Source organism: Monodon monoceros, unplaced genomic scaffold, assembly GCF_005190385.1.
Source record: "Monodon monoceros isolate NGI ecotype Baffin Bay Population unplaced genomic scaffold, NGI_Narwhal_1 Super_Scaffold_1, whole genome shotgun sequence".
NCBI lineage: Eukaryota > Metazoa > Chordata > Mammalia > Artiodactyla > Monodontidae > Monodon > Monodon monoceros.
This window is the reverse complement of record NW_021703765.1, coordinates 17,640,935-17,713,023: the sequence shown is the minus strand read 5'-3', so window position 1 is coordinate 17,713,023 and position 72,089 is coordinate 17,640,935.

The window sequence follows — 72,089 nt, the reverse complement described above, 5'->3', positions numbered from 1 at the left end:
AACATTTTAAAGATCTTTGATACACATTTCCTAGTTGGGCCATCTCCTCTCTCAAAGGACTGTACCAAGTTATGCTCTGATCAGGGGAGCATAAGCCTTCCCAAAATGGTCTTTTCTCATTTCTTGTCCACACAAGCTTCTCTCAGGTTCATTTTAACATAATTTTTCCTGGATAGAAATATTGCCAGGGGGTGGTATGAGGTATTTAGAACACTGTGATTTCCATCAAACCCTCAAAGGCAAGCGACACTGAATTGGAGTCCTTTCTCTATTTAGGGAGCTATAGGAAAATCGATGGCATGAGGGGAGAGTTGATCCATGATTTTGTCCCCCTCCCGAGCCCAGGCCTTGCTCATGATTTCCTATATTGAAGAAACAACCAAACGCAAACTGGCTTTTGTGCCTATAAAGAATCAAGTTAAATGAATAATCTATAAAACTAATTTCAGATGTTTTTCCCTTGGCTACTAAAGAGGACAGTTTTCTTATTTTTCAACCTGTGTAAATGGCTCAAAGTTTCTATTTTTCCCAAACTGTCATGAAAAGGATTCATTATTCTTCATACATATACCTCTCCACTTTGCTGTGAAAGTCAATATTTAGTGCACTTTTTTTCTGCATTTCTTAATGGAACATGTGTGTGATTATTGAATAAACATGAATGAATTGAGTTTTGCAACACTTCTTTTCCAATAATCTGTTAGGATTTTTTCACTATTCTAACTCAAAACAGATTTATTTTTCTAATAAGATTTTGCAAGTTCTCCATCCATAGTATCCACTAGATATATTTCATTTCCAAAATATAAACTGCTGCACCTGGGCAGCATTTTTTTGATCCCTCCAAATGGTTTGTAATGGTTTCTAGCGTAGAGCAATGGTATGCATACTCGCCAGATGTACTGCAGTTCATGCATTCCTTTTTGGTTCAGTGTTTCTTGGTCTGCTTATTCCATCTCAGTCTCCCTGACCACATGCTCAGGTTTTATTTTATCCTTATTTGCACATCATGCAAGAGAGCATCTCAGCTGAACAAAGAATTCTTTGAAAGATTTCACACGGAGATGGAAGATCTAATAAAGTTCTGTTGAGAAATTTTATTATTGTTAATATAACTGTTATTTAGCCTGGATGAAATGTTCCTATGTTACCCCCAGCTTTGAAGAACATGTATGTGATAACAGTTGCTCTCCTAAGGCAAGCTGGGTGCATTCCTCAATCATTTCTCTCCATGAATCCAGTGGCCCAATGATTAGGAATTCAGAGACCATTAAAAGGAAACTTCAATTTTGAATTTTAAAAATATTATGATTAGGCTAGCATATTTATATTCTTTCTTTTTCTAATGAGTTCAAAATATTTCATAAGTAAGCAGCAAGATTTTCCTCGATGTACATGTTTACAACAAGATTTTACTGGTCCAAAAAATACCCACCAGACCTTCCTATATCTCATTGCAATAAAGTAAATCCATAACAGTAAGTGCAGACATTGGCAATACGCATGGCCTTGAAAATTTACAAATTAGTCAGTATGTTCATTTTTATTAGTATTTTTCTTACTGAAAGAATGGTGTTTTGTTTTGTGATACGCGGGCCTCTCACTGTTGTGGCCTCTCCCGTTGCGGAGCACAGGCTCCGGACGCACAGGCTCAGCGGCCATGGCTCACGTGCCCAGCCGCTCCACGGCATGTGGGATCTTCCCGGACCGGGGCACGAACCCGTGTCCCCTGCATCGGCACGCGGACTCTCAACCACTGCGCCACCAGGGAAGCCCAATAATGGTGTTTTTAAGCTTGGAAATTTGTTCTGATGATTCAGCAGTGTTTTGATAGAGATATCAACATTTATGTAATATAATGATATATGACCATCATTAGAAACCCCACCTAAAAAGCACACCAATTTCTACAAGAGAAGGGAAATCAATCAATCCACATTATTTACTCTGCGAGGCTATGTACATGCCTGAATTTATTGTTTCCAACCATGGCCTTTGGCCTGATATCAGGATAACAACTCATATGATAGCCACCCACTTGGGTGATTGATAAGCAACTCAAACTTAATAATTTATCCGAAAAACACCCTTGATTTACCTCTTAAATCAATTTCTTCTCCAGTCTTTCCCATCTCAGCAAATGACACAAACACCTACCCAAACTAAAACCCCAAGGGCCATCTTTGATTTCCCTCTCTCTAACATCCAATTCAACACCAAGTCCTGTTGACACTAACTATAAAATATATGCCAAGCTGGTCAATTTCTCTCCTTCTCCACTGGTGCAATCTTGGTCCAAGCCACAATCATATCACACAGGAAATTCAGGAAAATGAGTTTCTCTTCATTTCCACTCTTGATCTACTACAATCAGTTCACTGCAGAGCAAAGCATAAGCCAGCACATGATACTCCCCTGTCTCAACCTTGTATGGGCTTCCCATTACCCTCAGAATAGAGCCCGAGCTCCACCAAGGCCTGCAAGACCCTACATGGACAGACTCTGCCCTCCTCTGTAACCACATCTCATACCGCTATCCCTTCACTCTCTATGAACTATTCTCCCTGATCTTTTGTTCCTCAAAAATGCCAAGCACATTCATCTCTTGGATTTTGTTCTTTTCTGTTTCTCTTCCAGGAACTCTCTCCCATCCCTTATCTCTGCATGACTGAGGTCATCTCATCACTTAGGTCTCAGCACAAATATCACATCCTTGGAGAGGTTGCCCTTGACCTCCCCAATACTGTCTCTTTCCCATCCCTGCCTTATTTCCTTCCCAGCAATTATCTCTATTCAAAATCATCTTCTTGATTTGTCTACATTTTAATAACTTAGCTCCCCACTAGAATATAAGCCTCATAGAAGAAGAGAACTCATCTCTTCTTCACAATTGTAACAACAATGTCAACATTTACAAGGTATATACTCAATAAACATTCATTAAATGAATGGATTTCTCAATTAACCAGAAAGTCAAACTCACTGGCATGTCATTGAAGGCCCATCACAACTCATCTCTAACCTATATTTGTAATATAGACATACAAGCCATATCAGACATACAAGCAATATAGACATACAATATGTCTATATATATAGACATACAAGCCATATCAGAATAGTCACCATTTCTTAAACACACTGTGAAATTTTATGGTCCAATATCATTTAACAGACCATTAATTCATTCTCAAGCGCCCTTTCTCACCCTTCTCCCACACCTCTCCCCAGTTCCCCTGGGTTGAATTCTACTCAGCATTCAAGGCCCACCTCAGCTGTCTCCTTCTGCACTGATCTGCTGTAGTTTTCTTCTCTGTATCCATAACACTCTGTGTCTCCATCAGAGTCCTTAACACAGCCCACTTTCACAATTCAATGGGTCTATCTTTGGTTTCACCAGGATGTGCTGTGTTCCTTGAAAGCAGAAATTTAGCATCTTCACATCCCTCATAATACATAGTCTTGTCCCTGATCAAAGATACTCAATAAAGATTTTTTGAATTGAACTGAACAAGTATATGAGAAAGAAGACCCCAAAACTAAACTCTGTGCCTCCAATCAGGGATTTTAAACTCTCATTTGATTGTGGAATACATAGCTCTCTAGTTAAATGGATGAGGTGTGGAGTTCTGGGTGATGAGGAATTTTCTCTGAGTCTGCTATGCCTGTTGCAAAGAGAGATGTGGTCAGAAATCACTGACCTTGTGTTTTCTGTATCTCTGTCTTAAATCACCAGCTGCTTGTTTAGCCTTTATCCCAATGTTTGGCAGAAACTGGGTTGCTTCTCTCACACATGTTTTTCCTTCAGAGTGTTGATATTGGCCTATATCCTATACGATAACAAAATACCAGACTTCTTGGGTCATTGGTTTAACGCAGCTGTGGTTGGTTGTGGTTCATGAAAGTCTCCACTTGTCATTTGTTTATATCACTGCCTTAGTGAATTTAGGGCTTTTCTTTGCTAGAGAGTTAGAAACTTCATCCCCAGATCCCCACTTTTGTAAATTAGCATGAGAATGGGGAAAATGGGGGCAAGGCAGTCTGTGAGTGTCCAGCAAAACTCGGTAGCAACTTAGTAGGAAGATCAGGAGGAAAGAGGCTCAAGTAGTTCCTTCTTAAATTAATCCACTCTTTTTCCATAAGAGTCAGGGGAAAATCCATAGTGCAGCTGGGTAGGACATTGTCTTCTTAGACAAGCCTGGCTGGAAAACAATATGTGTCCAGAGAGCGCAAGAGAATCTTGAGTATACCAGAAAGAAAGTGGTTATATCCAGGCATTTCTGGGGCTCTAAAAAGCAGGATGAAGCCCTGGCTGAAACAAGGCAAAAATACAGCACAGGTGTGCAAAATGCAATGGGTTTGGGATAACCCAACACGAACTAGATTATAGCCAACAAACATCCCCCCCACTCAGATTTGGTCCTTAAGTCTCCAGCTACAAAAGAAACATCTATTCCTGAGATGCCTGGACAGGGTGAAGTGAGTGTATATTACCACTTGGTGGCAACCCTCTTGGTGCCTGTCATGGAATAAGGTAAGGATTTTCCTGAAACTTGTCAGAGAAAGGCTCGTGTCTTCCATCTCTTTCTCCTCCTTTCCCCTTAATAACTTTCCTACTCTTCACACATCCCTCCACTTGCCTCCTCCCCTCAAAGACAGAGAAATCACTATTCTAAAGGAAATACAAGGTCTAAGCAATGGGCTAAGAATAGACAAACAAAGCTCTAGTTCCATATGGCTCACCAAGCTTGCAGCAGGAGGAAGAAAAGGTAGACTGGCTCAAGACTAGCTGACAGAAACTTCAATTTAACTTTATTTAGTTCAGTCTAATTCACTGATTAGAGTGAGAGCAGATAGAGAAGAGTAGAGTCAGAGTGTTCAAGTTGGACAGATAGCTCATTGCTCCATAAGGTAATACAGCTACTAAAAGATCTACCAAATGCTGGTGAGAAATGAAGACAGAAGCACAAACAGGTTTATATTAACCGTGCTGGTGAGGAAGAGCATGGCATGGTAGCATAAGAGGGCAGTAGAACGAATCAGAATCTAAATGTAGCCTCTCCTGATGGTCTCTCCCCTATCTGATTCTGCTTCCTTCCTAAGTCCTGACAGACCAGGAAACGTAAGCACTGCTGATCCTTTTAAAAGTCATATGCAAATTCAGCATGGGAAGGTCAGGCACCCATGATCACACAACTAGTCAGCTGCAACTCCTGCCCCAGTTTTCTCCATCGCAATGAACTCCATGACTTCATGTCAATGAAGATATGTCTGATGCTTGGGAATTTACCTCACTTCAAACAAAACCAAGAAGCTCCACTGAGAAGTCACTCCAGAGTTCCTTGAGAGAAATTCTTCCCTCCCCAGAATCTACCCTGGCATCTGCTAAAAAAACAAAACAAACACAAAACAACAACAACAAAAAAAACGGCAAGAGGACATATCCCCTCTTAAGACACATAAAGTCATGAAGTTATACTGGTGGATAAACAGGCCCTTCTCTGTGTATGTAGTGCATGTGTGTGTGTACGTGCGTTTGAGTGTGTGTGGGAAAGTGTGTGGGGATTTATTTATTTAAAGAACTACCTGCTGGATTGCTAGCTTCATAGAGAAATAAAAGTAAATAATAAATAATGAATAATAATGAAATGTGTTGATATAGGACCTTACTAACCACCCTGCTGAGCTTTGAGAAGAACTTGAAAGCATGTTTTGCCAAGAAAAATTTACAGAGTGGATAGTCAGTCCTTTAGATACTAAATATTACTGAGACAAATGTTAGATGTTATCTTGTAATTATTTTACACCAAAAGGATTTAATATCAGTTTCTCATTATGTAGAGTAAAACTACTAGGCTCCATCAAATTTCCCTAAGATCAGCAGGATGATCTCCCATGGCCCCCAGGACTGCCTATTCATCCAAATAGAAATTCACACTAAAATAAAATGTCTGTTTCATCCTAGGAAGACAAAACGGTGCCTTATAAATGAGGGAAGCAATATACACTTACACTCGGCTAGATTGCATAACAGGAGATATTGAGAAGACAAACATGATTCCTTGGTGTTCTGAATCACGTGTGATGAAAACGGCATAGTCTGCTCCAGGTTTAGTTCCCTTAAAACATCAAAATTATATTTGGAGAAAGCCAGTGTGGGTAAGTGGGTCACATGCATTTGGATCCTGTGATTATAATATTCATACCAAGAAAATGATATATGCCTGCACTTTGGTTGGTTAGTCACAGCTGGAACAGGGCTCAGTTCTGGGGGCTATATTTTGAGAGAGGGGTGCAGATAAACCAGAAAGTCTCCAGAGTTGAAACCCAGAATGGTGTTTGATTCAGGAATTATTTCACAGGAAGCAAAGTTGAGGAAACTGGGACTATAAATCTAGAAACAAGGAGAATAGTATAGGGAGGGGGTATTAAAGTCAAATTGCAAACTTTGAAAGTTTTTCATACTTCATATATTTTTCTGTTTTCCCGAGTATACTATGAGTTATCTGTCTGTATAACTTCGACTTAAAGTGCTCTTCCTCCTTCTCCTGGCTGTTGATCTCTCAAGATCTAGATCAGCATCACCTCCTCCAGAAAACCTTCCATGTGTCTCTTCTCACTTTTTCTATCACTGTCACAAGCAGAAGACTAAGCATTCTTCTTCTCTGAACCCTATTATTATGCATAAAAATTTTCATGCTTCAGTAGAACTTTGTATTCCAATGTCTATCTCTCTTATTTCACCCAGTAAACTGTGAGCAGGGAGTGGATTCTACATCTCTTTTATTAATTTTTTTGACCACCCTTTGCTAAGTATCTGCTATGTCCTAATACTTTACCTAGTGATAAAGACTAGGTATAACAAAGACAAAAGATTTAGCCTCTGTCCCTGCAGAGCATAAAATAAGAAAGACAGATGCAAATATCAGAAACAAGACAAGGATGTCTTCTCTCACATATTCTCTTCAATATTGTACTGGAGATTCCAGCCAATGCAACAAGGCAAGAAAAAGAAATAATAAAAGGAATCCAGGTTGGAAAGGAAGAAGTAAAATTATATTTATTTGCTGATGCCATGATATTCTATATAGAAAATCTAAGAGAATCTAGAATTAATAAGTGAGTTTAGCAAGGTTGTATGATAGAAAATTCACATACAAAAATCCATTGTATTTCTACATACTAGGAACAATGGGAAAATCAATACCATCTATAATAGCATCAAAAATATAAAATAAGTGGAGATAAACCTCCACAAAAATGTGAATGAAATGTGCACTGAAAACTACAAAATATTGCTAAAAGAAATTAAGGAACTTTTTTTAAAGGAAGAAATATTTGTGTTCACAGTTCAGAAAACTCAGTATTGTAAGATGTCAAATATTTGTAAATTAGTCTCTAGATTCAGTGCAATCTCAATCCAAATCATAGGATTCTCTTTTTGTAGAAACTGAACAGCTGATTATAAATTTCATATGAAAATACAAAGGAAAAAGAATAGCCCAAACAACTTTGAAAAGGAATAACAAACAGGTTTAGAGAACAAACATTATTTGATTTCAAGAATTATAAAGCCACTGCAATTAAGACAATGTGGCATTTGTATAAAAACAGAGAACTAGATCAATGGAACAGAATAGAGAGTATGGAAATAGACCCACGCATATATGAGCAACTGATTTTGACAAAGGTGCAAGGCAATTCGGTGGAGAAAGGACGATAAATGCTGTTGGAACCATTGGATATTCATATACCAAAAAAAATGAATTTTAGTCAGTGCATCATATGTATATAAAAACTAGCTCAAAATGAATTCATTGAGCTAAATATAAAACTTAAAACTCTAAAACTTCCAGACGAAAAGTGGGAGAAAATCATTGTGACTTTGGTTGAGGAAAAGATTTCTCAGATACTCTACGAAAATCATGATCCAAAAAAGAAAAATTAATAATTTGGACTTCATCAATATTAAAAACTTCTGTCCTTTACAAGACACTGTTAAGAGGATGAAAAGACAAACCATAGCCTGAAAGAAAAATCTGTGGTACATAAATAAAGAATTTTTAAATCTCAATAATAAGAAAACAAACAACCCAATTTTTTAAAATGGGCAAAAGGTATGAACAGATATGTTGCTAGAAAAGATATATAATGACAAATAAGCACATGAAAAAATGCTCAGTGTAATTAGTCTCAGAAAAAAATGTGGAGATCACAAATTGATATGACTGTATGCTTATTAGAAACTAAAAAGACTAACTATATCAAATATTGGCGAGAATGTGGAGTAGCCAGAGCACTGATATATTGCTAGTGAGGATGCAAAATGGCAGTACTGCTTTGGAAAACATGTTGGCAGTTTTTTTTTAAGTTAAACATATACTTACCATATAATTCGACAATTCCACCCCTAGGTATTTATCAAAGGGACATGAAAACATAAGTCCATCCCAAGACTTGGACATTAATTTCATAGAACTTTATTTGTAATAGGCAAAAACTGGAAACCATGCAAATGTCCATAAATAAAGTATGCTATATCTGTACAATGGACAGCATTTAAAAGGAATGAACTATTGATACACTCTACAACACGGATAAATCTCAAAGTAATTGAAACTGGAGGGAGGGATTACAAAGGGCACAAGGAAGCTTTCGGGGAGGGGGTGATGTGGTGATGTGTTCATTATCTTAATTATGGTAATTTCACACATATATACAAGACTTACTGAACTGTACATTTTAAAGACATAGTTTATTATTTATCAGTTATTCCTCAAAAAACCGATTGAAGAAACATAATACGTAATAGTAATTTCTAGGAAATTAATTTTCAGTATGCCTGAAACATGGCAGAGGTCCAAGATGTGTTGAGGTATTGAAAGTGTGGAAGTGGCCTATTAGATTAATTCTCTGTTACTTACTCTGAAGTCCAGAAGTAGTCCAAGAAGCCATATTCATTAGAGTTGTCCAAAAATGGAATGAGCTTCTTGGTTAGGAAAGTGTTTATTAGAGTGATTAAAAGTCTGATTCTAGAGTAAAGAAGACTTGGGTTTGATTTCTGGCTTGGCTTCTTATTGTGTGACCTTAGTAAGTCACTTAAATTTTCTAAGCCTCAGTTTCCTCATCCCTAAAGCAGAGATAATAATAGCATTTACATCATGTTATGAATAATGTTGAGGCAAGTATTTATATAAATACAGTAATGTTGGGCATTTCTTTCAGGGCATACGATGTTTATTCAGAAATACTTGTCAGAGTACCACTGATGGGGAGGGTGATGGAGTCAAATGGAGGCTCAAGTAAATTCAAGGGCAAGTCTTCTCCTCATTATTGTTCAACCTTCAATCTCTAATGGCTTCTTCCATTGAACACTAATTAGCACCTGCCTCTTTCATTACTCTAATATTTGTAGGGATCCTACGTTACAAACTCAGGTCCCCACAAATCTCCCCTACCCCTCCTCTCAGGCATAATGATAAATCTAAAAAGCTCAGTCACTTTGCTTGTAAACATTTTGAATTGCAGGATGCTCCTTCGGATGAGTACATCCCAAATTCATTTGTGCAGAAACTTTTTTCCCACAAAAAAGACTACATTTGTAATATGGTTATAACTCACTATGGCAGCAAATATACCAAAAAGAGATTTTAAGGAGCCTGTTTTGATAACATTCTTTATTAATGGATTTCTCTTTGTTGAGTTTCCACTCATCTGTGTTTACATAAAATGTTGATTCATGAAAATTAATTCAGCAGTTACAGAACTGCCTCTTTGAAGGTTCTAATCGACCATACAAGCTGTGAAAAATGTGTAACCGGAATGGTTCCTTAGTGTTGCCTCCATTTTATAGGCCAGGAAAAGGAATAATTTCCTTGCTCTAGGCCATGTGGAAGGAGAGAGTTACAAGTGTCCGAGGAACTCAAGAGCTCCTGATTGCTGATTCATGTACAATTTTCCAGGGCCCAGTGGTTCTCCCATGTGTGGCCAGTTTGCTCTTTGTCCACTTGATGCTGGCTTAAAATTGAGGACTGCCTTATTTCAGACCGAGCTTTTGTTTCTTTAGACTGATGATCTTAGAGCTACAGAGACATGATGTTTACTTATTAGGTGGACATGGGTTTATTTTTCTATTTTTGAATCAGCAGGCCTCTTTTCTAATGATGTGCAATCACAAATCTGGCAGACTGTTTCATTCCACATGCTGAAAGAAGGCCACAGGAAGTATTTCCATTCTATATCGCATAGAATTTGTGATTTGCATGCACTTTTTGGGTCAAAATCAAACATTTGCCCTGGATTGGCCCAAGTTTAATTAAAATGATGAGAAAGTGTGATAGGCATTTGGTCTAAGGCAAAAAGGATCCACAGTATTGAAATTTGAAACAAACATTTTTTTTTTAAATGAGAAATGCATGGTTGGCAGTGATAAGAAATGCCAAGACCATGTATTACCTGGGATCACGGGTTGAAAATAGAAAACATCCTAAAAATTCTGGTGCACTGTGAGACTATCATAGGAAGGTTTGGATAGGATTACATGCTTTATGGATGATGTCCCTGTAACTAACACTGTAGATGTTTATAATGTTTTCTACAGTCTTTTTGTGGCTCACCATGTATAGCGGATGGGCTGCTCATCGGTCTGACAGATTTTCCCATTTAAACACGCAGGGGAGAAAGAAGAGGATTTTTATCCCAAAGGGTTAAGCTCTGCAAAATTGATGATCATCCAAACAGACTGATGCCAACAAAGTCAGCATGAAACGAAGTCTAAACGGCCAAGCGCAGAAAGGGGCTAACCAATCATTTAAATTGAGGATTATTGAAATTGGCCACTTTTTCCATTGCAAAAATTTTAATGCGGCTGTGATATTAAAGAATGTTTACTATTACAATTTAAGTTCTATTTAAATAAATACACATACTGATAGTTTGCTAAATAGATTTGCTGGTATATATTGCTTGGGCTCTTGAAGTGAAGACAGCTGAATTAAGAAAAAACATGAGCTACAGAAACTGTCTCATTTTACAGGACAATTTTAAGCTTCATAGTTTACTAACTAAATATTTAAACTTCTAAATAATGTACTTGGAATAATTTACAAAGAGCATTATCACATTGCAAAGACACACCATCTTATTAAGGTAGAGCAGCCTAACAAAATAGATCTCAAACTGTTCTAAACAATGAATAGAATTGTTCTCATACATGACTAAACTAATGTTTGGTCTAATTAGGATCAATGGTTTTGTTAATCTATGGCAATATCTATGAAGACATTTCCAAATTCCACCCCAAAATTGGTGATTAAATGGCCTCTTATACCACCTCCATGGGACTCAAATGCCCAACATGAATGTTATCTCGAAAGTCTGCAAGTCTGGCCCCAAGCCAGGAAGAACAGAAAATAGTGTGAAAAATGGCAAATGGATTGTACCCACCTCTCTCAGAGACAAATAGACCACTACTGAAAAATATAACTAATTGAATTTCCATTTAGACTGTAAAGAGAGATCCATGCTCTGCCTTGCTACCTTTAATAATGATGTTTGTCTTCCAGATAGCTCCTACCCAAGTTTCAGTGTTTAGTTTTAAATAGTACCAAATATTGTTTCAGCATCTTCAGGGAACACAATAGCGGTGTTTTTTAAAAAAAAAAAGAAGAAAGAAAGAAAAAGCTTTTCATTTAAACCAGACCTCTCTCCTCTATTTACTCCAAACACTTAAAAAACATAATTTGAATTTTAGAAGCAGCAAAGTTCACAATTCTACCTTGTTAACATGGGCTTAATCTTAGGTAACAATACCAAGGAAGAAGCATATGACAAAAGATCATCAAATATCATAAACATGAAATTGGGGTACAAGTCAGCAATTTGCTTAAAACTCCACATCAGTTCAAAGGTACACAAAGGGAGGGGTGACTGCCTTAAGTTCAACAGAGGAGTGAACAGCTGTTCCAAACATCCTCTCTTGGGTAGAGTTAGACTCATCTAAACAACTTTATATGCCAGACAAATACATTTTATGAAAAGAACGTGTGGCTGAAGACTTCACAGACTCAAAACTCACAGTTGTCGAGATTGAGTTTTCATAAGAATAGGTGTAAATGGGAGAATATACAAAAATCTAAAACCTCTGTAGCTTTTTACTTTAAAATACACTCTCCCTCCCTCCCTGCCTCTCTCCCTCCTCCTTCTCCTCTCTCTCTGTCACACATACACACACACACAATCAAAAAATCGATACATAAAAACAGTATCACATCTAATTTCAATATCAGTATTATTTTTCAGTGCTTTTTGAGAAAAGTGCTAACACCAGCATTCAATGAATGCTCAGATGATACTCCTATAAGATGTAAAGAAAAAAATCCTAATTTATTCATTCATTTATGAATATTTATCAAGCACCAACTATGAGTCAGACATGTTCTAGGCAAGAGATTTTAAATTACAATAATGGTGAATGTTAAAATAATAGTACAGTTGTCACTGGAGTCACTCACAAAGGTTTCCAGGCAGGTAAAAAACCCAAGACAGAGACAAAGAAGGGTAAATAGTTTTGTAGACAAGCTCAAGTGAGGCTACCAGGTGGCAATGGCATCATGGGGTTTATAAAGCACTCATCTCCCCCAGCTATGAAATTACAGAATCATTTATTAAGGCTTTTTATTTTTTTGAAAATCATGCTATTTTCATTTCTGGGCATAAAATTATTAATATTTTATATAACACTATCACAAATTTGCATGAATAAAATTTGCATACTATGCAATCATGCTAGTTTGCCAAGATCTGCTAGTTGGTTGAGTCGTCTTCCAAATGTCACTGGATAACCGTCTTAATTATTTAATTAGAGAGTCTAATCTGATATTTGTGTTTATATTTTGATATTAGAACCAAAGAACTACAAATGCTGGAGCACTCATTATCCAGCCAAAAATCTTAATGATAAATGACCTTTTAGACTACAGAAATTCACATTTCCTTTTTTAATTATGTTTTCTTCTTTGGACCCTATGTTTAAAAAGTTTCAGTCTTCAAAAAATTATTGCAAAAAATTAACTTGTTTTCCAAGATTTTATTTATTATGGACTCAAATGACAGTCAATAAGAACTTTAGATCATATGGCAATAACCAGGTCACCACACTGAGTGTATGTATATAACCTCAATGCAGTATCAATTCTGATATCCAATGTCCAGTAGACTTTTTGACTTATTAACAAGAGCTCACAGACTCCTTTACTTCATTTGGGGGTACCCAGGATTACCAGAAAAAGCTCATGTAGAAAAACTTGTAGGTGGAAATGTGGTTGACCAAACTCTTTTCTTTATTATAGAACATTCTGCCTTGAAGAAAAATTGATGTTTGCAATAACTTCCAGACCACAATTTTAAGTAGGTGATTTCATGCACCATCCTGTTTTATGTTCTCACCTGTTTCATACAGTTTCTACAGTTTTCCCTTGGGAAATATCACATTATAACATGGAGGGGGCTTGGAACAAGGAGAGACACTTGGGATTGGAGAGGAGAAATACCCTATAACAGGTCTGGGGATTCTGCTAATAATCTGTAACCAAACAGGCTTCATCAAGATGAAAGTATGAGACATATTGACTTGTAACTTTCAATTACACACTCTTTTGTAATCTTTTTCAATTATAAACTCTTTTGTAATAAGACGAATTTGAGATTTATCCTTCTTAGAATTCTTGGAAGGAGAATCTAAAGCTTCCCCTTTCCTAGCTAGTGTAAAGAAACAAGTTCCGAAGTCTTTATCAATTGATTCCTGTGCTTGAGATTGATTTCCTCTGGTAACCTGTAAACCCTTAATGACCTTGTGCTGTCCCTTTAAGAAAAACATATTGGAGAGTCTAAGGTAGATATAATAGACATTGCTAGAGGCTGAATGTAGGTGTCTCCACAAGCTAAATGGAAGGAGGAGTAACAACAGAAATATTTTTAATTGAAAAGTCTACACATCACAAGCTCTTCGGCGAAACACTGTTCCTGAAATGGGTGGTAATGCATTCAGAGAAGAGAAATCCCAGAATTTACAAGGATTGCCCTTGACCTACAAACATGTTTTGGGAAATTTCTGGAACGCTCGTTCACACCTAATCCTTTGGTTTCAGAAGCTTCATTTTCTTAGGACAGAGCTTGCTGCCAACAAGCAAACTTCAGTGTGGGGCAAAATTCCCCTTCCCTTCTTTCTTTTCCTTCTCCTCCTTTTTTCCCTGAGCATCATTTTTGCTATTTCTGAAGTCTCCTCAGAGCCAGGGGATGCTCATGATAACAGTCAGATGCTCCTGGCACACCCCTACTCTGCCTTAGGTCAAATGAGTCAGGTACTGAAACCCTTGAATTTTTTTTTCTACCTACCGTATTTGCAAAGGTTTTTTCATTTAAAAATTTTTTTTACTGAAGCATAGTTGATTTACAACACTGTGTTAGTTTCAAATGGATGCTTTCTCATTCTAAAACTCTTCCCCCCTTTCCATTCTTAGTGGATCATGTGTCTGCCTCATTCTTCCCTTTTCCCCCTTCTCCTCTATCTAATCCTAAATTTGGGGTCTTGCCTGAATGAAAGCCATATCCTGGGAATTTCCACTAAGAACACCTAAGGTTCTTCCTGTAAAAGGTGGGGAAAGGCCACCCCACAATACACTAGGTAGATGGTAAAGTTGCAATGGCAACCACCTGTCTCCCTGTTTTTCGATTTCCAAACCCTGGGAAGTCTTCTCTGAAATTACTTGACTCCAACATCTTTCCCAAGCATGAGCATGGGCGTGGCTCTCATTTAACAGTGTTACCTGTTCCAAATTGGTTAAGGAGCCATCCCAGATTCATAGACCAGATCAAAGTCATGGCACTGGCAACCAGAAGACCAGGGGCTACTACACCCCAACTTGCTGTGAAGGAAACTCTGGGTTTTTCATCCATATTTTGCAGAATGCCAAATGTGTTCTTGGCACTTTGTAAATAGTGCTAATTATTTCTTCCAAATTACAGACTGGGCAGATGTGTTAACCATGCCCTGAGTTTCATTTGTCAATGGGTGTAAAAATGTGGGGCACTAGGCATTTCTGTAGAGGGTCCCAAAGGGCTTAGCCAAACACAGAGCAAACTTTGAAGGGCTGTTCAGGTGAATCAAACTTCACCTGTTCTTTGCTTCTTTGCCATCTAGTTGTAAGTTGCTTCATTAAAAGATAAAAATTAAATAAAAATTAAAACATAAACATGAGGACTTTCCAGGCATTTGAGGGCATTTTCTCCCCAAGTCTTTTATTATTTTTTTAAGTTCTCTGCTTTCTCCCTGGCCTTCCCTCTCTCCTGAGCTGTTCACAAGCATCTCCTGGGTTAAAGATGTGGATGACAGCAGTTTAATACCCAAAGGTCTCGTGGGTAGACAGTGGCTCCATACACAATTCTTCTGCCTCACCTGTTATTTCTGAAGCCTAAATGTCTAAGGCTTCATTTCTTTTTTTCTTCTTCACTTTAACATTTGATTTCTTTTCAAATAACTCAAGAATATGTGTTTCAAAGAGGAATAACATTTTAGTTATCTGTATGAAATTTTTTCAGACCCTTAACAGGAAGCAGATTTTGGTAAGAAGAAAAAGAACATGATTATGTGTGAGAAGGGGAGTCAGGAAGAGAGAGAAAGAAGGAAGGAGGGAGAGAGGAAGGGAAGGAGGGAGAAAAGAAGGGAGAAAAATAAAAGAGGAGAGGTTGTGAGCAGTTGAGAGGAATGGGAGAGAGATGCCATGGAGTCTAGAAAGAAAAGACTGGGAAAGTACAAGAGACGGAACACTCACCTACTTCTCAGAGGAGACCAAGGACAGCTTCTTTTACCACCTATTCCAGAACATTTATTTTTGAGAGGAATTTTCCAGACCAGAGATCTTGATTCAGTCTGAAGAGTTAGATTCACAAGTCACATTTCCCTGAATGGCTGAAAGTGTGGCAGGTCTACAATTATCTCTAGGTAGAAACTAAAGATTCTATTAGAGGTCATTTAAAAATATGGTTTAAGTGAAACTCTCTGCGTTATTTCTCTCTTGTGTTAGTGTTTTATTTCTAAGGTGGTGTAAATATAACCTTGAAAACAGTTGTGGGAAAGAACCCCAGGCTGACTCCGCTGCTGAAGGGTTATGCAGAGGGGAGAGTGGCCCGTCTCATGGCCCTCCCTCTAACTCTGCCCTGCGGGCTCCATTTCCGGGATGTTCAGGGTGGAAGGATGATCACACTTGAAGTGAAAATACCTGATTTTAAACCTTGTTCTGAGAGTCACTCCGAAGACTGCTTAGAAAATTTCTTCCCATCTGGTCCTTCCAGAACATTCCTTCTCAGAAAAGAAAATAAATAAACAGATTGTTGTCGGCTTCAGTTTGGTGCCAAGCACCAAAGACTTCCAAAAATATAGACGAGTCCCTGAGGTCCTAGAGAAACAGTAAAACGTGGGCCAGATGTGGGATGAAGGTCCCTTTTGCTGTGATCACAACAGAATCATAACCAAACACGCTAATTTCTGTTTTCAGATCTGACATCAGACGTGACTTAAGTATCAAGATATTCACCAAAGTGTTACAAATCACAGTTTGAACTATCAATCTGTCCACTACTAATCACGGGTTTGGTATTTTCAAGTGCTGTGGGAATATTAACTCTACCAATAGGCTCCAGCTTCTTTACAGAGCTGCTCAGCTTCCCAAGCAGCAGGAATTACTGTTTGAATCAAAGACGGTAATAATACTTCTCATTCTTGCTAATGCAAAGCAGTGAGGCCTGAGCCCTTCTGGTTTACGCTGCACACTGATTCGGAAGCAAATATTTTTCCAACAACATCACCAAATTGAAAGCATTTTGAAAAATCTGAAGCCTTCACAGAATTCTGTTTTGGAAAAACCAACTCTCGGGGATCTGTCAGTGGCATAAGCCATTCCCTTCAGTTTAGCTTGAAAATGAGAACGTGCCCTGTCAAACAGCTCTAAATTATATATGTTTGCAGATGTAAACTGAGCACGGGGCATTCCAAGATCCAATAAAAAGGTGGGGAGTGAGGGCGGAAAAGAAAGATGTATTTTCCGTTATTCTCTTCTTATGTATCAATAAGAACAATGAAATCTTTCAGCTTTAACTTGGTTTGGGACATATTTATTTGTGAATAATGTATCCAGGCACACTTATGAATGTGAATTGCTCACTCAGATATGCATTTTTAAAGGTAAAATTCACCCAAACCCCTAAGTGCTAAATATAGACAAAGCTCTACACAGGATCCTGTGACAGGTATAAAGTTATCCAAGAAGTCAAGTCAGCAATTTAAATAACTTACCCTTTATTAGGGTAGAAAATAAATAATGCAAATATCTGAATTACAAGAGAGCTTTTTAAAATTAATTTTTTAATTGATTTATAATTCATTTAACTGAAATTAAATTAATGAGGCAGCCTTCTCTTTTCCTTCTGAGCTCTGTCGATTGGAGTAAGACATGAGAATCACTAATGGTCATCCCATCTCTATTTTGTCACTGATCAGTATTTAAGGGGAACTTGTAAAATAAACTATACCTAGGGACTATGCTTTTCTACCTCAAGTGCTGGTAAAGCACTCCAATACCCCAAAACCCCTCATTTGTCACATTGTATTTTCCCCCTAATCCTTTCACTTTCTTCTGGAAAATTTCAAATATATACAGAAGTAGAGGGAATATATAATGCACAGTTATGTACCTTTAACCCAATCCCAATGACTACTGACGTTTAAACCATCTTGTTTCCTCTACATCCTCACCAGCCCCTCCCCACTACACCCAGGCTAGATTACCTTGAGGCTAACCCCAAACATCATATCATTTCTTCAGTAAATATTTCAGTGTCATCTCATTGTTTTTTTTATAATTTTGTTTACATTTTAATGAGTCCCTAATACTTTAAGGTGTTAATCAGGCTACTTCACAGCCTACAATATATGCTAATTTTCCTTCTATCTACACGTATAAGTGGTAGAGTTGGCCCATCTATTTTAAACAAATCATCACTGAAACCATCTGTAAGCGTCATCATTTTTAATCGTCACGGAGTTTTGCACAGCTATGTATCTGGGTTCACAAGCTCACACTTTGTCAGTCACTTCCACACTATCATTTTGAGCATGTTAGTACTTGCCATTTATTTATTTAGAACATTTTTATATTATAATGAGTTTCTCACATTTTTGTTTTCTTTCCTGCTCCGCTGCAGTTATTGATCTGTGAAAGCCTCCTATTCCAGGGAACAATTATTCAGTCTCAAGGGAGGGAGCTACGCCTAGTTCATGGGTCTTCTTTCCATGTGGCATTGAAGGGAAAAAAGCATCAAGTTGAAAAGAAATGACCAGGAAAAGCATCTAAACACCTTGGGGATTCTTATTGGGTAGGACAAGCTCCTTGTGGTGAAATCAGTAAGAAAGTGAAAATTACATCACGAGGTTAAGTAGACAAGATGAATTGAAGTCATGCTTCTATATTCTAAATGAAGAATTGCACCCCCAAGCCTCACCTCTATGGGGAAAATGAAGTCTTATGTTTAGAGGGCTCAACCAAAGCATTAAAGGGGAAAATAAATTCCCTGGTGCCTATAAAAAGTCAGCCTGCATTAGTCTCTCCTCGCTGCCCAGAGTAAAAGCAAAAGTTTTGCGACGTTCACCAATAGGTCAAAATAACATCCTGTGTTCCGCACACCGTATTCCAACTCAAGCAAAATGTCTATGGATATATTTTTTTTAATTTCAAAGCCTTTTGATTAAAGTATACCAGAAGGGCACTGACAGAGCAGGCTGTTTCTCTTCTTCTGTGGAAGGTTTCAATGGCCGCTCTAGACTCTCTAAATCTATTTACTTCAAGGCTGGAATGAAACAAACATGACAGATGGCTTTAAAAAAAAAAAATCAAAGGGGAAGTTCTTGGAACACATCCTTCAAAATAAAATTTTGTTTCTTTTTTTTTTTTTTCCGAGCAGCTGAAATGATTTTTCAGAACATCTGATGAGCGATTTTAATACTTCAACTTTCTCCTCCATGAAGCAAGCCCATTCATTTGGAGACTTCTGTTCTTTTGTTTTATTTCTGTGAGTGTCTTTCTTTGACAAGACATAACGTCTGAAAACGACAATATGCTAAATGAATGGACCCATCATATATTTGGCTACACAAGAGCTGCTGGAGCACACTTTGGATTTTGATGGGAGAACAGAATGCTTAATGGAAGAGATCTTGAAGAAATAAAAAGGGAAGTTAATGAGCCTCCATGTTTGTCATTGCTCACGTACAAGGGACCAAGCAATTTCCCTTCATCTGTTGCAAGGGCAGTAACTAGAAGGCTAGTCCATTCTCCCAAAGGCTGGAGAGGTTGATGGTCAGGAAAATGCCAAGAAAGGGGGGAGAGGGCTGAGGGACTCGAGGGAGGGTGAGGGGTGCTCCTGTGAAGAGGCTGCTTTCTCCCACCCATGATCCCATGATCAGAAGAGCACTGAGTTAACACCCCGGCTAGGATCTCACTTACAAAGCTAAGATTTAACTTCAGGACACATGTGAGATCAACCATCGCCATTAGCACAGTCTGTCAAAGCAAGTAATGGCCCTTGCTCAGTTCTGATGTGGACTGGATGAGAGGAAGGGGGAGGAGTCTGGGCTGGGTCACCGGGGGTGGGTCACATGAGTCCGTGGAATATAGGAAAAGAGCCCATTTGGATACTAACACATTGACTTTCAAAGGCATATCTATCTAAGGATGTACGAATTTCAAAGTCATGCCATCCCTTGATCTCACAGCTAGAAACAGAAGGACTTAGATCTCCGCAGAAAAGCAACTTGAAGATATTGTTTTCAAACACATACTTTGGAGTGAGAGAGACGTGGATCAAAATCTCTGCATCACCACCTCCTGGCCGTGTGACCAGAGATGATGTGGCCCAGCCTTTTCTAGGTTCCGTATCAATGTAGGTTCAAACATTGATCACTGAACCTACTTCTTGGGATTTTAGGAGGCTCAAAAGAGAATGTGTAGGAAGCCTCTATCATAATAGAAATAGAACCTTAATAAGCTATCTGTCACTCAGGCCCTGTAGTATATTCTACAGAAACACAAGGATCTACGCTGACCATAACCTCTACCCAAGAAAACAGGGCATTATGCTAAGTGAAGCTAGTCAGAGAACAAACACTGTATGATTCCATTTATATGAGGTATCTAACATTATCACACTCATAGAAGCAGGAAGTAGAATGGTAATTGCCAGGGCCTAAGGGCAGAGGGAAAAGGGAAGTTGCTATTCGGTGGACATAGAGTTTTGGTCATACAAGATGAAAAAGTTCTATTGCTACACAATAATAGGCATATAGTTCCCAATACTATACTATACACATTAAAAATTTACAAGGGTAGACTTCACATTATGAGTTTTTTACCACAATTAAAAAAGAAGTAAAAAAAAATAAAATTGTGCTGTCAAACTCCTGTCAGCTCCCCCCCCCATGGTACCAAACTTGGACAGCATTCCTGCAAGGACCACCCAAGGAAGCTCCCCAATAGTCATCCTGGTTACAAGCATAAAAAGATGATAATAATGCAAGGGCAAAATGATAACTACTAAATGCTAAACAAGTAGTAATGACAGAAAACAGCTCTTTCTTTGAGTTACGAGAGAGAACAATCACTTTCATCAGAGGGGTAAGAAGATGAGGAAGGACAGAGAGAAACAGTCAGTTTTGACTGAATGCTTACGCCAGACCCTCTCCAAAGTGTTTTCAGAAAGTACAGCTGAAAGAAGAATCCAGGGATAGATCAACACGTCTCATCCTTTAATATAGTTCCTGGTCCAGCTTAATGTTTCATAAACGTTTGGGGAACGAATGCAAAATCCAAATTTCACAAAGCCATCTACTACAAATTTTATTTATTTAGCTGATACAAGTTAATGATGTATTTACAAAACTTATAACAGAACCATTTGGTTTGGCCGTGTCATTTAAGACTAATGATAAGCTTATGCTTTGACCCAGAAATTCCAGTTCATCATGTTTGCCTGAAGAACCCTGCACAGAGCACAAGGAGATATGTACAAGGATGTTCACTATAACATTGCTTGTCACGGCAATGGCTGAATAAATGTGTGGTCTGCTTATACTGTGGAATACTACACAGCACTGAAAAAGAATGAACTAGATCTTTTAGAAAATAAGGATAACTTTTGAATTCCTTGCTCTGAGCTGACAGTGCCACTTCTTTAGAATTGTCTCCCCTAAATCCCCTGGATGAGGCTTGATCTAGACTGACAGCCCTCTAAGCTTCTTTACAGAACTCTTCACAATAATAAATGATCAGTCCATTGTGAATGGCCAGCACCCTGCACAGAGGCTGGCTCCTAGTAAGTGCTGAGTAGTTACCTGTTAAAATACTGAATGAATCATGACATTATAACAATAGCATAGAACATTTATTGAGAGCTTACCCCATGCCTGTTTCAAGAATTATAAAGGCATTCACTCATTTAATCCTTGCAACACCCTCATGAGGTATAAAACACTATTTTTATATATTATGATGAAGAATACAGAGTCAAAGAAAACGCTTGAAAAAATAGAAACAGAGCAAAGCCTAGTAATCAGTCCATCTGGGACGAGACCCTGTAAAGTTTGTCTTTAGCCAGCTGAGATCATCAGACCTCTACCGTCCTTGAACATATCGCTTCCTTTAACAAACTAAAACACAAGGAAAATAGTCATTCTTTCTGAGCAAGATTTTGCCCACCATAATTGTGGACTGGAATATTCTAGGGAAAATAATGACAACGCTGATCTGAAAGTTGGTTGGATAGCAGAAAACATGGTCTGGTAATATTGCAAAAATGCATGTGTTCCCACATGTGTTCCCAGAGTTCTGGGCCCTGGAGACTGCTCTGATTCAGGAGATAGAAGCATCCCGGAGACCACGCCCCAGAGGGAACGGAGAACTGCAACCCCCTGCTGGAAACGACACGGGCCTGGCCATGACCATGGGACACATTCTGGTCCTAGGAGAGCCCTAGCCACAGAGGATGCATCTTCTCCCTGCCACTGCGATAATAAGGCTCATTCTCCAGCTGAGAAAAAACAGTCTGGTCAGTTTGGCTAACCTGCTTTAGACAAAGTTTATACTCAGAGAATCACATGATGTTAGGGGAAGCGCAAGAAATAACAGAAACAGAAGGCCAGTTGAAGAGCTCCTCAGAGGATGTGGCAGAGGAGAACAAGACACAGAGAACTGACGAATTGAAGGGATTACTAAAGATACCTGATACTTAATCCAAAACTGAAGTTAAATGTGAAACATGGCCCGGAGGACCTTGTAATAGATGAGGTCTCTCTTCCATCATAATATTTACCGAGATTTGTACCCTGGGCCGGTAGCCACATGTTCCTAAAACCACGGTCTCTTCTAAATACATCCTTCCTGAGTGGCTGTATCGGGATATGGGGATATATGTGTACATAGGGCTGATTTACTTTGTTGTACAACAGAAACTAACACAACACTGTAAAGCATTTATACTCCAATAAAGATGTGGATAAATAAATAAATAAATAAATGCCTCCTTCCACTGGAAATTGATATGTCAATTTTTCCTTGAGGAATGATTAGGTCATTAAGTTTCTCATTCTAATAATTAGTGTAAAACTGAGAAAATCATCAAGATAATTCAGGGATTTCTTTAAGCGCTTTTGGCTACTAGCTAGATATACCAAACCAAGATTGTTTTAGATGGAAATTTCTGAGTATTTTCCTATGTCTTCATTGTTACTTGACATTGTATATACGCACAAAACAAAGGTAACTAGAGAGGAAGATTCAGACTGTAAAATCTGGGGTCTTTTCCTCTCTTCCTCCCATAAATTTTTTTCAACTCTTTTGGGGTAGAATTGATGAGTGGAAATTGTCTCCCATAAATTATGTACATTAAAATAATGTTTGCTTCTTTATGATTTTCAAATTTTGTCTGCCTGTAAAGTAATTCTTAACGTTTTGTGTGTCACAACCAATTAGTTCAAGAGATATCCCCAAATTCTCAAAACTATTTTTTTCCTTCATTTTAGGTAGTTTTCTTCAATCTGTTTAGCACTTTAGCAGAGGGAACCCAGAATTTCAGCAGGGAGTGTCAGAGATTCAAAAGGACAGTCTCAGAGTGTGTCACTCAAGATTGGCAATCATAATGTCAAGAATCCTTCATAGATGACTCACAGATTTAAATTAATGGAAAGCAAGGTCCTTGACATGTTATTCTTTCCACAAGCTTAGTGCTGCATTTCATTGATTCTTTCAACAAATAATTTATTGAGCATCTTCTATGTGTAAGACCTCTGCTTGGCACTTCAGGGCAGGAGGGGAAGAAGAAGGCAGAATAACAAAATTAAATAAGACACAGAGCCTGGCCTTTAGGAATTTACACCCTAATAAAGGACATAAGTTCAATATATAAATATAAGGAAGAAAAATAGTGCCAGAGAGCAGCATGGCTCTGGCATTTATGGAAAGGAAAGATGAACTTTAGCAAGGAGGGTATTGGGAGTCAAATTTGGAATTTCTTAGAAAATATGGGTTTTAATGAAGTCTTAAAATGTAGGTGGAGTTTTGGCAAGCAGAGTTAGGAAGAGAAGGGACCTTATTCCATAAAGAAAGCCAAACATGAATAGAAGCACATCTGAGAAAAAGCAGGGCCACGTCCAACATTACAGAAAGTTCCAACTCAAAAGCATCTTATTAACTGTCTATCTCTTTGAAAACCACAGCCCTCTTAAAGACCCAGAAATGTTATCTTGTGCTTTCATCGTGAGACTATCTACTTGATTCCTTCCGGATGACTAAAACGGAATCACAAGGCTCTAGATACACCCCAGTCATTTCTCCTCTGTTTAGTGTCCTCTTGAGCTTTTCCTTACAAAATAAAGCTAAGTGCATTTGAATTGGTAGGATCTTCTTCACATCCTCTCGAAAATGCAGAGTATATATTATGTTGGCTCCTTTCTGCAGTCAATTAATGTATCCTTCTTGCCAATGTCATAAATATAACTTGTTTCAGCTGATGCGTCTCCTGTTGCAGACACGTGCTATTGATAATTACTTGTTTTTGAGTTCCTAATCGCTTGTGCATGGAAATACATCTGAGGTTTAAATGTTAAGACTATTGCATTATGAAATGTCTTCTTTTATAAGTGAATAGGTCATCACAAACCCTATTCTATGCGCTAAAATCGCACTCACCAGAGGAATCCATTTACCATACTGAAACCCTAAAACAATCAGACGTTCTGGTAAGAAAGTGAATACAACAGCCTCTGTGCCCTCTCTGTAATCAATTTCCTGCAGCTTCTGTATGACGGCAGCTTAGGAAATTCTCTGGTTTTATTTTCTATGCTTAGATAAAACAATCATGATTCAATTAAAGATGCTTGGTCTTGAAAATGAATTTGAGGGAGGTCCTGTTTGGGTCTAGAGTAAATAATTATGGCATTCTTCTATGGAACTATTGTGGGTAATGGGAGTAGGGAGGGTCAGGACAAGCAATGGAATGAATCACTGCAGAGACATAAGGTTCCCATATTCAAACATTTATGCCTGTTTCTGCCCCCTTTTTATTGCAACGAGGGGTGGACTGTTTGTCTTAGTATAGCTCAATCATGAATTTTCTGCTAGACCCCCAAGGAAGGTGGGAAATACAGTTGGTTTTTTAAGTGTGAATATTGCATCTTTAAAAAAAGAGCCTTTGAGATTTAGAGCTTAACGGGCTGCTATTCTATAAATTTGTGGATCATGTTTGAGAACATCTCTGCCGCTTCCTGTGCTGAAGTCAGCACACAGAGCCCTTCACTTTAAAACCAGGTGGTGTGGGTTTCCATCTACCATCACCCAGAGTGAATGTTCCCACTGGCACACATGCCTGATTGTTTTATGAAATGTACTGCAGTTATAGCTAAAAAAATTTCCCATAACAAAACTTAAAATAATAATAACAATAATAATAGTTTGTACCCTGGTCCATCTAGGATTCTGACTCATTGCAATTTTAATGAGCCAATGTGGCCATTTCTTAAGCCTGATTTGTGTCAGGGTGTTTTCAGATTTGTATTGCCTAGCAGGTCTTCGTTGTGAGACATTTTGTCCATTTATTTGGCCTTATTTTATAACAATAGTACTCAGCTTTATGAATAAGGAAAGGCCAATGGATTAAGCCATGGGAAATAAACTCAAACCTCTTTAGATTTATTGGAAGGTTCGAACGACCTTTTTTTTTTTTTTTTTGTGCCACCAGGGAAGCCCCGAATGAGCTTTTTTAAAGTGTGAATTATAAAATTTTGAAGGAGTTCACTACTACTTATATTATTTTTAGCTGTAATAAATTATTACTAAATAAAGGTCCTCAGACAATGAATACATATTTGTATTATGTGTAATTTTCCCATTAGTTGTTCAGATGTAACAATGCTCCCAGATGATTGTTAGTTACATTATTACTCTTAAATAGGCTTGAGCCTGTGGTCAAACTAGTTGTCAGTGTTCATTTGCTCAGTAAACTTGTACATCGATCAGGCAACGTTGACTGCCAGCCTAGCCCCTGTCTAAATTATTGACGTTTATTTAATGACAATGACGCTGCCTTAATAGCAAATTTGCTTTGGCTCAGGACAATGTTTCAGTAAAGTACTCAGCCACTTGCTGTACCTTTTGACTTGCTGTACCTTTAAAAATCACATCAGCATCATTTTAACCCAGCACCATCCACAGAAATAGAATGTAAATCGCATATGCCATATTAAATTTTCTAATACCCACATTGAAAGAAGAAAAAAGAATCAGGTAAAATTGATTTTTATAATGTATTTTATCCAAATACATTATGTATGTATGTATCCAATACATGTTCAACATATTCTAACTTCAACATGTAATCAATAGAAACATTGTTGAGATATTCTGCGTTTTGTTTGTTTTTTTAATCTTTGTTGATGTAGGGGTTTTTTGTTTGTTTGTTTTGTTTTGTTTTTTTTGCTTTACTAAGCCTTCGAAAGCCACTTTGCATTGGTCACAGCACATCTTAGTCTAGACAAGCCACAGATCCAGTGCTTAGTCACCGGCAGCTGGTGGCTACTGTATAAGCCGGCACAGTCCTAAATAATTACAGATGGTTCCTGCCTCAGGAAGTTTCGACTTAGAATTTTTCGACTTTACAATGGTGCAAAAATGATACGAATTCAGTAGAAACTGTACTTCCAGTTTTGACTTTAGATCCTTTCTAGGGCAATATGTGAATTGATCCTCTCATGATGCTGGGCAGGGCGGCAAGCCACAGCTCCCAGTCAGCTTCTAGGTCATGCAGGTAAACAACAAACACATTTACAACCATTCTGGACCCATTCAATCATTCTGTTTTTCACTTTCAGTACAGTATTCAATACCTACATGAGATATTCACTTTCAGTACAGTATTCAATACTTACATGAGATATTCAACACTTTATTATAAACTAGACTTTGTGTTGGATGATTTTGCCCAACTGTGTGCTAACGTAAGTGTTCTGAGCATGTGTAAGGTGGGTCAGGCTAAGCTAAGATGTAGGTTAGGTGTAATAAATGCATTTCTGACATGGTATTTTCAACTTATGATGGGTTTATTGGGAGGTAAAACTACTTTTTTTGTGTGTGTGTGTGGTACGCGGGCCTCTCACTGCTGTGACCTCTCCCGTTGCGGAGCACAGGCTCCGGACTCACAGGCTCAGCAGCCATGGCTCACGGGCCCATCCGCTCCGCAGCATGTGGGATCTTCCCGGACCGGGGCACGAACCCGTGTCCCCTGCATCGGCAGGCAGACTCTCAACCACTGCACCACCAGGGAAGCCCATAAAACTACTTATATATATATCTTTTTTTTTAAAGATATTTTTGATGTGGACCATTCTTAAAGTCTTTATTGAATTTGTTACAATATTGCATCTGTTTTATGTTTTGGTTTATTTGGCCACAAGGCATGTGGGATCTTAGCTCCCCGACCAGAGATCGAACCCGCACCCCCTGCATTAGAAAGCAAAGTCTTAACCACTGGACCACCAGGGAAGTCCCTATATGTATTTTTTAGCTTTGAACTTAGAACACCCAAATTACTATCTAAAGAAAGGGAATAAAAAGGAAATAAGAAGGGAAGAAAGAAAATGAGTTTGGCTTGTATTTTTTAACCTGACCTCCAAGGGGCTTCATGGTCTGGCCTCTACTCCCTTGGCAGCCTCATCTCACCTCACTACCTCCCCTGCCTTCCCTTGAACTTGACACTCCAACCAAACAAATTCGAATTCCCTGGCTATCCCAAGCTCTCCTGCCTCAGTCTTTTTTTTTTTTAATTGGAGTATAGTTGCTTTACAATGTTGTGTTAGTTTCTGCTGTACAGCAAAGTGAATCAGGTATACGTTATACATATGTCCTCTCCTTTTTGGATTTCCTTCCCACTTAGGTCACCACAGAGCATTGAGTAGAGTTCCCTGTGCTAGGTTCTCATTAGTTATCTATTTTATACACAATAGCTTGTATATGTCAATCCCAATCTCTCAATTCATCCCTTGGTGTCCATACACTTGTTCTCTCCATCTGTGTCTCTATTTCTGCTTTGCAAATAGGTTCATCTGTACCATTTTTCTAGATTCCACGTATATGCCTTAATATGTGGTATTTGTTTTTCTCTTTCTGACTTACTTCACTCTGTATGACAGTCTCTAGGTCCATAACACTCGCTCTTTTCCTGTCTCAATAAATCTTTCCACTCCTCTCTGCCTGCTAATTCCTCCTCATCTGTCAGCTCAGCCTAGAAGCTCTCCCAGCACTGCCTGGACTACATGTGCCACTGAAGCCCCCACGTGGCCTTGCACTTGCCCTTCCATGTGACCTTTATACATTTGAGGGTCTTCCTTCTAGACTCTAAGTTCCGCAAAGGCAAAGATCTTTTTTTTTAAATCGTTGCCTTCCAGTTTCTAGCATACTGCGTGGCTCATTAAAAGTGCATACTAAATTGTGTTCAATGAATAATGAATGAATTGATGGTGGAGAAAGAAATAAATATTGGAACTAAAATGACCATCTCCTCTCTTGCTCCTACCCTCTGATATGGATGCTGCAAAGTTGATTACTGTGTCACACTAGACATGGTGTGGGGATCCCATCTCCTAACATACATTGGTTACATGAACTGCTTGGTTTAACCTGATTCCTGCTGTTAAGTCGCCCTGTTTGATGCTGAAGCCTTCTGGTCCTACACTTGCTAAATGATTAATTCATTCTAGAGCTAGATGAGAAGACAGCAACATTTGTACTCAATGGATATTAGGTTCCTTGGTATTCTTTAGAAGGAAAGTGTCCGTATCTGTTCAACTCATTTCTCCTTGGAGATATTTTAAATGTAATGCAATGAAGCAACACATTGAAGTTGGGTCTTATTTTTGTGGTTGAAGGCCTCCACTTTCTAGTCCCATACCTATCACATCCCCAATTATAGAAATCTCTGTGTTCATCAAATCACTAAGTCTGCTATTCCCCAAATGCATCCCAAGCTTCCCTGTTTCTATGCCTTTTCTCCTCATGCATCCTCCTCCCGAAGGATTTTATCCCAACACCACCTGTCAAATCCTCATTCAATGCCAGCCAAAGACCCTATCTTCTAAGAATTTTTTTCTCTAATTTCCAGTAAAGCTATTCATTCTTCTTCCAAACTTCCTCTAGTACTTTATATCATTATAGAAGCTGCAATCACATTCTGATCTGGGTTGTATAACTGATTCACTTTGTTATCTCTTGTGCTGGACTTTGCTAAAAGATAAACTGAGGCATTTTTCAAATTGTAAGAGTTCAAAATTGATTTAAATAGGGCAGTGCCAAATCAGAAGTCGTTAGGAGCGCTCTCCAACAGGAGCCCGAGAAATACTTACATAGAGAAAGTGCAGAAACAATGAAAGGAAGTTACTGCTTGGCTATAGCTTAAAACCTCATTGGCTGTTGGTGATTGGTTGTCCTTAGGTTTCAGTTTCATAGGCTTGAGGCATTTACAGGCTTAGATTTTGGTGTTTACCTAAACTGCCACTCATTAAAGCCACCTCAGTCTATTGACCTCTTGTTTAATTAATTTAACAATTTATAATTTCTTGGGAATGAGGCAATGATGTTTGCATTGTTACATATCCTCATAGCACCCAGCAAAAGCCTTATCTATGAAAGTTACTCAACAAGAAAAAGCACTGAAGTGTCTCTAAGCCCAGAAAATACACCATATAGTATAAAAGTCTTCAATAAAGTTTTTCTAGCAGTAACCAGAGGCTAATCCTACACCTAAACCTTAGGTCGATACAGCTTTTAAAATACTGACCATAATCCCACTGTATATAAATCATGTTTTCCAGATGGTGGGCTGTTTTTTTTCCATCCTTTACTGCCTTAGTGAGCTCCATAATAAATGTATAACTGCTTAAGTTCTGTAACTGAGTAGCTGCATGAGCTTGGATCAGATTGAGCCCCTTTGGAACTCAGTTTCCTTACTTGCCAAATTAAAGAACTGAATTAACAAATCTACTGTCTTTTTCAACTTGAAAATGCCAATTATTTATTTTTTTAGAGCACTCTTTCTTTGCCTCGATTACAATAGGAGCAGTGGATATAACTCAGTATTTCACTGTAAATGCAGCACTCGGGGAGGATGAAGAAATATAAGGGTCCAAATTCACCACCAGTTTTAGGTATTTACAGAAGCAAGCAGCAATCTCCATCATGAAATGCAGGCATAAGCCTGATTTCTCTGTAGATTTATCTGGGCAAAGTTTTCATTTTAAAATAAATGAGTACAATGTTAAGATTTTGAAGGTCAGAGAGATTCTAGGTTGGTTGTCTATTGATTCACCTCACACTCCTCTCAAGAGATGGTTTTCTGATGCATAAGAGCGTTCTTCCTTCCATGAATCTCATCATTTTATCTTTGGGAAAAGCCAGAATGTAATGTGAATGGTAATGTACATGATAGGGCACTGCCACAGATTAGAACCAAAGTTTGTTTAGATTCATTTTGAGGGTCCTTTTTTTTTCTGGAAGAGAGAAGTGCTGTGTAGTTGCTGTTGGTTTTCTTTAAACTAACCTAATCTGAATGCCTCCTGCTTGTAACTGAACATTATTTAATATTCACTATACACCTTCTGCAAACGATACGCCAGGCAGAGCCCTTGTTCTTTTGGAACTCACAGAGAATTCAGGGGGGAGAAGAGGAGATAGGATCTACATTGTGTAAATAAAATGATCTCTAATGAAAACATTTTCCTTGAGGCATGAACAAGTGTACTAGGTACCAATTTTGTGATGCAGCAATCAATCGCTTTCCAGCCCTAAAACCCTCTGGTACAACAACAGCTTTGTAAAGACTGCTGGATTCCAGATGTAAGAATTCCTCCTCCCTTTCCTCGACCCTACAGGATGGATTGCAAGCTATCCCCCTAAACCCCCTTTGCAAGGGACTCTGGATCTACTCTGTGGAAGTCTGGACCCAGCCGGAAGACAGGTCCTTCTTGTTCTGCCCATTTATTTCACTATTTTTTTTTAATTGGAAAGAATAAGAGCCTTTTATGCCTTGCTTCTCAATACGGTCCCTACTGGTCAAATATTGCTCATGTGGGCCTTGTCAAAGCCTTTGGGGATCATCATTATTATCAGTCATGATGTTAATGGGCTGTCACCGTTGGCTGAAGTTGACTTATTCTAGATGTTTTGTTTACTCAGCTAACAAAAAGGCAGCTTGGAATTAAAAAAGGAAACGTGCCAAGCAATTAATCCATAACTTGGTTGGAATGCTTTGGGGATTTTCTAACATTTCTTTTATTGAATTTTTGTTTAAGTGCAGTATCCTTTTTTCCTCTGAAATTTCATTTTGGAGTTTTTTATTACATGCCATTTCTGCAGGAGGCACATTGAGCCATTGAGACCTTCTGGGTAAATACCACGTGTTTTAAAATATTTATCAATAATGAGGCTACTTGCTCACACATTCCCTGAAAATGCCAGGCTGTGAAGCCAATTCATCGCACAGGTTTTAAAAAGATATCAAAATGCATATGCCATAAACATTTTTGTTACAAGCACTTTTTTTGAATAACATACCAAATCAATAACAATCCAAAAACAAACAAAAAAAAAAATAAAAATAAAAACCCTGCAATTAGAGAATGAAATGCAACTAAATCTATAGACTATAAATACAGAAATTCTTTAAATGTTAGCAGTCTTACACATAGTATGGAAATTTCTCTATAAAGAGAGCAATAGTCATCTATTAAGCATATATCCTAGTAATACTTCTTAATTTTCTTAAGAGAATGTCAGCTCTATCTTTTGGCTTGGTTGATTGACTGCCAAAACATATAAATCTGTCTTCAACCAGCTGCACACAAAAAAAACCTCACTGCATAATTTTTCCAGAGACTATTACCTTGAACTCCTTGTTATCCAAAGAGTTATATCAAAAGCTTGACTGTGAAAAATAATATTCATAGTGTATTGCCTGAAGAGGACATGTTCTATCAATTTATCTAGATGGTCTAAGTTTGCCTTTATTTCAAATCAAACCGTCAAAAAACTGCGTCCTTTGTTGCATTGATTTGCATCCTAAAATAGCATTTATTAAATTTTGCTTTGGCATTGCGCCAAAGTTTGCTTTGCCAGTAAAAATAGAATCGTCAATGAAACAATGGAATGAGGAGACAATAAACAAAACTCACCACTGTATTTATTGAGGCTGTTGTTGAAAATGTGATCTTACCATATCACACTGTGTCCTCTTTCGGGTCTCAGAAATGCTGTACTTCTGGTCAACTGTCTTTTGTTTTGATTTTGTGGGTTTTTTTTTTTTTTTTTTTAACTTCAGGAACACTATGTCACTTATAGGTGATTATTTTCCTTCATCTAACTGATCATCTTCCTTCTTGGCTTTGCATGTTACGATGTTCAGAGACCAAAATCATGGCTCAATTCTTGCAAATACACAAGTTGCACTCTAAATGTGTCATGATTTTATACACTAACTCTCACCTTAGATTTATTTTATTTTGTTTCCATATTCTCTCTTTGTCTGATGTTCTCACTTCTTTATGTTTGTATCTTTATAAGTCACCTTATGTGTGCTTTTCTTGGTCATCTTACATCAATTTTAGGGGCAAGATGGACCATACATCAATCTATAACATTGGGTTTTGATAGGTCAAAATTAGACATACTATAGGCCCAATGACTTGGGAAAAATTAGAACAGAGAAAAAAAAAAAGTCCAAGAGTTAGAATACAAAGTCATAGAATGAAGCCTGAGGGCTGACAAAACCCGTCCCTCAGTCTGATGTTTAAAATGTGGAGCCTGAAGTTGTGGGCTCACTCTGGGGGTTGCAGAGACTATTGGACTCCAAGTTCATATCCAGGGCAAACTGGAGTGCTGGGGTGAGGGAGGAAGCAGAAGCATCCTGCACACCTGATACCTGCATTCACTTACTTGAGTCCTGATCTTGCTGTGTCCTCTATAATGCTTGTTTGCTGGTCCAGCAAACAAGTAAATCAGACTGAAAGCAATCTCAGGTTTGAACTATATCCTTTCGTCTCTAGCTTAGACCTTGCAGCAAACGTCACCAGTGCCCCCTACACACTGTTCTGATATATGCCACACCCTCCCACCTTGGCACCTGCAATTCTGCCTAGGGGCTTTCTCTCAGATGCACCTGAGCTGGCCAGAAGTGCCAGAACGTGGACACTTTCTTCTTTATTCTTCCATAACTCACCAAAATATGCAAAGATATGTTTGATTATAATATCTATCATTTTCATCACAAATATTCTTCCCACATACTTATATTTCAATTGGAATATCTTTAAAGTTTTATTTAAAAAGTAATGCCTACTCTTGTGGTTGCCAAGGGGGAAGGGGGGTGGGGTTTGGGGAGGGATGGAGTGGGAGGCTGGGATTAGCAGGTGCAAACTATTATATATAGAATGGATAAACAACAAGGCCCTGCTGTATAGCACAGGGAACTATATTCAATAGCGTGTAATAAACCATAACGGAAAAGAATATGAAAAAGAATATATACACATATGGATAACTGAATCACTTTGCTGTACAGCAGAAATTAACACAACATTGTAAATCAACTATACTTCAATGAAATAAATGTTTTAAAACAGCAGTGCATGCTCATTACAGATAATTTCAGAACATGACAAAAATTATAAAATAGAATGTATCACATAGCCATTATTTTTAATATTTTGGTGTACATCATCTAACATATTTTTCTTTGTGTGTAAACTTACAAGTCTTTTTCGTGATTTACCCATTCATTTTATTTAATTTTATTTTATTCTTCAAACTACTTTATTGAAAACTTACATTTTAATATAAAGATGGATTCCTACTGTCTATACAAACTACTTCTTTCTTTATCTTTTTACTTTGTGGAAATCTTTCCATATGGTTGAAGAAAGATCTACCTAAGCATTGCAAAGGCTGCACGCTATTCCATTGTATAGGTACAGTATAATATTTTAAGTATATTCCTTATTGATGGTCATTTGAGTTTATATTTTCTGCAATTAAAATTATTGTTTTTGTTTCATACATTTTATAATGTTCACAGGGAAAAAATGGTCATTTAAATGAGTAGATAAGAGTACTTTGCCTGATTACCATTCTGAATGACTGCACAATTTACCTTCCCAAACCAGAGTAGCAGATTGTTTATTTTCTGACACCTTCATCAATAAGGGGACTGATTTTTTTTCCTCTTGTACAATATGATATCTCAACATTTTATTGCATATTTCTTCATTCATTTGTGAGAAGTTTAGTGCAAATTTTTGTGTAGATTTCTCACTTATACCTTTTTCCCATTTTTTTCTTGGAGTTTTCACCTTTTTCTTATTGATGTGACAGACTTCAATATAATTTAAAGACAAAGATCCCTTTGATATGTATGCTTCAAATGTATTTCTTACCTTGTCTTTTTTTGTTTGTAAATGGTATTTTTTTAATTGATGGAGAGTTAATTTACAATATTATATTAGTTTCAGGTATACAACATAGTGATTCAAAATTTTTATAGATTACACTCCTTTAAAATTTATTATAGAACACTGGCTATATTCCCTGTGTCATACAATATATTCTTGTAGCTTATTTATTTCATACATAGTAGTTTGTACCTTTTAATCTCCTGCCCCTATCTTGCCCCTCCCCGCTTCCCTCTCCTCACTGGTAACCACTAGTGTGTTTTCTATATCTGTGAGTCTGTCTCTGTTTTGTTATATTCATTCATTTGTTTTATTTTTTAAGATTCCACATATAAGTGATAACATACAGTATTTATCTTTCTCTGTCTGACTTATTAGCATAATACCCTCTAAGTCTATCCATATTGTTGCAAATTGTAAAATTTCATTCTTTTTAAGTGTTGAGTAGTATTCCATTGTGTATGTATCCCACATCTTCTTTATCCATTCATCTGATTTTTTGTGTGTGTTTTGCTTTGGGTTTTTTTGTTTGTTTGTTTTTGTTTGTTTTTTTATCATTCATCTGTTGATGGACACTTAGGTTGCTTCCATATCTTGGCTGTTGTAAATATTTTGATCATATAAGATTTTGTTTCTCATATTTTAATTTTTCTTTGTTTTGTTGTGACCTTATGTGGTCTAATTTATCAATCTTTTCTTTTTATGATTTCTATCCTGGGTATCAGGTGTAGAAAGGCCTTTTCCACCTCAATATTACAAAAATATTTCTTAAATTTTATTCTAGTTATTTCATAGTTTCATTTTTTACATTGAAAACCTTTAACCTAACTAGAATTTCATTTAGATTAAAAAATATGTGAACTAGAAATGTAACCTTTTTAAGATAATCTGATTTAAATAAGGTTAAATTTGGGTAATTTTAGTAGTCTAATAATTAGCCTATTGTTCCAATGTCAATTACTGAAAACATTTCCCCATTGATTTGAAATACCACCTTTATTATATAATAATTTCCGTATATAATTTAGTCCATTTCTGGACTGTTTATTATGTTTTATTAAACATAGATCTTAATGGCTTTATGCCTGACACCACTTTCAATTCATCTTCTTAAAATCATCTACTACATCAGCACTGATTTTTTTAAAGACCATTGGGTCACCTGAAGAATTCTCACTTCTCATCTGTTATGTGCATGTTTTCAATTAAAACAAGTTTAGCACCGTATCCTTTTAGTTTTACTGAGGCAAATATGAGGTCTCACCTGTCAAGTTCAAGTGTAGCATCAAATAACACTGATCTTGATCAAATATAATGCAGTCATTATTTTCCAAGCCTTTCCTTGTTTGCTTTACAACTTATATCTGACCTTTTTCTTTTGGTTTTTCTTTCCCGTATTTTTCCTATTCATCTGCCTGAGCCTAAACCCACCCACCAACTCCCACATGCATCTGTATTCTCATTACTTTGCTCTTTTCTTACATATTTCTCCCCTGCACCACTCTTCTCCCAAACTCCAAGCAGACAGCCTGTTAAAACCAAATAGTGAAAGAGGCATTTAGGAAAGACGTCAACTCATTTCACATTCATCAGGAGTAGAAAGAGCCCTGGGAAGTACCTAGTTCTGTTCTCCCATTTTACAAACAAGAACGCTGGGTACCAGCTATGGCAATATCCTGCTCACTTTGACCTGATTGGTATTGGAAGTCAGGTCTCCCTGCTCTCAGACCAGGACTCTGAGTCTCAGTCCCCACTGTCCCTCCACTGAGGGGTAGGATGGTTGGAGTTACCTGCCCTGGAAATGAGCTTTGTCGAAGCCCTCCATAAGCAAGAACATGATGCCTCCTTATTATAGACCTTAAGAGCCAATGAGCACTGGAGTCAACATATTACTGTATTTAAGAAGCTAGGCGCCCTCTGTTAAATTCCCTTCACACAGGCAACTTAAGTGACTCTCCCTTATGGATGGAAGAAGCAGCAGGGTTAAAGACAGACACCTACGTAACTACACCATATAGTTACAGTGACATTAGCTAACATTTTTGGAACACGTTATATGTCAAGCACATTACATGCATTATCACATTTCATTCTCTCAACAGCCCTGTATAGCAGGCTCCTATTAGCTTCATTTCACAAGAAGGAAAGGACAGCTCAGGGAGGTGTAGAAACCTGCCCCCAAATCCCATGAAGACAAAGTAGCAGAGCTGGCCCTTGGTCCCAGGCATCAGGACTGCTAACCACTCCTTACACTTCCTCTAAGACATAGCAGGATGGTCAAGCCTTCAAGATTTGGCATCAGCCTGCCTGAGTCCAAATCTCAACCTTACAAGTTACTAACCATATGAACATTGGTGTATGTCTCAATCTTGCTAAACCCTAGTTTCCCCATCTGTAAAGGGAATGATAAATATCCCTTCCTCATATGATTGTCATGAGAATTAAATGTTTAGTGCCTGCCAAGCAATGGGGAAATAATGGCCACAGAGGAAAGAGTATGCCTGACTACTTGAATGCCAACAGTCCCAGGGCACTGAGAAGCCCCAAGAGCACACCTACACCCCACTGGTGTTCAGACCCATTCAGGAAGTAGGAGTAGTTTTCTCAAGCACCAGACTGAATTGAAAATGATCAGCCGTGGAGCCATACTCCCTTGGGTACCACTGGAAGAGGGAAGAGTGTCAGGGATTCACTATAGCTGTGAGATCCACGGGCAGTTTTGTTGGCTGTGATGGCAGATTTACCATCTTGAAGAAGCACTCGGTGAACTCCCCAAGCACAGGGAAGAACTGTTGTTCCCTGAACAAAAATCATTTTTTCTGACTTAGAGTCTCTGTACAGGGAAAAAAAAAGTGATAAACCAAATCTCCTTGAGGAGGCCTCTGAGCCCTCCTGGCACTAAGAAGAACTCAGAAGGAGCCTTTAGGCCAATCGGTACAATTTTCTGATCTGTCTGTTGCTGATTGCCCAGGTAGTTTGAATTTGCATCATTAACATTCCCCAAGATACATTGTCATCTTAGAATGCAGAGAGAAGAAATCATACATGTGCATTTGAACAATACAATCATGGAAGCAATTTATTTTGAACATTACTTTGGAGTGAGGCCTTTATGCAACCAGAGATTTAATAAATACAGGGATATGAGACTGCATTTTTCACTTAGGTTCATCAAACACAGAGAGATTTCCCATTGTGGAGAGAGAGAGTTTGGAATCAGGCTGAGGTTTTCCTTGCAGAGATTAAAAAGACAGATGGCAAGGTGATGTACTCAGGGAAAAAGCTTTTATAATCAAAGAATTAGAATTTATTCCTCAATCTGGCATTTACATTCAGCCTCTATACACTGGGTCAACTCATGTGCTACCAAAAGATTCTCTTATTTCAATTTCCTGTGGACCATCAAGCCAACGTTACCAGTTGGGTGAGTCTCCGGGTAGACACACTTCAGGAAATTAAAACGTCTGTTTCAGTGATGTCTAGTTCCACTGCATAGATGTATGCATATAGGTATTTACACAGTCAATAAATGGCACTTCCATCACAATGATGATCACTTCTATTGATTTAGCCCTTGAGCTTTATATACATTCCTACATTTAACCATCTCGACAGCTTTATGGGGTATATCATCCAGATGTTGGCTGGTCACTTGTCCACTTGCGCTGAGCTGTCTTAGCCCTAAAGCAATCTGAATACAAAACCAGCCCTTTCATTGGTTCCCACAAGACATCCAACCACATCAAGTATTCTATAGTTTTATTTTTGTACTTATTTAAGAATCATCGGATCTTGGCAAGGAATTGCAACCCACAAGATTGTCCTTCATAAAAATCAGAGAGGTGGACAAGCCCTCTTCTTGAGTTGGCAGAATATCCTAAGAATTCATTTGATATGATTAACAGAAGTAATATGAGATGAGATTCTCTGTAAATGTGACATTATTTGAAGACCACATTTCCATTTTAAGGAACACATGAATTAGTGAAGCTAATCACAAAGAGAATCCCCATTTGTAAATGAGTAGCCTTTTGCAATTTCAATGATCAGTTACATTGCACACCCACTGTATACCAAGCTCTGTGGAACTAGAAAAAAACACTGTCCCTGGCCACCAGAAGCTGAAAATCTGGTTGGAGAGATATCATAAACAATGCCCAAAATGTTCAGGAGTTAAACAGTAAAACAAGTTTGTCAGGAGGTGGGACACATGGATGTGCTGAAAGATCCTTGACCAGAACTGCACAATCATAAGAGAAGGAATTCCTACTGTGGAAATGAATGAGTGTAGGCTTTGGAGGTAGATGGAGTTAGGATGGACAAAGAGAAAGGGGGTGGGCAGGGGAGCTAGGCAGGCTTACCTGGGTAGACAATGGGTCAAGCAAACATGATGTTCATCTCAGAGACCAGAAAAGACTAGAAAAGTGGGAAAACTTGGGAACCTTGGCAGAGAAAAATAAACCAGTAGATTCATCATTAATTCTCCTCCCAGCTCTTCCAGAGCCCTGGAGTCAAAGATTCTGAATCACGTGTAAATTCACTTATAGGATGTATGATGTCATCAAAAGGTATCATGTCCATATTCTCCCACCCCAAGCTTCCCCTGCTCAGCTGTGCTCTTTGGCATGTGGTTCAGAGGTGACAGGACCCTGGAGGATGTTGTCTCTGGCTCTAGCTAACAAACCCAGCCTTCACACCTGAACGATGCCCAAAGGAGTTAACGGCGGTAAAGAGCTTTGAAAACTGGCCACATCACATGACCACACAATCAGTCAAAAGTATATCTTGGACACGTACTTTGCACCAAACTCCTATTAAGAACACTAAAAAGCACCATCATATGCTATTATATATTTCAGACCCTGTCATGAGAAGTGGAATGAATTGTGGCTTCTCCACACCCAGTCAATTCTTCTCAAAAAAGATGTTTAAGGCACTTGTGGGTTGAATTGTGTGACCCAAAAAAATATTTTGAAGTCCTAACTCCCATGTCTTAGTCTGTTTGGGCTTCTTTAACAACATACCGTAGACTGGGTGGCTTATAAGCAACAGAAATTTACTTTTCACAGTTTTAGAGGCTGAGAAGTCCAAGATCAAGGTGTTGGCAGATTTGGTGTCTACCTGGTTCACAGATGACTGTCTTCTTGCTGTGTCCTCTGGAGGCAAGAGGACTCTCTGAATTCTCTTTCAGAAGGGCACTAATCCCATTTATGAGGGCTCCACCTTCATGACCTAATCACTTCCCAAGACCTCACCTCCAAATACTATCACATTAGGTTTCAACATATGAATTTTGGGGGGAAACAAAAATTCAGTTGGTAGCATCTCAGTACCTCAGCATGTGATGTGATTTAGAAATACGGTCTTTACAGAAGTAATAAAGTCCAGATGAAGCCATTAGGGTGGGCCCTAATCCAATATGACCAGTGTTCTTATAAAAGGGAGAAATTTGGACTGAAACAGATACACACAGAGAGAAAATAAAGTGAAGACACCAGAAGAGAAGACAGCCATGTAACTGGAGAGATGCATCTACAAGCCAAAGGATACCTGAGGCTTCCAGAAGCTAGGAGAGAGGCTGGGAACAGATCCTTCCCTAGTGCCTTCAGAGGAAGCAGGGCCCTGCCAACACCTTGATTTCAGATTTCAGACCCCCCGGAACTATGAGACAATAAACTTCTGTTGTCTTAAGCCATCCAGTGTGTGTTACTTTGTTACAGCAGCCCTAGGAAACTAATACAGCACTTGTTTTAAATCCCTTCTGAAATCATTTATGGATGGTAAAGGAGAGTGAATGAATATGTGTGAGTCAATCTTTAGCTGTTTTAATGCTATGATTCCTTCTTTTTTGGAAATACGCCAATGATCAAAGATGCCATATTTTACATTATTGGGTTAAATTTCACTCTTGTTCCCAACAGCAAGGAACATTTCCTTATTTTTACCTCTTATTACTATTGGGAGAGAAAAAATACCCAGAGAGTTCTTCTGAAAGTCATTATACTCTGAAGTTATTTAGTATCAGGCTGATTACTGAGTAAAAGGATCTGGTTACCGTCACATCTAATCCGCCAGAACTGAATTATATCTACTACATGGCTTTCTCCTACGTTTCCTCTAATTTCCCCCAATCAACCACCTTTGACTACATTCCAGTTTCTAACAAATGCTGCTGAAGCTTCAGCTATTTTCTTTAGATTATATAATTTTCCAGAAAACCCAGAAGTCGATCTGCTTAACAATGTATTCATTTTTCCTCTAAAGAAAGGTATTATTTTCCATCTCTAAGAAAGTGAGCTTTGTAACATTTCCTCTCCAATTTAAAAAGAAGCATTAGCCAGCTTGCACTGAATATTAAAAAAAAAAAAAAAAAAAACCTGAATGCTATTCTGATTCTCACCAGAGTGAAATATTTTCTCCGTGTAACCAGAAATAGTGATGGAAAAATCTTTTCCTTTCACACAGTATTTGAGCATAATTGATAAAAGACTTCAATTATGGATAAAGTCTTATAAGAACTAGTCTTTCTCTCCACAAAAACTCTAATCCATTCAGATTTATGTGACTCTATTAGCTGAAGCCTTTCTATTAATAATATGAAATGCTTTTTTAAAATTTGCACAGAGTATCTCCCATGAATGTCTCCAGCCATTTCACCACTTCATCATAAAATTTAGATGTAATAACACTTTGCACCTTGGTGTTGTTTTATAGAAATACTACATGACTAGCAAGTTACAATAGTACTCTACAAACAGTCTAACTGCTCATCAACATAGAAGAACTGTTGAGATAAATTAGCTTAAATAATTGGGCATTATAAAAATGAATTATTAAATTCAAAAAAATTTTTAAAGATAAATTATCCCTTTTCTCATATTTAATAAAGAGACTTGACTTTGAATAATGCTTAACAGACTATAAACTCTAAGACACTCAATTTGAAGGAATTGCGGGGGGGGGGATTATTGGGCAAATTACAGGACTGAGTATTGATTCTTACTATTCTCCTGTAAGTTCATGGGCAAATAAACTCATCTCTTTTCATTTTCATTTTCAGTCTACAAAATAGAATAATAATATCTAACTAACAAAATTCTTAAGATGATCCAATAATACAATATGAAAAATATAATACTGTTGATTTCTCAGGCTTGACAAGAACCAAAGTGGGTGCACACACGTATCAAACTTGTGGTGCAAATTATTTACAATGAGACGTTCTACACATATATACACAGAACGTGCTCATCCATATCAATACATTTGCTATAAAATTGTAGCATCTTAATCCAATCTTCTTAAGGAATATTAATGCAGGAATAGTCCCTACAAAACCCTTCAAAAGTGGTCACCCCACCATTGCATGAGCACCTCCAATTGTGGGGAGCCCACTCCCTCACAGGAAGACTCATTCCATTTTAGAACAGCTCCAGCTATGAGAAAGTTGTTTTTGCTGTACCCTTTTTAATTTCTCATGTTCTAGATTTGTGTTCTACTGCTATATAGAACAAGTCTGGTGTCTCTTCCACATAATAGCTCTTTGGTTATTTAAAGAGTAATATCCCCGCCCACACATACAAAGAATAACGAATATCACTGGATCCTTGATAGGGCAACCTGATGTAGGGAGCTTATTTACATTGCTCACAGATGAAAGAACTGAGGCTCAGAGAGGGTAGATAACCTTTCCAAGGTCACACAGCTAATAATAAAAAAGTCAAGATTCAAACCCAAGTCAGCCAGACTCCACAGCCCATGCTACTCTTAACCATTATATCTTACTTCTAAATATTTCTTCTTCAAGTGAAACATTCTTGAAGCTCAGTTCCTTTAGTCCATCCTCATTGGGAACATGACCCAGACCTTCCTTCATTCCTGCTCCATTTACAGGACTCTCTTAACACGTCTGTTTAATATGCCAACCTCAAAATTAACCACCTACAATGGCCAACGCACATGCCAACCATTCCAGACACTCTTACTATACTTCCCTGGGAGGTTTGCTCCTCCACTCTCCCAAAAGATAATTTCATACTTTCTCTTTTCTAAAACTGGCTATACCTCCTCCACCTTCCCATTCTCAGCTGATCACTGCATCTCCTACTCCTTTGAGAAAATAAAAGCAAAGCAACTGGTGCTCCCTCACAGTCCCATCAGTAAACATGAGCCCAACTGCAATGTCTATACCCTGTCGCATCCCTTCTGTCACATTTGTGTCCTATCTCCATGGCTGGCACTTGTGTTCCCATGGAATGGAAACTTCTTTCCCCTGCACCATTGTTCTTCTTCAGTCTAATGATCCATCTCCATCAGAACACCAACAGCACCTAGTATTTCTCACTTTGAAAAGAAGAAAGGAAGGAAGGGAGGGAAGGAGGAGAGGAAGGGAGGGAAAAGGAGGAGAAGGGAGGGGAAGGAAGGTCTCAACCTCACTACCCCATTTCCCATATTTTGAAAGTGATACCATCATTTCCTCCTGCCCATCTGTCCATGCCACACACCAAGCTTCAGTCCACAGCACGCCCTGTAAATATTCCTACCATTACCTTCCACACTTTTCTCCCTAGTTCACTTTGCTCCAGTCCCATGGGTCTTCCTTATGTCTTTCAAAAACTTGTCATGGGGCTTCCCTGGTGGCGCAGTGGTTGAGAGTCCGCCTGCAGATGCAGGGGACACGGGTTCGTGCCCCGGTCCGGGAAGATCCCACATGCTGTGGAGCGGCTGGGCCCGTGAGCCATGACCGCTGAGCCTGCGTGTCCGGAGGCTGTGCTCTGCAACGGGAGAGGCCACAAAAGTGAGAGGCCCGCATACCGCAATAAAAAAAGAACAAAACAAAAAAACAAACAAACAAACAAACAAAAACTTGTCATGCTTGTTGCCATGCTATGACTTCATCTCACGATTCAGGTCTCAGCCTAAATGTCATCTTCTCGAAAAGGTCCCCCTCTGCTCCCTAACCCAGGCATACTCTATCAGAATTTCCCTGTTTCATTTTCTTCATAGAATGTACTATTCTCGGAAACTATTTATTTGTCTCCTTGTTTATTCATTCTCTTTTCCCAGTAAAATGAGAGCAGGAATCTTACTTGTCTTGTTCACCACTGTATCTCCAGTGACTAGAACAATACCTGGCACAGGGTACACACTCAATAAATATTCTTTTTTTTTTTAATGTAGGGTTTTTTAAAAAATTAATTAATTAATTAATTTATTTATTTTTGGCTGTGTTGGGTCTTTGTTTCTATGCGAGGGCTTTCTCTAGTTGTGGTGAGCGGGGGCCACTCTTCAACGCAGTACGCGGGCCTCTCACTATCACGGCCTCTCTTGTTGTGGAGCACAGGCTCCAGAGGCACAGGCTCAGTAGTTGTGGCTCACAGGCCTAGTTGTTCCGTGGCATGTGGGATCTTCCCAGACCAGGGCTTGAACCCGTGTCCCCTGCATTGGCAGGCAGATTCTCAACCACTGCGCCACCAGGGAAGTCCAATAAATATTCATTGAATGAGTGAATGCTGTCAACAAATTAACCAACAATACTTTATAATGTGACAATTGTCCTAACCACGATCACTGTTTTAGATTCAGTAAAACCATTCTTTCAACCATTGTTCATGTCATTAAATTAAGTGTAATTTAACTCAAGACAAACTTATTAAGCATCTACTATGTGCAAGGCACTGTGGTACATGTTTCGTGTGACATGAGAGTGAAATATTGTCACAGTCCCTGCCCTTCTTGGGAATGTGTAGGGAAAAATATATCCAGAAGTAGTGGGGATGTTCTTGAAAGATTAGTCTCATGGAATTTATAATTTTGAGTATTTTGAAGCTATGGGGAGGTGTTGTGACAACTCAAATAAATAGCAGGGCTATTGGAAGGATATGAAACACTACAGAGTTTCTAAGGACATTGAGTGAAATTCCTCTTGGAGAAGGATCTGGGTAGACTTTTTGAGCTAAACTTGGAAGAATGTGTTTGGGTTTTGAAACAGCATGTTCTAAGAGGAGGGAAAACATGACAAAGATGCATAGGCAAGAATGACAGTATTCCCTGCAGGGTAGAGTATTTTTCTAAGCCCTTCTCAGTGAGCACCAGTGATCTGACTCCACACTTAAGGCCTATGACAGCTTGAAAGTCCATGATCCTGCATAGACCATTTCCAGGTTCTAAGTTCTCCTCAGAATTTAATCCAGATCCTAGAGATGTTCACACCTGGTTCAATTTTGAGGTAGACTCAGAAAGGATCCTCTAACTCACACCAGATTTGGATAAACACACTCAGACACACTCAAAGACAAATCTAAGGGGGAAGATTTCAGAAGCATTTTGAAGAGCTAAAACCACTGCACTAATATAAGATGGTGTTACTGTTAAAAAAGTAAACCAGTTTATGGAGAATTATTATTAAATGGCTCCAACATCAGTGATAGGGGATAAGTGAATCCAAAGAGATGAAGCATAGTTAATGTAATTACACATCCATTTCTTGTGATGTACGACCATGTGAAGCATTACTAATCCCCAAACAGATACCTGCCGGGAAGACTATTGAAAACAGCTGTTTGGTCCACAAGAAATGAACCAAGTGAATTCAAAGTACCGCGGGCATTGAACTGATGGAGTCCCAGAGTCAGACCCTGTCCACTAAACCCAGGATTTATAAAGAATTAAAGAGGATTCCATCAGAAGGTACATTTGTTTCAAGCATAAATCACCCTGCCAACTCATTTATTATTGTAATAACCTCTCAGCATTTCCATTATTGGAGAGGAATTCTTTTCAAATGAAAAATGGCGTACCTGATTATTTGCATGGGACTTGGCGTCATACTCATTTCGGTTTTTTGTTTGAAGCAGTGAGAGGGCCAAGGAAAGGCCTTTACATCCTTGCACGCATATCAATTACAGTTAATGGAGTTCATGGGTTTATTACGCGTTGGGGAGTTAAAAAGCAAGAACTGTAATGATGGAAGCCGTACTAATCCTACTGGTATATCCAAGAAAGAGACTTCAAGCACTAAAAATAGTTAAAACTATTCTCAGAAACACTTTACATTCAGCAAGGATAATTATATGAGCCTATAACTCTTTTCCATCATATTAGAACACTTTAATAACCTATATTTTATTTATATCTAGTTGCTAAGTTTATTAGTGCTTATTATAGGATATGTTCTTAATTTTATGTTTTACAAAACAATTTGAATAATCAGAATTACTTTTGTGAATTTTTTTCCACTTGCAATAAGATGAGTGAATTATAAAAAGCCATTTTCTAAACATGCTAACAGGTGCAAGAAAGATTGACAGAGCGATATGAGAAAGTATTCTTAATGTAGGCTTTCCAAGATTTTAAATGGAATTTCTTTAATGAATGCATATCAGCTTTAATGGGCCCAGCTTACTACTCAGGGGATGCTGAATATAGGATATAACAGTATATTTCATTCAACAATAACCATAATCAGAGTTACACGATATATAGATGTGTGTGCAAAAATGAGAACTAATTAGAATCAGAATTCGTTACCTAAAAACAATTTAAAAGCAACACTGGGAGAAAATACAAAGCAGTAGAAACTAATAACTTTGGATTATTGAAGGAAACTTCAAATTATAGGTACAGATGAAAAAAAAAAAAAAACTGGCCCCATGAAAGCAGAAGGAGGTGATGACTTTTAAGCTTTCCTTTGAGCCTATGACCATGGCCCTGTCACCAGCTGACTTATTAATAGAGCCAAGTCTTCCTAAGTGCTTGCTGTATGGGGCCCATGTGAGGATATAAAGTTCCCACAGATAAGAAGTTCCCTGTCCAGGGGATGGTCACACATTATAAGCCTGAATCAAGATCTTTCCTGGTCTCTCAAATATATCACTCCCCCTCTACTTGACTGAGATGTCCCTTGGTTATTTTTAAATCACTGTATATGAATCACCAAAATTCCTTCTGATTTTCGTTCTCAGTTTTTCATGCCAAAAGGAATGTTACCTGAGTACGGTTCTCAGAACTGAACTCTGATGTGAGACCTCTGGGAAGTAAGTCGCCTTTAAGAAGTTCTGAACATAAATTGAATTACCAAGAATTCTATTCATTGAAAAACACATTATATTGCATCATGTCCTTTTCAAATAGAGTGAAACTTGCTTATATTAAATTTCTAGGAACCTGAGGAAAAAATTTGATAAAGGATGGAATTTGATATACTCTAGAAATATTACATGTGTGTGTTATAGACCTGGATTTCCAATTTGATTGCTATACACAGGGATTCAATATAGGTGGGTTCTATATTAGGGGGTTCATTGAATTTGCACTTGTGTTTTTCAGGACATATATGGTATATGTTTCCTTAAGGTAAAAATCAGATTGCCTCCTGAGTTCAGGAAAGCTAAATATTCATGGGAACAGGAATTCTGGGAGGAATTTGACCAGATGAGGGTAGTGCAAGCAATCTAGTTTTCACTTCATTCCACTTTAATATTAATTTATTTGACTGGGGTTCAGACTATTGAATTCTGGAATGGCATCTTTCTCTCTTTCCCTAGGCCTGTAATTCTTTGGCCTATAACTTCTTTATCCCTTTATTCAACATTTTAATATTCATCTGAATGAAAGTGTTCAAAAGAAGGGAATTAACCAAAAAGTTTCAACATGTGAAGAAATTTTTTGTCCCTAAGAATGTCACAAGTCTTAGAAAATCACAAAAAGAATGAAAAAGTGGCAACTGTTATAAAAACTGAAATAAATCATATTAATATTTGATATTAATATATAAAATGTACTACTCCCTTAAATTATAGACACTGAAAATTATTAGCATTTTCGCACACACTTTTATTGTTCCATTGTTATTTTTTTTGTTTGTTTGTTTTCACTCTGAACCCAAACACCATCATTTTAGAGACTCACACTTGGGTGGGAGAAACAGATTTATCAATCTTTCCCTCCCCCACGGAATCACAAGGAATTCCATGGAATCAACGCTCTTCACCAAAGGAATGAATGTGTGAACTAAGGATAAACTCCATTTAGGAACCCTCGGATACTTTGAAAAACATGTTTCTTTTACTTGAGAGAACCAAAAGCTAAAATCATAAAGTTTGTCACCATACAGCTCTATAATAGCTTCTAAATCCCACAGATTTTACTCAGTGTTCCAAGTAAGCAAATGTAATGAAATAAATAGAAACATATGTTTTGAGTACCATAACAGATTGACTTCCCAACAGATAAGGAACTCTGAGTTATTTCTCTTACACACAAGTTAGGTCATACAAACATACAAAACAACACTAATCTCTTTCACCTGAAATATTTTACATGGTTGCTTCAAAAACCATTTTCATCATAAAAAAGATACATATTTAGCCCGCTGAGCTCTTCTTTATACATAGGGTTATACTAGGGATTCGGCAGTTTATAGAGAGAGCCACTGCTTTCTTAGGCTCTGCATATTTGGTTTATACCACAAAGGAATCTCAAACCAATGACTGACTTAAATGACTATTTCACTGAAATGGCAGAGCATCCCGTGCAAAACCATTGATCTGGTAGTATCGTACAGCCCCCTCTTCAGTTACATCAAAATGAGGCCAAACTGACATATATCTAAAGGAGGTACCACAGAATAAACATAAACAACACACAAAACTGAATTAAATACTTGGATAAATGAAGCAGAGTTCATGCAAATCTTACACATTGGCTCCATGAGAACTTTCCTATAACTGCTAACTCTCTCTCTCCTTCTGCCCACCCAACCCCCTCCCCCAACACACACACACACACACACACACACACACACACACACACACACTGGCTGCCATGGTTGAAATACTGCCTCTGGAGATGCATTTTGGTTGACCAAGTATCTTGTTTCTAACAGCAGGTTTGGGAAGGAGGTCACACATTCACCTGCTCATAATCTTTGGTGCTTTGCTGTGAATTCTTTATGGCCTTAACCTTGGAGACATCTAGCTGATTGCTGTGATCTGAAGGAAGGGAAACAGCAAGGGAAATGGTGATTTAGAAGAAGGGGAGGCTGGGGACTGCCTTGAAGAAGGGCAAGGCTGGAGGGGACATTGTGTTTGTGGGTGAGAGAGGGTGACCGGCTACGGAAAGGACACAGAAGAGGGAAGAAGAAGACCTGCCCTTCCCTCTCAGTTTCGCCTCCTTTTCTTCCTGCAGCTTTGCATGAAGCCGGCCCCTCCAGCCAGAGCTTCCCAGCGTCTGTGGGATGGAGGCCTCCCAGGTGTAAACACTGCCGACAGAGATGTCTACGGGGTTTGTCTGGAAGCAAGCGTGCTGTTTCTAATTCAATATTATATGTAAATATTTGCAGTGACTTAGAGATTACTGGTGGCCAAAGTGTCCCTGAGCATCCCCCTTGTCACCTGCACTGACCACGGGCACAGCAAGGAAACTTTGTCTCCATTAAGTAGCAGAAAGGGGGAGCTTGGTAGCTACTTGGTTGTCCTCTAATTCTACGGCCATTTGCCCACGTGGTTTTGGACATTCGGATTCAGGTCCCTCCTTGAAGGCAGGGACATTGGGTCCAGACTGCCTGGCTGGCAGACATCTCTCCTGTTCTTTACCATTCAACTTTTCAGGCCTGATTGAAAGCCCTGGGACCTGTCCAGTGTAATATCTCAGGTGAAGCCCCACTCTGGAAGCCCTTTCCTCCATGGCATTGATAACTCCAGGTGGAATCTTTTTTTTTCTTTAATTTTTATTGGAGTATAATTGATTTACAACGTTGTGTTAGTTTCTGCTGTACAGCAAAGTGAATCAGTTATACGTATACATATGTCCACTCTCTTTTAGATTCTTTTCCCATATAGGTCATTACAGAGTGTCGACTCTGTGCTATACAGTAGGTCCTTATTAGTTATCTATTTTATACAGTAGTGTGTAGATGTCAATACCAATCTCCCAATTTATCCCTCCTCCTCCCCCTCCCCCTTCCCCCCTGGTAACCATAAGTTTGTTTTCTATATCTGTGACTCTATTTCTGTTTTGTAAATAAGTTCATTTGTCCCATTTTTTAAGATTCTACATATAAGTGATATCATATGATATTTGTCTTTCTCTGTCTGACTTACTTCACTCAGGATGACAGTCTCTAGGTCCATCCATGTTGCTGCAAATGGCATTATTTCATTTTTTATGGCTGAGTAATATTCCATTGTATATATGTGCCACACCTTCTTTATCCATTCATCTGTCGGTGGGCATTTAGGTTGCTTCCACATCGTGACTATTGTAAATAGTGCTGCAATGAACACTGGGGTGCCTGTATCTTTTCAAATTATGTTTTTTTCTGGATATATTCCCAGGAGTGGGATTGCCGGATCATATGGTAGCTCTATTTTTATTTTTTTTAGGGATCCTCCATACTGTTCTCCATAGTGGCTCTACCAATTTACATTCCCACCAACAGTGTAGGAGGGTTCCCTTTTCTCCACACCCTCTCCACCATTTATTGTTTGTAGATTTTTTGATGATGGCCATTCTGACTGGTATGAGGTGATACCTCATTGTAATTTTGATTTGCATTTCTCTAATAATTTGTGGTGTTGAGCAGCTTTTCAGGTGCTTTTTGGCCATCTGTATGTCTTCTTTGGAGCCTTTCAAAGGAATTGAAGTATCTGTCATTTGCCAAGCACATGGCATGCACGAATCCAACTTTGGGTTGGTTTTCTGCTTCTTTAAGGAAGGTATAGGATTTTATAAAATAGTTTACTTATAAAATATTCTCTTGACCACAAAAACTTTGATGTTTTACAGCTTCACCCCTTCCCACCTCAAATTCAACTGCTGCTATTCCAGAACAGAGGCCCTTTCAAGGAGCAATAGTAATTCACCTATTTCTGAATTTCACAAAAATTGGACAAAGACTGTCCTGAAATTTCCCTTAGTATTCCTGCTAATATTAACCCTTTCTCTTTTCTCTTCATGTATAAAACTATAAGGAGGGCTTCCCTGGTGGCGCAGTGGTTGAGAGTCCGCCTGCCGATGCAGGGGACATGGGTTCGTGCCCCGGTCTGGGAAGATGCCACGTGCCGCGGAGTGGCTGGGCCCGTGAGCCATGGCCGCTGAGCCTGCGCGTCCGGAGCCTGTGCTCCGCAACGGGAGAGGCCACAAGAGTAAGAGGCCCGCGTACCGCAAAAAAAAAAAAAAAAAAAACTATAAGGAAACTTTAAAATACTTAAGAACAATTTTTTTCAAATATCCTACAGCAATTTGGAAGTTCACATTCCCTTCAAATTTGATCATTTATCTATTCATTGATAGTCTCTTAATGATCGCTACTTACACAATATTTCTTTAGCTTGATTTGTAGTGTTTTATTATTTTTTTAATTCGTACTTTTTAATTTCTTTTAGGGTTTTTTTTTTGATGTGGACCATTTTTTAAGTCTTTACTGAATTTGTTACAATATTGCTTCTGTTTTATGTTTTGGCTTTTTAGCCACGAAGCATGTGGGATCTTATCTCCTGCTTTGGAAGGCGAAGTCTTAACCACTGGACTGCCAGGGAAGTCCCTGTAGTATTTTAAAAATAATCAGATGACATCTTTGAAATCAGCCTGTCAGTGACTTCTTTCTAAACAGGCTGAATTTAAGTGGGAGAGGGAGAAGTCGTCCCTTGCAAACAGACAAGCTGCCAGAAACCACCCTTCTCTCCTCCACATGGCCCTCACTCTCCCTGGCGGCTGGCATGGCCCATCACAAGCTGGCACCAGGAGGGACCCTGGATAGAGGGTAAGCATAAGAAGCCCCAGCCTCCCAGAAACTTCAGGCTTCATCACTTCATCCAAAGTCTCAAACCTCAGTTCTGGATCTGGACCACTTGTTGCAAAGGCTCTGATCTAAGTACCTCATTAAGTGGACTCCAACTCTGCCTTGACCCCTGACCTTGACCTTGACTCCTAATAGAACTGTTCCCAGAATTCCTCACTGAATTCAGCAGCTTCCAGCTTCTCTCCCCTGGGTCCTTTCTTCCCTCATCTTTTTACTTCCAGAGCCATCCAGACACAGCAGTACAGAGCCCCCCAAATAAAATACACTGAAGTCCATTAAGAATTACCTAAAATGTCAACACAATTCGAAAGCGGGCTATTAACAGTGCATCTGTGAAGTTGACAGTACTTGTGATAAGCAGGAAAAACAATGAATATTAATGTCTTATATTTGTATAGCACCTTAGAGTTTTCAAAGTGCTGTCACAACACTGTTGAGATAAGCAAATGGGGTATTGTTTTCCCATTTTGCTCATGAAAACACTTGAGTTCCGAAGGGTTAAATTCATGAGGCAAAACAAATAGAATTCAATTCCTGGACCCACAACTGTTCTGGGTACTATACAGGATGCCCCCCAGGAAAACAACTGGAAAGTGCTTGTAACATAGTCAAGCTTTGGGAACTTGTTTTTAAAATGCTATCCGTTTCCCCAGTGTAGCCATGAAGCACCTGCACCAGCCATGAGGACCGCTGATCACGTACGCAGACCCCCAGACCTTGCCCCAGCATACAGAATCAGAAGTGGGGCAGGATTTGCATATTCAATAGTGCCCCCAAGTAACTCTGATGTACCCACCCTAAGCGAGACAGAGCACACGAAGAGCCAGTCCCCACCTAAACAGTACTTTCCTGATGGAGAACTACAGAGAAGCGAGGTCACCATGAACTGTCATTCTGAGGAGCAGCCAATGAATCAGGATGGCATTGAGGTCCTACTCATCAACCTTGGAAGGCAACTAATGGGGCAGCTTCCCTCAGGGGTTAAGAGCATGGACACTGGAGACAAACTACATAGGTTCAAACCACAGTCCCACCCCTTACATGTGACCATGGGCAAGTCACTTAGCCTCTCTCTGTGCCTCATTTTTCTCATCTGTAAAATGGGGATAATAATACAGTTATTATTATACCTCATGGAGTTGTGAGATTAAATGGGTTTGGGGAAAGTAAAGCACTCAGAAAAGCGCCTAGCATAGAGTAACTGTTGAATGAGTGTTGAATATTAATAAACAAACACTCCCTTTCCTTATTACAGATCTTTGCAGTGACACACATTGGTCATAGTCAACACTGTAGGGACTCAGGCTGATGAGATTTCCAGCACCTGGCACAATAGCCACAATTAAATACTTGCCATGGTAAGTATTTGATAGATAGTCATTGTATGTAAAACGGTACAAAGTCCAACATTTTACCCAGACGGACGATTTAGAAATGAACTAGATGGGATCAAGCATCTGTTCTTTGGTCCTACAGACCAACCAAATTCCCAAGGCCTTTGAGGTGTGTCCTGAGAAGAAGCAAACCATATTTTGTGAGTTTTGTTTAGTTTTGTTTTAATAAGCCTTCAGGTAAATTCTAGCTGAGATCAGCATCATTAGCCTTTCTGGAGGCAAAATAGGGGGCTCCCCCTGCTGAGTTGTGATTGTCCTGTGCAAACATGCCCTCCAGCAACCCTTATCCACCCCTGCCCTCTGTTTTCCCTCTTCCCTCCCCCTCTTCCAACAGAAGCCACATTCACAATCTACTGTTGCTGTTTATTATCTTCTTAACGCCATGCCTTAGACATTTTGGAGAGCAATGCAAGCAACAAAATACTCTAGCTATTATTCACTTTCTAATGAACAATTGAATTACTGATATACTATTCGACTACAAAAAGTAGTTGATAAGTTTGGAGAGCTTCTCAACTTTAGTGCACACATGAGTCTACCCAACAGGATTGTAGTCATTATGCTATTTGAAAAAGACTAAAGAGAAGCTATCACTCGGCAAATGGTAAAAATGGCAGCCACTTGGAACCACCCATGAAGATGTTAAGGCTGAGCTCTTGGGGAGCTGTAGATATTTTCAGCATGGGCAGGAAAGAGCAAGTTTCCCTAAGAGAAAACACATTGACAATAAGGGAACAGGTTGCTTCTATTGTCAATGCCCTAATGACTTTCTTAAATTAGCTTTTTATGGGAACCCTTTCTGCATGCTTGATGACGCTTAGACCACCCAAGTTAATATGATACAAATGTAATTTAAGAGATTCCATGTGTGTCTTAAAGATGATTTGGGTATGTGGGGTTTGAGTTGTTATTTTGGGGTTCTTTTTTCTCTCTTTTTCTTTTACTTGTTTTTGTTAACTTGTTACAAGTTCTTTACCATATACGTGCTTTTGAAAATGAGGATTTTCTGCTTGATTTTTACTTACAATCCAAGATAACAAAGTAAATGAATTATATAATCTTCATTAACACCAAATACAAATCAAATTTCAAATTGTGTTGATATTTTAGGTGAATCTTAATGGACTTCAGTGCATTTTATTTGGTGAGTAGGTGATATATTGTACTTAGGTTTATACCTTGGACCAGGAAAATAAAAGTGTATTATTTTATGGAAGGCTGAAAGCAGAGGAGGAATTTGAGTTGTTCAATTGCAACCTCCTCTTTTCTTTAAACTTTTTATTTTATATTGGAGTATCGTTGATTAACAATGTTGTGGTAGTTTCAGGTGTACAGAGTACGTATGCAAAAGTAAATTCGTTTTAAGATGTTACGGTTTCACGCCTTACACTTAAGACTTTCATCCATTTTGAGTTCATTTTTGTGTATATATAAGAGTACTACTCAACCATAAAAAAGAAGGAAATCTTGCCATTTCACAACATGGATGAAGCTGGCGGGCATCATGCTAAGTGAAATAAGCCAGAGAGAGAAAGACGAATATTGTGTAGTATAACTTATATGTGAAATTTGAGAAAAAAGTCAAACTTATATAAACAGAGAGTGGAGTGGTGGTTGCCAGGGGTTAGGGGGTGGGTTGCCAGGGGTTAGTGAAGATGTTGATTAAAGGGTACAAACTTTCAGTTATAAGATGAATAAAGTTCTGAGGATCTAATGTAGAATTAATAATACTGTATTGTATACTTGAAATTTGCTGAGAGGAGATCTTAAGTATTCTCACCAAAAAAAAAAAGGTAACTATGTGAGGTGATAAAGGTATTAATTAACTTGATTGTGGTAATCATTCCACAATGCATACATATATCAAATGATCATGTTGTGCACTTTAACTATATTACAGTCTTATTTGTCAATAAAGCTGGGGGAAAACTTTAAGAAAAAAAATTAAAGGCACGTTAAAAAGAAGGTTATGAAATAAAATAATAAAGTACCTAGAACATTTCCTTGCCCATAGACTATATCCAATAAATGATAACATTATTATTGTTACTAAATAGATATCTCAACAGTACCCAAATAATCTTCACTGTTGTAATTTTATTATATCTCTAAGCCTCAGATGCCCACACTGCTCTTTAAATCCATTCAACCATTAGCACAGAGGCATAAGCAATTTAACAGTTATATTACTATCTTCTTGTTTTTGAAGCTCTTTAATACAAGTTCTTCTGCCTCATCATAGATTCTGTTTTTTAATCCTTTGATCTTTTTCTGGACTTTGTCCTAAATTCCTTCTGTCCTCCCTCTTTACAGACCAGCCCTCACTCTAACCCTTCCTTTTACCTCATGTCTCTGTTACCTGCACTTCTGACCCCATCAGCCACATCATTTCCAATTTATTTACTCCCTCTCCTCTTCAGCTGCCCTTTCATCATCCACTCTTGTTTTAGTTCAATGGCACTCAAACTTTTTAGTCTAAAGACCCCTTGATACTTAAAAAAAATTACTTAGGATTTCAATGAGCTTCTGTTCACATGGATTATATCTATCAGTGCTTATGTGATAGAAGTTAAAACTGAAAATTTTTACATATTTATTAATGCTTTTTTTTTTGCCACGTCATGTGGCTTGCAGGATCCCAGTTCCCCAATCAGGGATTGAACTTGGGCCACGGCAGTGAACCCACCAAATACTAACCACTAGACCACCAGGGAACTCCCCTATTAATTCATTTTTAGATGACAATTATAATCCTTTTCACATGTAAACATATCTTTATGAAAATACTATACCTTTCATAACAAAACAAAAGTGACTTTTTTACATTTTGGAAAATCTCTTAGTATCTGGTTTAATGGAAGATAGTGGATTATCATATCTGCTTCTGCATTCAATTTGTTGAGGTAAGTGGAGATAAATTAAGAATATTCAGGGCTTCCCTGGTGGCGCAGTGGTTGAGAGTCCGCCTGCCGATGCAGCGGACACGGGTTCATGACCCGGTCCGGGAAGATCCCACGTGCCGCGGAGCGGCTGGGCCCGTGAGCCATGGCTGCTGGGCCTGTGCGTCCGGAGCCTGTGCTCCGCAACGGGAGAGGCCACAACAGTGAGAGGCCCGCGTACCGCCAAAAAAAAAAAAAAAAAAGAAAAGAATATTCAGCCTCACACAAATGTACAGTTGGAAAATGGAGAAGTATTTTTATAGCCTTTTCAGATAATGATGGATTTTCTTCTTTGATACTACATGACACTCAACATGAGTAGTTTCTTAAAAGCCGGTTGCAATACGGAATGCGAAACCATATCAGTCAAATATTTATAATCTGCTCCATTAAGATCAATTGGGTCTATCTTGCATATTAAGTGAATCGAGTGTCCACGCATGAATTTATATAATTAGCATTAATCCTTTGGAAAATATTGGTTCCCCAAGTTATGTAGATCTTCCTAATGTTGGCACGTTTATTTACACAATATTGAAAAAATTTCATTTGTTAATATCACCACCAATTGCATCACAAAAGTCTTTAAGTATTGTGAAGCTGTCAAGTTCATGGTGGTGGATAGAAGTTTTCCAAAATTCTAATTTTCACTTGAAAGCGCAAATTTTTATCATAGGCAAGAAATACTGTCAGTTGTTTCCCTTGAAGTGACAATTTCACTTCTTTCATTTTTGAGAAAGTGCCTGCCAAATACACAAATCTGAATAACTCTAGTTTTTCTGCCAGTCTTTCTTCCAAGTATAAACAAGTGTCTCATGAAAAAGCCACTGGATCAGTTCATAGCTCAAACAATCTCACGTGTATTTTTCCTAGAGGTGACCGTTGTCCTTTAATAACCAGCAGACGTGCTATATTTGTCCTTCTCATCAAACCGTACAAAATAGTAAAAAGATATACTTGAGAGCTGAGACTTCATTAAATTAATAATTTTTTATTGCTTCATTAAAAACATTTTAGGTGAAACTGGCTTCTTATCCCCACAAATGCATGACAGTGGTACGTACAATAACTACCAGTGGAGTTTAATTCCACTGACTTGATTTATGCTAAGTTGTCAGAAGTATTTCCCACACTTGAAAACCATTGTTTTAGATGTCACTGCACACTTTTGAAAACCACCTTCCCTTCTGAATGAGAGTTTCAAGAACAAATATTTAAGAAATTTGCTTCCCCTCTCTTAAACTTGTAGAGGCTGATATATCCCCAAGTCTCCTCAGATCTTGTCTTCCTTCATACTTTATACTTAAGTATTTATATGAAGCATTTAAGAAATATAAACTCTTGCAGATGGTTTGATTGATTTTTTAAAACTTTAAAAATCAACTGCTCATTTACAGATTAGCCTACGCCAGGCTTAAGAATTCAGAGTGACTGACTGATTAAGAAGCATTTTGGAAAACTGAAGGGTGTCTGGGAGAGGTCAGTTGGGTTAGTGGAGTGACTGAAACCACATCCTATTAGTACCTATTGCAAGAACTAAAGGTGTTCAGGCAAAAGGTCTCTTGGGATGACAGATGGGCTGCCTAAGTATTGTGTAGTGTGGAAAAGAGATTAGATATCTCCCTAGTAGTTCCAGGAGACCAGAGAAGGACAAATAAGCGAGAGTTACAGAAGGATTAACTTCAGTTCAAAACTTAAAAAAAAAAAAAAAGATTTTCTAAGAGTTCCCTCTACCTACCTGTGGAGTGGGTTATGTTGGAAGCTGCAGTCAACATGTTCAACAGAGGCTGGAAGATGCAAAGACATAGAAATGGGGACTGGAACAACAGTACAGACATGTGCACACAATTTCAAGATGGCCATGAACCTGAGGTTGAGTTCTAAAGACCTTTCCAGCTCCCAAATTCTATAACTCCATAAATTTTAGGCACTAGCATGGCTTAATGAACTATCATTTTCATAACTGCTTAGTTCCATTTATTGTGAGAGTAAAAGAAATGTGGGATGAATTAAAACTGGAGCGATTCATTCTTCTCTATGGCAAAGTCAAGATATCACCGCCTACTAGAAAATGTAGGGGAAGAAGGTTACTGCCATGATCAGAAGCTTAAAAAGGCTTCACAGTATGGCGGAGACGTGCGGAGATGGGGATTCAATCACTGATGGTCAGGACTTGTGTATTGGCCTGAGTATTCTGAATCTCGCCTACAAAATGTAACTGTATGTTTTCATAAAGAAATGCGATTACACAGCAAGTGACATTTGAAGAAATATTGGTGTTTTTCCCCCCCAGTAAACCTCTACCATACCAATGCCAGAATTTATTAAAATTTGTTTGAATGCTTGCCTCAGGAAACTATTTGCTGAGAGAAATGAAAAATGAGTTAGGTGAAGGAAATGCAGCTAATACTGCGTGATTAGAGTGGCACATTTAACACAGCATCTCATTAAATGTTCTTTGCTAAATTCACTCAGATTATCTTGGCTATGACTTGTGACAAGGACCAAGAAACTGGCTTGAAGGCCCTGAGGGCCAAAGCGACAGTAAGTGGTCACTGAGTTGTGAGAAAATGCAAGAGGGAAGGGGCAGCAGGGGGAGGAAGAGGAAGGGTGCTTCGGGGGTTGATGTTTGATCTGGTCTTATTTAATAACTTCATTAATGATCCGGAAGAGGGGTAAATAGCCTGTTAATTAAATTTGCAAATGAGACTAAATTGGGAGATGTTGTAAACATGCTCAAGGACAGAGAAGTAACACAAAGGCACCTTGAGAGGCTGGAAGGATGGGCCTGAAAAGAAACCCAAAAGCATGCATGTGTTCTAGAAGGAAACAGTGGGTGGGAAGCAGTAGGAGCCCCTTGCGTGGTTTTTTGTGTCCTCCTGTTCTTTTGTTTCTTCTGTCCATCTTTACTGTAGCAGACACAGTTGATGACTGCCTATGCCACTCGGTAGGATTCCCTTCTACACACCTTGAAGCCTCCTCCTTGATTTCACCTTAGGGCTTTATTCTGGCCACAGCAGCAAGACAAGCTAGAAACATGGAAGTGTTAATGCCTCAGGATAACTCTCACCAATGATGAATGGGGTTGGGGGGGTAGATAAATACCCAACCTTCTCTGTGTGTCTCCCAGGATTCCCCAGCAAGACTGAGCTCCAACTGCCCACAGAGGTAACTGGCGTAAGGTCACAACTTATACTTGCTTCCAACCCACTTTGAATGAGCTCACCTCTTAAACAGATGAATTGCACTTGAATATTTGGTCTACTTCTGGGGAAACCCAACCCAACGCATGTGTCACTTCTTCCCATGTGCTAAGCACTGTGCTACTTACAACTGGGTCTTTGCCCTCAAGAAGTACACTTGACTGGCTAATCGAATAGCAAACATCAAATGCAAGTTACCATCTGTAGTATCCTTGTATCTGCTGTAGAGTCTAAGAGAAGCATGGTTTCTAAGTATTCAGTGTGCTCAGGAAAGCACAGGACTTACTTTACTAGGTTCTGCATAATATTTCTCAGGAATAACGTTATTCTCCATTTCCATGGTTGTAGTGAGAACTCTAAACTCCCGAATAACTCAGTCTTGGATCTGGAATAGAGGACTTCCAAGCCCTTCATTTCAATCTGCCCTACACTCAGCAGTAAAAATCCTCCCTCCCTCAGCTGCCACTCTGGTCATATCATGGCCCTTTGAGCGACCCTATAATGATGTCCAACTGCCTCTGAAGTTCATTAGGACCCCTCATCAGGAATTTGGGCTGCTGTTTAAATGCCTTCCCACTTTACTCACTGGTGTCCACTTTTCTGCTCAGATCAGCCTACGTTTTTGCTTCTCCCTTCTTCTCCCTGAAATGGAACTGTTTGTCCCTATTCTGAATTTTTACTCATGTCATTAATTTTCCTCAAAAGGTCTCACAAATGCCTCTACTTTAAGTCATTTCCTGTTCCTTTGGGATCCTGCTAAACAATCATCTCTGATAAAATCTTTCTAGGTTAACCATTCCCAATTCTATTATCCCCAAACTACCTAAAATCCCCCCAAAATCTAACATGTTAAGAATATGTTACATATACTACTATACCTCTCTCACAAAATTTTTATGAAAGTGCAATTGGACAATGTATATAAAAATTCTTTGTAAATGATAAAGCGTTACACTACCATAAATATGACTTCTTGTTTTCCTTCTGCTTCTTTGTTTTGTGGTGAAAAGGATAATGAATGTGTTCTCTCCTTTTATTTTACCTGTTTGACATTTCAATTGGATACTTTCTTAAGTCAGGGGCCACATCTATTTCTTTTGTAATTTCCCTACCCCTGTGTACATGCTCAGCAACTCAGAATGTGTGCAAAGATGTTAATCACTGATTACCCATCCTCTGCACATGTTAGAGTCATCTTTAGGTGACTTACGAAGAAGTGCATTGCAGATTGTATTTTCCAAAGATGGCTGCAGAGATAGAAAAATACACATATCGTACAACATGGGGAATATAGCCAATATTTTATAATAACTATAAATGAATCATAACCTTTAAAAATTGTGAATCACTATACTGTATACCTGTAACATATAATATTGTACACCAACTATATTCCAATAAAAAAATACCAAAAAATAAATAAATACATACATACATACCATATACTCTTCTCATAGTATGACTGACATTCCTCTCACTGAGAGGTGAAGTTTATTTTTCTCCCCTGAGTAGGACACTGTCACTGCCTCAATGGATAGAATGTGGGAAAAGTGATGCTGTGTGACTTCTGAGGCCATTTTACTTTCTCACTGATTCTCTTTTCCTCTATACATATGCTCACCCTTGGTACCCAATCACCATGCTGTAAGGTAGTCCCTGTCGCGGCTCAACTCCCAGAAAGATGGTTTTAGCTCCTAACCTTTGAGCTGCCCAAGAGACAAATCAACCCTTCTGAGTCCTACCCAAATTGACTTTTGAACAAAAGGAATGTTGCCATTTTTTAAGTCACTAAATTTTGGGTTCATTTGTTACACAGCCATAGTAACTAGAACAAAGTGCATTTTAGTGAGTTGGTAAGACACATACAGATAAGGTATCCAATACACAACTAGAAATTTCAAGTTCAGAACTCACAGGAGAGTCCAGAGCTAAAGCTCTGTGGGTGATAGTTTAATCCATAAAAGTAGGTGGAATGGCCCAGAAAGAATAGGCCAAAAACTCCTGTGGCTTGGGGAATGCCTATGTTTACAGCAAGATGAAGAAAAGAGCACCTTCAGCTCTCAACTCAAATACCTCTGACCCCATGAGATGAAATCTAGTCCTCCCTTTAAATGACCTAGCATCCTACACATCTACCTTGCAATTCATATCACAATAACTATTGAATAATTAATCATATAATTTTATTACTTAATTTCCAATTCAACCAATAGAACATATGAGATCCATGAGGGCAGGGACTGAGCCTGTCTTGTCCACTATTGTATCCCAAGTGCTTAACAGGTTGGGGTTGGGGGAATGCTAATAAACAAATGAATGAATATTTTAAATGCCAGCATTTAAAGTATTAAGTGGTACTAAGTAGGATGAAAACTGAAATTTTTTCTATTGGATTTGGCAACTAGTAGATCTCTGATAACCTTGACAAAAAATATTCCATTTAGCAATGAGAGAGGAAACAAGGTCACGTCAATATGCTAAGTTTAACTGCATTTCACCTGGAGGAGACTGAAATTCACATGATTTGCTCCAAGCCCTGTACCTTGTTTATGTATCGTCCAGCTCCAAAAGGTCCAAGTCTCCAGAAAAGATGTGGAAAGTATTATGATTGACTATTGCAGTGAACATTAGATGCCTCTTTCCCCAACAAAAAGATGTTGTCCTCAGTCTTGCTTCCATTTTGGCTTGGAGAATTAATGATTTTACCAGAAATATTATATCAAACAGGTGTGGTTTTTGATCACTGAGCAAAGTACTGGAACTTTGGCGCCAGGAAGGAAATGTAAGACTCTGAAGTTTATTTTAAGCAAATCATTTCAACATGCCAAACAGTCATTAGAAAGGTGCATTTCATTCTAAATGCTAAGCCTGAGACTTGATGTGTGGCCATAGCTACAGTCGTAAAAACTGTAGTTACATATGCTGTCCTCTTGGTGGCACATATCCAAAGATTCTGCCTGCTTTGAGGTGTTCCCCTCTAAGCCCTTCCAGCTCTTAAGATGAATCCCATGTATATGTACAACTAAATCAGTTTGCTATACACCTGAAACTAACACAAGGCTGTAAATCAACTATACTCCAATATAAAATAAAAATTAAAATGAAACAAAACAAAAACAAAAAACATGAATCCCAGAGGCTGGGCCAGTGCCTGCAGCAAACAAAGCCTTCTTAGAATTTGAAAACACATCAAATGGTCCTGTTCAGATGGCTTGGATAGATCATGGCCGTCACATAAACTAGGGTGGATTGTGCTTTGTGCCATGGACTTTATAAGAAGGAACTCCTATAATTAATAGGCTCTCAAGTGACTCATATCAGATTGAGAGAGACAAGAGAGTAGAACGTGCTGACACTTTTCAGGACAGCATTGCTTGAAAAATCTTTGGCCATATTGAGTTTCTCTAGTTCAAGCTAATGCCTAACTTTCCACTGGCTTATTTATCATCAGAAACAGATACCTGAGATACTAGAGCCTCTGCAGTCCCCCTGAATGACACACACCTGAAAATAAGGCCAAATCCCCAAGGCAGTGACCCTGTTTCTCCAGCCTTAGGATGATACATCTTTTGACTTTCTCATCATTATGTAACTTAAACACACGTCCCTGGCACCCTCAGCACTCACTGGAAGGGCGTATTGGTTTGTTTCCTTGTATTTCTCTCTTTTTTTTTAATAGATCTTTATTGGAGTATAATTGCTTCACAATACTGTGTTAGTTTCTGTTGTACAACAAAGTGAATCAGCCACATGCATACATATGTCCCAATATCCCCTCCCTCTTGTGTCTCCCTCCCACCCTCCCTATCCCACCCCTCTAGGTCATCACAAAGCACAGAACTGATCTCCCTGTGCTGTGCGGCTGCTTCCCACTAGCTATTCTACATTTGGTAGTGCATATATATCGATGCTACTCTCACTTCACCCCAGCTTACCTGTCCCACCCCGTGTCCTCAAGTCTATTCTCTATGTCTACATCTTTATTCCTGCCCTGCAACTTGGTTCATCAGTACCTTTTTGTTTTTTTTTTAGACTCCATATATATGCTTTAGCATACAGTATTTGTTTTTCTCTTTCTGACTTACTTCACTCTGTATGACAGACTCTAGGTCCATCCACCTCATTGCAAATAACTCAATTTCGTTTCTTTTATGGCTAAGTAATATTGCATTGTATATATGTGCCACATCTTGATCCATTCATCTGTCAATGGACACTTAGGTTGTTTCCATGTCCTGGCTATTGTAAATAGAGCTGCAGTGAACATTTTGGTACATGACTCTTTTTGAATTATGGTTTTCTCAGGGTATATGCCCAGTAGTGGGATTGCTGGGTCATATGGTAGTTCTATTTGTAGTTTTTTAAGGAACCTCCATACTGTTTTCCATAGTGGCTGTATCAATTTACATTCCCACCAACAGTGCAGGAGGTTTCCCTTATCACCACACCCTTTCCAGCATTTACTGTTTCTAGATTTTTTGATAATGGCCATTCTGACTGGTGTGAGGTGATACCTCATTGTAGTTTTGATTTGCATTTCTCTAATAATTAGTGATGTTGAGCATCTTTTCATGTGCCTCTTGGCCACCTGTATGTCTTTCTTGGTGAAATGTCTATTTAGGCCTTCTGCCCATTTTTTAATTGGATTGTTTGTTTTTTTGATATTGAGCTGCATGAGCTGTTTGTATATTTTGGGGATTAATCCTTTGTCTGTTGTTTTATTTGCAAATATTTTCTCCCATTCTGAGGGTTGTCTTTTTGTCTTGCTTATGGTTTCCTTTGTTGTGCAAAAGGTTTTAAGGTTATATCACTCCCATTTTTTTATTTTTGTTTTTATTTCTGTTACTCTAGGAAGTGGGTAAAAAAGATCTTGCTGTGGTTTATGTCAAAGAGTGTTTTTCCTATGTTATCCTCTAAGAGTTTTATAGTGTCTGGTCTTACATTTAGGTCTTTAATCCATTTGGAGTTTATTTCCGTGTATGGTGTTAGGGAGTGTTCTAATTTCATTCTTTTACATGTAGCTGTCCAGTTTTCCCAGCACCACTTATTGAAGAGGCTGTCTTTTCTCCATTGTATACTCTTGCCTCCTTTATCAAAGATAAGGTGACCATATGTGCATGGGTTATCTCTGGGCATTCTATCCTGTACCATTGATCTGTATTTCTGTTTTTGTGCCAGTACCATACTGTCTTGATTACTGTAGCTTTGTGGTATAGTTTGAAGCTGGGGAGCCTGATTCCTCCAACTCCATTTTTCCTCCTCAAGATTTCTTTGGCTATTCGGGGTCTTCTGTGTTTCCATACAAATTGTACAATTTTTTGCTCTAATTCTGTGAAGAATGCCATTGGTAGTTTGATAGGGATTGCACTGAATCTGTAGATTGCTTTGGGTAATATAGTCATTTTCACAATATTGATTCTTCCAATCCAAGAACATGGTATCTTTATCCATCTGTTTATGTCATTTTGATTTCTGTCACCATTGTTTTATAGTATTCTGAATACAAGTCTTTTGCCTCCTTAGGTAAGTTTATTCCTAGGTATTTTATTCTTTTTGTTGTGATGGTAAATGTGATTGTTACCTTAATTTCTCTTTCTGATTTTTCGTTGTTGGTGTATAGGAATGCCCGAGATTTCTGTGTATTAATTTTGTATCCTGCAACCTTACCAAATTCATTGATTAGTTCTAATAGTTTTCTAGTAGTATCTTTAGGATTTTCTATGTATAGTATCATATCATTTGCAAATAGTGATAGAAGTAAAACACTTCTTCTTTTCCAATTTGTATTCCTTTTATTTATTTTTCTTCTCTGATTGCCATGGCTAGGACTTCCAAAACTATGTTGAATAAGAGTGGCGAGATTGAACATCCTTGTCTTGTTCCTGATCTTAGTGGAAATGATTTCAGTTTTTCACCATTGAGTATGATGCTTGCTGTGGATTTGTCATATATGGTCTTCATTATGTTGAGGTAGGTTCCCTCTGTGCCCATTTTCTGGAGAGTTTTTATCATAAGTAGGTGTTGAATTTTGTCAAAAGCTTTTTCTGCATCTATTGAGATGATCATATGGTTTTTATTCCTTAATTTGTTAATGTGGTGTATCACATTGATTGATTTGCGTATATTGAAGAATTCTTGCATTCCTGGGATAAATCCCACTTCATCATGGTGTATGATCCTTTTAATGTGCTGTTGGATTCTGTTTGCTAGTATTTTATTGAGGATTTTTCCATCTATGTCCATCAGTGATATTGGTCTATAATTTTCGTTTTTGTGATATCTTTTTCTGGTTTTGGTATCAGGGTGATGGTGGCTTCATAAAATGAATTTGGGAGTGTTTCTCCCTCTGCAACTTTTTGGAAGAGTTTGAGAAGCGTCGGTGTTAGCTCTTCTCTAAATGTTTGATAGAATTTGCCTGTGAAGCCATCTGGTCCTGGACTTTTGTTTGTTGGAAGATTTTTAATTATGGTTTTAATTTCATTACTTGTGATAGGTCTGTTAATATTTTCTAATTCTTCCTGGTTCAGTCTTGGAAAATTGTACCTTTCCAAGAATTTGTCCATTTCTTTGTGGTTGTCCATTTTATTGGCATATAGTTGTTTGTAGTAGTCTCATATAATCCTTTGTGTTTCTGCAATGTCAGTTGTGATTTCTCCTTTTTCATTTCCAATTTTATTGACTTGCATCCTCTCACTATTTTTCTTGACGAGTCTGGTTAAGGGTTTATCATTTTGTTTGTCTTCTCAAAGAACCAGATTTTAGTTTTATTGATTTTTGCTGTTATTTTCTTTGTTTCTATTTCATTCTTTTTTTTTTTAATTTATTCATTTTATTTACTTATTTTTGTCTGCATTGGGTCTTCGTTGCTATGGGCGGGCTTCCCATTATAGTAGCACACAGGCTCAGCTGCTTCACAGCATGTGGGGATCTTCCCAGACCAGGGCTCGAACCCATGTCCCCTGCATTGGCAGGCAGATTCTTAACCACTGTGCCACTAGGGAAGTCCCTATTTAATTTATTTCTGCTCTGATCTTTATGATTTCTTTCCATCTACTGACTTTGGGTTTTCTTTGTTCTTCTTTCTCTAGTTGTTTTAAGTGTAAGGTTAAATTGTTTATTTGAGAGTTTTCTTGTTTTTTGAGGTGAGACTGAATTGCTCTAAACTTTCCTCTTAGAACTGCTTTTGCTGCATCCCATAGGTTTTGGGTCGTCGTGTTTTCATTGTCATTTATTTCTATGTATTTTGTTATTTCTTCTTTGATTTCTTCAGTGATCTCTTGGTTATTTAGTAGCACACTGTTTAGCCTCCATGTATTTGTGTTTTTCACGTTTTTTTTTCCTGTAATTGATTTCCAGTCTCATAGTGTTGTTGTCAGAAAAGATGCTTGATACGATTTCAATTTCCTTAAATTTTCTGAGGCTTCATTTGTGACCCAAGATGTGATCTATCCTGGAGAATGGTCTGTGTGCACTTGAGAAGAAAGTGCATTCTGCCACTTTTGAGTGGAATGCTCTATAAATATCAAGTAAATCTATCTGGTCTATTGTGTCATTTAAAGCTTGTGTTTCCTTATTTATTTTCTGTTTGGGTGATCTGTCCATTTGTGTAAGTGGGGTGTTAAAGTCGCCTTCTATTACTGTTTAACTGTCAATTTCTCCTTTCATGGTTGTTAGCATTTGCCTTATGTATTGAGGTGCTCCTATGTTGGGTGCATAAACATTTATAATTGTTATATCTTCTTCTTGGATTGATCCTTTGATCATTATCTTCTTCCCCTCCTTATCTGTTGTAAAAGTCTTCATTTTAAAGTCTGTTTTATCTGAAACAAGTATTGCTACTCCAGCTTTCTTTTGATTTCCATTTGCATGGAATAACTTTTTCTATCCCTTCACTTTCAGTCTGTATGTGTCCCTAGGTCTGAAATGGGTCTCTTGTAGACAACATATATATGGGTCTTGTTTTTGTATCCATTCAGCCAGTCTGTGTCTTTTGGTTGGGGCATTTAATCCATTTACATTCAAGGTTATTATTGATATGTATATTCTTATTACAATTTTCTTAATTGTTTTGTTTTTGTGGGTCTTTTTCTTCTCTTATGTCTCCCACCTAGAGAAGCTTCTTTAGCTTTTGTTGTAAAGCTGGTTTTGTGGTGCTGAATTCTCTTAGGTTTTGTTTGTCTGAAAAGCTTTTGATTTCTCCATAGAATCTGAATGAGATCCTTGCTGGGTAAAGTAATCTTGGTTGCAGGTTTTTTTCTTTCATCACTTTAAGTATATCCTGCTACTCACTTCTGGTCTGTAGAGTTTCTGCTGAAAAATCAGCTGATAACCTTATGGGAATTCCTTTGTATGTTATTTTTTGTTTTTCCCTTGCTGCTTTTCATACTTTTTCTTTGAATTTAATTTTTGTTAGTTTGATTAATATGTGTCTTGGTGTGTTTTTCCTAGATTTCATCCTCTATGGGACTCTCTGTGCTTCCTGGACTTGGGTGACTGTTTCCTTTTTCATGTTAGGGAATTTTTCAACTATAATCTCTTCAAATATTTTCTCAGTCCCTTCTTTTTCTCTTTTTCTTCTGGGACCCCTATAATTCGAATGTTGGTGCATTTAGTGTTGTCCCAGAGGTCTCTGAGATTGTCTTCAATTCTTTTCATTCTTTTTTCTTTATTCTGCTCCTTGGCAGTTATTTCCACCATTTTGTCTTCCAGCTCACTCATTCGTTCTTCTGCCTCAGTTATTCTGTTATTGATTCCTTCTTGTGTATTTTTCATTTCAGTTATTGTATTGTTCATCTCTGTTTGTTTGTTCTTTAGTTCTTCTAGATCCTTGTTAAACATTTCTTGTATTTTCTCAATCCGTGCCTGCATTCTATTTCTGAGATTCTGGATCATCTTTACTATCATTACTCTGAATTCTTTTTCAGGTAGATTGCCTATTTCCTCTACATTTATTTTGTCTTGTAGGATTTTACCTTGCTCCTTCATCTGTGACATATTTTTTTGCCATCTCATTTTTTTTTTTTTTTTAAGAGTGAGATTGTTTTCCCATCTTACTGGTTGTTTGGCCTGAAGCTTCCAACATTAAAGTTTGTAGGTTGTTGGGTAGAGCTGGGTCTTGGTGTAGAGATGAGGAACTCTGTGAAACCTCACTCCAGTGAATATTCCAATGAATATTCTAAGGTTCTCTGTTAGTCCAGTGGTTTGGACTCAGAGCTCCCTCTGCAGGAGCTTCAGCCCAACCCCCAGCTCGTGAACCAAGATCCTGCAAGCCACGTGGGGTGACAAAAAAAAAAAAAATCCTTGTATTTCTTATGCTCAAAAAGAAGGCATCATGTCCATGTCCCAATGTCCCAACCACAGAATGAGGCATTCTAACCTCACTATTTATCATGTGGCAAGCAACCAAATGTCACCTCAGTCAGTATTAAAGGAAATGAGTTGACTAAAGAAACCAAAAACCCCTGGAACATATGACATTACATAAGACTCTGTGAACAATAGGGTGATAATGATCATAACCTATGTCTGAGGAGAGTTTTTCAGAGAACTGAAAACATTTTACAATTAAATGCCATGTCAGTGCTAAACTTATCAGTGGATAATTGGGCACAGCCTTAGCAAAACTCAGGGTGGACAGTAACACCCTTACCAAGTAGGACACTATTCTTTCCATCACTTCCAAATAAGCTTCTCCCAGCATCCTTGTCAACAGGAAAATACAGCAGCTTTGAATATAAACTCTGGTGAACCAGATCAAGGTTATCTAAAAACATTGCAACTAAAATTATACCTATCTTTCTACAACATAAAGAGATAATCCACATCCTAAGATTTATTTTTTTAGAATAACAGTGGTTTCAGCAGGAGTGCTATATCATACAGTGGAGTTCAAGCAACATTTTCAAATATATTTGAATTTCAAAGCCAAGGGCATTGAATTCATTTCTGTGCTTGATCTTGAAAAATGCTGTAGGAAACACAAATAAGTGGTTAAAAAGGTCCATAAGAATGCAAAACATGTAATTTCATTATGGTATCATAAGGAGAATGATAGAATATCAACATGCTAATGAAGGAAGAGAGAAGGTTCTATCATCCCTGGCTTAGAACACATTTAACAAATGAAATCTGGATAAAAACAGAACTGCTTATAGCAGCTCCTGGGGATAAAAGAAATCACCTTTGTAACATGTTTTGCTTTCATGTATCTAACTGGTTAAACTTGGTAATTTGTATTTGAAAACCAGCTGAGAAATAAAGCTGGAGACTTCCAACTTAAAATTATAACTGAATAACTGCTCTGGACACGACACCACCAGTATTCCCACAAAAATACCTTTGAAGACCCAGAAGACAAAAATATCACAGCAATAAGAAAACTGTGATTTCCAGTCAAACTCTTATCAGAATCTAGAAGGAAGTTCTACTAATTAAGAAGGCCAAACCAGGCTGGAAATTAATTTTGTGACTCACCATTTTTGTGCTTGATTGGAAATATTCCCCCATTGTCCACTGAGATTTAGGAATTCAACATCTGAGCCAATCACAAAATTAAACAAACATCTGTCTTTCCACCATGAGCAGGGGGAAGGCTTCTTTTTGAAGCTATCAGTGTACTGTTTCATGACCTCCACCTCAATCAATACCTCTCTTTATAACTCTATCTAAAGACAGAATAGTAATATTAATAATGACAACAGCAGCTAAACTTTATTTTAATATTTATTTATTTGGCTGTGCCAGATCTTAGCTGCAGCATGAAGGATTTTCACTGCAGCATGTGAACTCTTAGCTGTGGCATGTGGGATCTAGTTCCCTGACCAGGGATCGAACCCGGGCCCCCTGCACTGGGAGCACAGAGTCTTAGCCACTGCACCACCAGGGAAGTCCACAGCAGCTAATCTTTAAAATTTACTGTGCAGTGTGCTAAGGGCTCAGTAAGCATTATCTCATTTAAACCTCACAACACTCCATAATGATAGCAATATTACTGACTTTGTTTTAGGTAAGGGAAGCTCAAAGAAGTGAAAGAACTAAACAAAATTCACAAAGCAGTTCAGAAATAGCATGGGGCATGAACTCAGATTATGAGACTCTCAAGGAAGTAATTAATGGATTATACCACAGCCCTAATAAGGTATCTTTCAAGAAATACAGAGAAGCTGAGAGTCACATTTAAGATCACAGGAGATATTGTCCTTCCAGATGACATGACGTAAAAGACAAGGGGAAAAAGAGACATGGAGAGTTCTAGGATCAGTCCATGCTGGGAGTTTTCACTTCTGCCCATTCCATCTTTTCAGAACATTAGAGCTAGGAAGACTAAAAAGAAACTCCCATCTCAGTCCTGAAGAGTCACCCTGGAAATAAAATGTAGCTAAACCTCTGAGAAAAAAATGCAACCAGCACCAGAAAGCAAGGTCAAGAGTAAGTGAGACATCCTTTCTATCTGAGGACTAACCAAGCAGAAAAATATTAAAAGATGAAGAACAAGGCAGAAATTGAATAAAAATAGGGAAAACCATTATAAAAATTCAGAGGGTGTTCAGGCTTCTGGAAAAAAATATGTTATGAAAAATGGAATTGGGGAAGATATTCTGGACTTATCATTTAAATAGAGAACAAACTGGCCTCTATGAGGCAAAAAAGAGAACCTCAGTGAGAGATAAATAATTGAGGTGAAAAAAATCAGCAGGATGAGATTCAAAGTGATACAGGTCAGATAGAAAAGGCTTCAGGAAAATTAGAAAAGCAATAACAGAATATAAAACTACATTGGAGACACTAAAGAGCATAATTGACCTTGCAGAATATCAATTAATAGCATGAAGGGCAAACTTCAGTAGTTCTCCTAGAATCCAGACAAAAATTTAAATGATGGGAGAAAATTTAAAAAAATATATATATATGTATAATAAAGATCAAACTTAAAAGGGAGAAGAAACACCATATCCAAATTGGAATAAACACGATATCTAAAACCATAGTTAAGGAAAATCTTCCTCCAGAGAAAAAAAAGAGTATGAATATGATGATCAAACAGCTCATCATGTTCCAAGAAAATCATGGAGGAGGGCTTGGGGTGTAAGGGAGGGTAGGGAACTAGGATGTATTTTAAATGTTTTTTGAAGCAATGACCTTTTGATGACAAAGTTATAAACCAAGAATATTATACCCTGCCAAGTCATCTTTCTGAATAATGGAACAGAAACTTAGTCTTGGAGAAGCAAGCAGTCTGGTGATGTACCATCCAGTTGCCCTTCCTTTAAAATTGCAATTAAAATTAGGAACTCAGGACTTCCCTGGTGGCGCAGTGGTTAAGAATCTGTCTGCCAATGCAGGGGATACAGGTTCGAGCCCTGGTCCAGGAAGATCCCACATGCCAAGGAGCAACAAAGCCCATGCGCCACAACTACTGAGCCCACATGCCACAACTACTGAAGCCCGCATTCCTAGAGCCCATGCTTCACAACAAGAGAAGCCACCACAATGAGAAGCCCACGCACCACAAGGAAGAGTAGCCCCCGCTCCCCGCCACTAGAGAAAGCCCGCGCGCAGCAACAAAGACCCGACACACCCAAAAATAAACAAACAAATAAATAAATAATAAGGAAGTTGGCAGAGAGGAAAATCATATTATAAAGCACTGATGGAGGGGAGGCCTTCAAGATGGCGGAGGAGTAAGATGTGGAGATCACCTTCCTCCCCACAAATACATCAGAAATACATCTACATGTTGAACAACTCCTACAGAACACCTCCTGAACTCTGGCAGAAGACCTCAGGCTTTCCAAAAGGCAAGAAACTCCCCACGTACCTGGGTAGGGCAAAAGAAAATAGGAAAAACACAGACAAAAGAATAGGGACAGGACCTGCACCTCGGGGAGGGAGCTGTGAAGGAAAAGGAAGGAAGGAAGGATGAAAAAGTTTCCACACACTAGGAAGCCCCTTCACTGGCAGAGATGGGCGAGGGGTGGGGGGGAAGCTTCAGAGCCACAGAAGAGAGTGCAGCAACAGGGGTGCAAAGGGCAAAGCGGAGAGATTCCCACACAGAGGATCGGTGCCGGCCAGCACTCACTGGCCCGAGAGGCTTGTCTACTCACCCGCTGGGGTGCGTGGGGGATGGGAGCTGAGGCTCGGGTTTCGGAGATCGGATCCCAGGGAGAGGACTGGGGTTGGCTGCGTGAACACTAGCTCTGGGGCTAGTGCACCAGAGCTAGCTGGGAGGGAGTCCTGGAAAAAGTCTGGAACTGCCTTAGAGGCAAGACACTATTGTTTCGGGGTGCACGAGGAGAGGGGATTCAGAGCAACGCCTACACGAGTTTCAGAGATGGGGGCAAGCTGCGGCTATCAGCGCGGACCCTAGAGACAGGCATGAGACGCTAAGGCTGCTGCTACAGCGACCAAGAAGCCTCTGTGCAAGCACAGGTCACTATCCACACCTCCCCTCCCAGGAGCCTGTGCAGCCTGCCACAGCCAGGGTCCCATGACCCAGGGACAACTACCGTGGGAGAACATACAGGGAGCCTCAAGCTGGTGCAATGTCATGCCGGCCTCTGCTGCCACAGGCTCGCCCCGCATTCTGCATCCCTCCCGCCCCCCGGCCTGAGTGAGCCAGAGCTCCCGAATCAGCTGCTACTTTAACCCTGTCCTGTCTGGGTGGGC